This window comes from Equus caballus, chromosome 7 (assembly GCF_041296265.1).
Source record: "Equus caballus isolate H_3958 breed thoroughbred chromosome 7, TB-T2T, whole genome shotgun sequence".
NCBI lineage: Eukaryota > Metazoa > Chordata > Mammalia > Perissodactyla > Equidae > Equus > Equus caballus.
Window position 1 is genome coordinate 6623238 of NC_091690.1, and position 62764 is coordinate 6686001.

At 39.3% G+C, this 62764-nt stretch overlaps 2 protein-coding genes and 1 pseudogene across 5 annotated transcripts; 1 reads left to right on the forward strand and 2 right to left on the reverse strand.

Moving 5' to 3' along the window:
• Positions 1-3823: 3823 nt before the first annotated feature.
• Positions 3824-16209, reverse strand: CWC15 (CWC15 spliceosome associated protein homolog). 3 transcript variants are annotated; one of them, NM_001309292.1, is given in 7 exon segments: positions 3824-4942; positions 7933-8051; positions 11838-11951; positions 13108-13196; positions 13806-13918; positions 14781-14919; positions 16130-16209. In NM_001309292.1, coding segments are annotated over 6 exon segments (696 nt in total). In that variant the 5' UTR covers positions 14912-14919; positions 16130-16209; the 3' UTR covers positions 3824-4812.
• Positions 16210-16253: 44 nt separating this feature from the next.
• KDM4D (lysine demethylase 4D) lies at positions 16254-49684 on the forward strand. 2 transcript variants are annotated; one of them, XM_001497459.6, is made up of 3 exons: positions 16254-16704; positions 18301-18394; positions 47233-49684. In XM_001497459.6, the coding sequence occupies exon 3, from the start codon at positions 47577-47579 to the stop codon at positions 49137-49139; it is 1563 nt and encodes a 520-aa protein (XP_001497509.3). In that variant the 5' UTR covers positions 16254-16704; positions 18301-18394; positions 47233-47576; the 3' UTR covers positions 49140-49684. The 2 variants fall into 2 exon arrangements, with proteins under 2 accessions (XP_001497509.3, XP_014596778.2); XM_014741292.3 differs by lacking the exon at positions 18301-18394 and having other exon boundaries at positions 16303-16704.
• A 7268-nt stretch (positions 49685-56952) lies between these two features.
• On the reverse strand, positions 56953-57318 carry LOC100629952 (large ribosomal subunit protein eL30 pseudogene; annotated as a pseudogene).
• Between the last annotated feature and the right edge of the window lie 5446 nt (positions 57319-62764).

The window sequence follows — 62764 nt, forward strand, 5'->3', positions numbered from 1 at the left end:
GACGGCGAAGTTCCTAGGAAGTTTCTCCCAATTAGTCTGTGGGCTTCAGGAGTCATTTCTCCGCCTGTTTTCTCACAAGGGAGGCTGTTTGACAATATGGTAAGATGAACAGAGCACCCTGGAGAGGAAATCTGGCAGATGCCTCTCGAGAGAGTGTGAACACGACTGATTTCTTCCTCCTCCTCTTTCCCCTGCTAAGGTGCCTCTGAGAACTAAGCCAGGCGAGAACAGGACATTTTTAAAAATGAAAATGAAAAATATCTAAAAGAGCTTCCGTGTAAAAAGATTCCAAGAGCTAGGATGTGTGTAGGGGGCGGTGTGGGGGTGTGATTTAGAGGAAGGTGTGAGTGCTACATCCCAACACCATCGCCACAAAGAAAATGGCACCGAGCATTTATTGAAAGACGGCTCCAAGGTTAGTCCTATTTCTTCTGTGTTCTGCTGACCTTGATCCAGAGAAGTGAGGATGGGGGCCAATATCCCAGACCCCAGAAGCTCCAGCTGTCCTCTTCTCCCTTTCATTTGCTCCCCCCTCTCCCTGCCGAGGAGTGGTTCAGTCTAATCAGTTCTCCTTCTAAGAAGGAGCCTCAAAGACAGGACAAGCACCACCCTGCTCCCTGGTGCTGGTACTTCCAGTGTCCAGCAGGAAACTGACCCAGGCAGGACTCCCAGGCCTCTGCTGTCTGGCTCCCAGCTTTTCCCCCTGGGTATGACTGTGCCTGTGCCCAGGCCTGCAGTAGGGGCAGAGGCCAGCCCTTGTTATGTGCCCAGCATGGTGCTACATGCTGGAGGGAGATGCAGGTGCTACTCCTGAGACTGGAGTCACAGCTGTGAAGTGTTTCTAACTTTTGTCCACCCTGTGAGCAGCTGAGTGTCTCAAGCTGTGTCTGTGCTAGAGATTGGACGGTCCACATCTCCCTGCTCTTGCCCACATTTGTACCAGGTAACTTGGTTCCTGGCCCCTGCTCACTGGACCTGCTTTGCTTCAGGATCCAGAGGCTCTCTTGGCCAGTGGAGGTATGAGGGCATGAAGACTCCCAGGGAAGCCAGGAGCATGAATGAGTATGTCTTGTTTTATGGTGCAGAAGTCTAGTCTTGCAGAGGAAGTAGGGCAGATGAATAGAGAGAAGCCGAGTAAGAGCTCGACAGAGGTGACTGCTAAGCATTCTTTTTTTAAAAAATTATGTTATTGAGGTCATATTGGCTTAACATTTCAGATGTACATTATTATATATCAGTGTCTGCATAGACTGCATCATGTTCACCACCAACAGTCTAGTTGTTATCCGTCACCATACACATGTGCCCCTTTCCCCCTTTTGCCCTCTCCCCATCCCCTTCTCCTCTGCTAACCGCTAACATGTTCTCTTTATCCATGTGTTTGTTTATCTTCCGCATATGAGTGAAAACATATGGTGTTTGTCTTTCTCTGTCTGGCTTATTTCACTTAGCATAATATCCTCAAGGTCCATCCATGTTGTCACAAATGGCACAATTTTGTCTTTTTTTATGGCTGAGTAGTATTCCATTCTATGTATATACCACATCATCTGTATCCATTGCATATATATACCACATCTTCTTTATCCATTCACCCCTTGATGGGCACTTGGGTTGTTTCCACATCTTGGCTCTTGTGAAAAACTTCTTAGCAGTATCTTTTTGAATACCATGTCTACTCAGGCAAGGGAAACAAAAGAAAAAATAAACAAATGGGACTACATCAGACTAAAGAGCTTCTGAAAGGCAAAGGAAACCATGAACCAAAAAAAAAAGACAATCCACCAACTGGGAGAAAATATTTGCAACTCATATATCCTACAAGGGGTTAATTTCCAAAACATATGAAGAAGTCATACAACTGAACAACAAAAACCAAATAACCTGATCAAAACATGGGCAGAGGATATGAACTGACATTTTTTCCAAAGAAGATACACAGATGGCCAACAGACACATGAAAAGATGTTCAATATCACTAATTATTAGGGAAATGCAAATCAAAACTACAATATAATATCACCTTATATCCATCAGAATGGCTGTAATTAACCAGGCAAGAAATAAACGTTAGAGAGGATGTAGAGAAAAGGGAACCATCATACACTGCTGGTGGGAATGCAAACTGGTGCAGCCATTATGGAAAACAGTATGGAGATTTCTCAACATTAAAAATAGAAATACCATATGATCCAGGTATCCCAGTACTAGGAATTTATCCAAAGAACAAGAAATCAACAATTCAAAGAGATTTATGTATCCCTATGTTCATTGCAGCATTAAGTATTCTTAAGATAAACCTCTATTTCACTTGAGTTTCTGTTACCAGGTTTCTAATCCTAGAAACCAAACAAAAGCAATCCCTGTCTAGGTCCTACCTGTTGCCCAACGCAAGCTCTGACAGGCTCGAGAAGCTCTTAATTCAGACCCAGACCTCTACAATAGAACAAACAACGGGCTTTCACACTTGTAGCCAGACCCTGCTATATGCTAGTAGAGGCAGATAGAAAGAGAACATGTATGAAATCCCTACTATGTGCCTGCCCAGATAGGCCTTATATTATTAATTCCCACCAAACTCCCTTAGGTTTGTCTCATTACTATTGTTTCGTAGGTGAGAAAAGTCAGAAGGACTGATTAACATGAAGGCCGGTCAAGCACAGCAGTTAAGAGGATGGGCTTTAGAATAAAGACAGTTCCAGGTTTGAATCTGGCCCCATCCCCTTAAAGATTTATGACTTTGTTTTTAAACTTCTCTTACAAACTTCCATTCCCTTGTCCATAAAACAGGGAAAATCACAATGCCTCCCTTACAGGGCGTGGTGTCCATTCAATGGATGCAGTACCAGCACACCTGGTCGACATTCCATGTTGGCTCCGGCAAAGCCCCAAGTGACAGTGCTGGGCAGCTGCATCTGGCTTCGAAGCCCTGGCTCTTTGCACTGAGCGTGGGCCCCTGGCGGGACTAGACAGATTTCTCAATCACGCCAACCCGAGATGTTTTGCAAGGAGGTGGGAAGGCACGTTAACTAAGAAGGCTGTTATCTGTATTGTAAATCTGAGAGCTGAAACTGTAACACTTACGTGTGTCCTGGATCTATGACCGGTTACCCAATGCCATTTTACATTGGAAAATATTGGGGAAAGGAGAAAGAAATCATTGAAATGAGCTTTACTCTGATTCTTCCTGAACCTCTCAGGCTCAAATAGGGAATCCGAAGTGGATCTTGGAGAAATAGTGCACCTACATCACAGCCCTGGTACGAGGTACATGCCTTTCAGATACTAAAGAGCTTATATGATAAAGTGCTGCCACTTTTCTTCAAGCCTTTACCCATAATCCTAAGAACTAATTTTGGAAATCTAATGTCTCACACCTGTAAACACATTTTCATGTAGTTTTAAGGCACACATGCATGGCCCATCACTATTAACCTCATCCAGTCACTCAGCCTGAATTTCATTTTCCTTAATTTTGAAGAACCCAGTACTTTCTTCCTACCTAAGTGTTGCTACGAAGAAAATTGAAAATGAATGTAAAGGAACTTTATAAATTGTAAAGTTGGAGATAAAAATGTTTTAATATGATAAAAGGCTTTAAAAAAAACACTGAAGTATTCAAAATATTGTGTAAATAGCTCAGTTAAAAAAAAAAACTGCAGAGCATGAACGTGGAGTCAAGACCTGGGCTCCAGCTCCAGCCCTACTCTTGAGTCCAGCTACAACCTGTGTCCGAGCTTCCACTGGGGAAATGCTGGAGTAGCGAATGGAGCTTAGACAAAGGATTAAATAAACAGCCAGTGATAAAGACCAAGTTATTTTTGCTTTAAAAGTTTAATCTTTAATTTTACCAAGCTCAAGATCATTCACAGCTGAGGAATCCTATGAATGGGTCTCTATCTGTAGAGGGCTCAATTTCTGGTCCCAAATTTTCTATCAAAGTGACATCCTTAAAATCATAGTCCAGGTTTAGGAAAGCTTCATTTCCCAGCTGTGCAGACACTCACGCTTACCAAAGACATATCCTCCAAGATAACAAACAAACAAAATCCTATTTGCAAAGGTTTTATTTCATGTGCTGTTTGATGTTAAACTTTCCTAGGCTTTGCAACTAATGTGTGTCAGTGTGCAAACTATTTCATTCAACAGACAGATGGCAGCTGAATATCCAGAACACAGTGAGTGCCTCATGCTTCTAGACATGCTGAAGGAGCCCTTGTCTTGGGCCAAGAGAAGGGAAGCAGTGCCTGCAGAAGGGAGAGCTACCCTATGCTCCTCTGACACTCTTAGGTGCTTCCTGATTGATGACACTCCTCCATACCAACATGCAGTCCAAAACAGAATCCCTTTAATCTTTCCTCATACTCTTAAAAAACACAGATTAGATATCATGAATTAACTGAACTTAGAAGAATGTAGAGAAATGAGGGGAAAAAATTAGTGCACAAAGAAATACAATATACAAAAGAAAATATGCCATGTTTTATAAGCTGCATACATTTCAACAAGAAAGTTGGGGACATAGATACGTTATTTAGATTATTAAAAATATTTATTACAAGCAGATTCCCTTTCCCATATTGAAAAGAAAACATATTACTGGAAACATTCAGAGAATGGAAGCTGGGTTATACCAATTCCCAAGTCCTTATCAAATAAGGTATTGATAAAGGAAAAGATATTTTGTAACTTAAAATTAGGGAAGCCTATACACAATTAAGGTAAGGGGAAAGAGAAAAAAAAAACTAACTGAAATAAAGTCAGAATGATCGTTTACATTTTACAGGCTTTCATTAAGCACATAAAACTGTACTATTTAATATATTTCTCCATGAACTTTTTGTGAAATTCAGATCGCAGCGTATCATTTACAAATCTTTTGTCTTTCTTCTGATCATCTACACCTTTTGCACAGTTCTTGAAAACAACATCATCATCCCACCTGAAGGAAAAAAAGGAAACAGAACACTCTTATAACGCTTGTTTATCAGGAGACGAGAACACCGTGTGAACTGCAAAGCGTAGGCATTACAGAATGATGTTCAACATGTACGTGATTCAATGCAGCAAGTACACCCCAAAGAATAAAGAAATTCTTAACAGGTTATCATCTTGCTTTATTATAGCAGGAAAGGCAATTCCCATTTAGAACATACAAAACCATCTTCTTATTTCTCCAGTGTACGAAACTGAGTTAAAAAGCAGAAACTACATACATTTTACTTGCATAAATATTTAGTGTTTTCAGATCTAAATCAGAGTGGCAGCACCTGGCACTACCATGATTAATAGACGCTCTAGATGATAAGTGACCAATTTACTGTTGTTTAGATTATGTGGTTTCAAGGATTTATAAACTGTTTCACCAGTTAACATTTAGTAATCATCCACTGTAGTGTTCACATCTTTTTGGTTGGCTTTTTATTGAGGTGTCATTTACATACCGTATTATATTAGTTTCAGGTGTAAGTATTGACGTTTTAGGACAACAGAAGGAGAAGAAACTACTGGGGTCTAACAATCAAGGCTCATGTATTGGCCACATCCACACTGACCAGGGGGAAGCAGCAGTTGGGGATAGGGCAGGACGCCGGTTGGATTCTTCTGGTTTGATTTCATAACATGTAAACATAAAAAACCCCATGGATGGGCTACAAAATATGTTTTCTAGAAAATAATGAGTATGATTTCAAAATATCACCTCGCATGTAAAACACAAACCCACATATGTAATATATATACTCTCACAAATCTATATAAAACGCAAGCCCATATGATGTGTGTGTGCGTGTATGCATGCCAGAGGAAACGCATGTGGAAAGGAAGCATAGAACGAGGGCGGCCATCTTTGGAAAACAGTAAAGTCCTCGCTGGTGCAGCACAGGGAAATGTGAACAGCCGAGCAGAGCCAGGGCAAGCGTGACCTGCATATTAAGACACGTTGCTATCTCCAAACAATCCCATCTGCATCCAATCAAGGCAGAAGAATAAGCTATATAGTTTAATATAAATACAATCGATGTTGTTTTTTCTTTCCACTCTCTCAACTCACTGCCAACAGGCTTTCAGCCCCTCCTTCTCAACATCAAAACTGCTCTTCCACACTGCTAATGCAACGGCCACTTCGCAGAGCTCATTCTGCTCACCCTGTCACCGATATTGGACCTAGATAATCATCCCCTCCTTGAAACGCTTTGCTTGCTTGGCTTCCAAGACACCCACCCATCTCTTCTTGTTCTCCTCCTTCCTCACTGGGTGCTCCTTCTCAGCCTAGCTTTTTCACTCAAAAGCCACTCAGTCAAGATTTACTGAGCACCCAGTACATACCAGGCACTGTTCCAGGCACTGATAGCTAATCCCCTACCCAAGCTCTCAGCATTATCCCAGGCTCAGTCCTCTGACTTCTCTCTAGCTATACTCATTCCCTAGGTAATCTCATCTAGTCTTCGAGGCTTTAGACGACTTCTCTAAGTTGACAGCTCCCAAACTCACTACCTCTAACCTGGACTAACTCCAGAACTGTGTATCAAGCTACCTACTCAACATTTCCACCCAGATGCATATAACATCCTAAACTCACTGTGTCTTAAACATGCCACCTCCCCCACCCACAACCTCAGTTTACATTCTTCCCCATCTCTAGCCTTTCAATTACTCAGGTCAAATATCTTGGATAAAATGTCACCTTCCCAGCAAATCCTTCCTTGACTACACTGTTGCCATTGTAAGGACTCGAGTTTTTACTATGAATGAGTTAGGAAGCCGCTGAACAGTTTACAACAGGAGGTTATCATCTTTCACTTTAAAAGGACCATGATGCTGCTGTGTTAAGAAAAAACTGGGGGTGGGGATGGAGACGGTGGGGAGCATGCAACGGGAAACCAGTTATGGGTACCACATCACACCAGATGGTAGCACGGGAGGCAGGAAGAAATAATAGATATGGTTTAACAGTTAAGCCTACAGGGTTCCTTGATCACTTACATAAAATACCAACTAAACCTCCCTCCCACTCAGCACTTCCTATATGCTTTTCTATTTGATTTTCCTACATATCACTATCCAAAGTACCATATACAGTATTTACTGTTTCTACTCTCTCCCTCTTCAGCCTCTACTTCACCATTCCAAACAAACACACTGTACAGAAAAAGAGTTCAGATGGCAGGACTGAGACTGCTATGCTTAGAAAGGCCCGCTTGCAAGGTCAGCCCTTGGCTGGCATTTGGAAACTTGGATTTCAGGAATCCTCTCCCCTACACTGTGCCTAGACTCTTTGCACAAATAATGTGGTTTATGCTCAACACCTGCTTTCCTTCTGGAGAGTCTAGATTTTGGTATGTGCTAGGCAGAGGTTGCCTATATGACTGGCTCCCAATAAAAACCTTGGGCATGGAGTCTCTAATGGGCTTCCCTGGGCAGAAACACCACAGACATGAAGCTGTATATTCACTGCTAGGGGAAAGAACATGCTCTGTGTGACCCCTCATGGGAGGGACAGAGCATAAGGAAGCGTGCACATGGATCCCTTCAGTGCCTTTCCCCTTATGATCTGGCCGTGTATCTTTACTACATTAGTTGTAAGTACAACTATATGCTGAGTCCGGAGTCCTTCTAGTGAGTGTCCGAACGTGGAGGGTGGTTTTGGGGACCCTTGACACATACACCTAAAATGTAAGCTTTGTAGGGTTAAGGGCTCAGTGCATTGCTCAGTCTCTAGAGCTTAGAACAATATCTGGTATGCAGCTGGTTACTGTATCTATTGAAAATAAGTTTATTTTCTTTCATTCTCCTTGTTCCATTATTTCAAACTCTGATTAAAAAAAAGAATATCAGGAAAAACTGGGATTTTAGAAGCTCTACATAATACTGTTTGCTATAAAACTCATACTCTGTGTGTATACATATCGCCAACCCATTACTGTATAGTACCTTCTTTTAACTTTGAAGTTGGCCTGAGGCTGGGATGGGCCAGTGAGGTTAAGGAGAGGGTTTCCACTCAGAATGTTTTCCATACGAATCCTCTCTTCTTCAGCTTTTTGTTCTTGTTCCTTTCAATGACAGGGGAAAATTCAAATTTAGTTCTATTAACTCCAGTGCCAATCTTCTGATATAGCCCATATTTTAAAAGACTGTTAAGGATTTTATGTGGGAGATGGGATAAGCCTCAAGGTAGTGTTGTTTTTTGTTTGTTTTTAAGAGATACCAGAAAAGTCTCACTTGTCAAAATAATTTGGTATTTTTGTTATATATATTTCATATTTGCCATCATATATTCATTGGTCTCTTCTGATTCAGAAATTCTTGAGATGCATACTTAAATCTATTCTTACTCAAAGTACACATAAAATTTAAGAGAGTACACCAATAAACATATTCTAATAATTTAAGAACGTATTAAATATCAGAAAGACTCATTTAGCAAAGCTATTACTCAATTTTTAAAAAATGGCTATACATAACTGTGATTAAAAATAATTTTATTTTGAATTACTAACAATGTAAACTTGTATCTCTAGGATTGGTGACAAGTTATTATTAACCAAGAAACATCTCCTAAAATAAGACAAACTATCACATAAAAAATTATATTCAGTCAATATGCATTTCTACTAATTTACCTGAGGTTTATCAATTTTGTTATGCTTTATTGCTACAGACTTATTTTATTTTATTTATTTATTTAGAGGAAGATTAGCCCTGAGCTAACTGCTACCAATCCTCCTCTTTTTTCTGAGGAAGACTGGCCCTGAGCTAACATCCGTGCTCATCTTCCTCTACTTTATACATGGGACGCCTGCCACAGCATGGCTTGCCAAGCCGTGCCATGTCCGCACCCAGGATCGGAACCAGTGAACCCCGGGCTGCCAAAGCAGAACGTGTGCACTTAACCGCTCTACACCAGGCCGGCCCCTGACTTTTTATTTTTATACCTCTCATCCTGCATCAGTTATAAGCTTGTCTTTCTACACTTTTATTAGCATTAACCTCTTTGAACTCGAATCAACAGCAGTTTCATTCTTAGAATTAGGAATATAAAATGTCTAAAATCCTTAGCCGTAAGTCCTAGATCTACCTGATTCCATGTTATCTTAAACCAAAGATAAATCCCAATTTGCCATTTGGGGGATAACAGATTAACAGATCAAGAAAAAAGACACTTTCTGGAAGTCAATTTAAAATGAACCTAACAAAGTGTTAGACCACTTGGAAAAATAACCTAATTTCCTATACAGGTTAATGATACTTTAATATCCCAGTGTGAACAGTGGATTTCTTTTTTATGAGGCCAAATAACCGGGAGGTAAGAAAATGCAATTTTCAGGGAAACAAACAGTGAAATTCCTTTAGGTCACTGCTTAGACCTTAAGCAAATAAAGTCAGGAACATCCAACATAAGAGTAAGAAAAGACAGCTTTCTAAAAAGGATACATTTATTTTTAACAAATTATATTGATGCTGAAAGTGAAAAGACACTTCTCTGAGATGCTATGGAAATAGGAACACAAGTATACAATGCATGCAAACCTATAATAATGATGTTAGTGGTCCTGACCATTTTATGTTTGGAACATTATTTCCTTTAGAATAACTGGCTGATTGCCACACTTAGCACTGGAAAAAAAAGGTGGCAACTCTTTGCATATTCAAGTACCAGGCACATGACGCTTCATGAACACAGGCTAACAGTCAATGGCCTGCAGGTCAAATCTAAACCACCCTGGTTTTGTAAATAAAATTTTACTGGAACACAGTCACACCGATTCATTTATGTGTTGTCGATGGCTGCTTTCGTGCTAGAACAAGCAGAGCTGAACAACTGCAACAGAGACTGTATTGCCCGTAAGCCTAAAATATTTACTATCTGGCCCTTTACAGACAGTTTCCTAGCCCCTGACATAGGCTGACTGGTTTGAAAATGTTATTTCGGGACACTTCAAAAATCAGCCACTAGAAAACCAGAAAGGGAAACAGGGACAAAAGAAATAAAACTGTCATTCAACCCCAAGAAACACCAAGACATTTTTGTACAAAGAGATTAGATGAACCTCACAAAATTGTAAGACCTTTGGTCTAAAGTGTTTATCCTCCCTAAGAGTCAACGAAATGCATTTAAATCGTTTGTCTCTTTATGTATCCAGAACTGTTAGGCAAGCCAAACGAACCTGGAATAGAACGACTGCCCTCTAGTGGTGTGCAAGTGATATCAGAAAAGTTCTTTTAATTATTTGATTTTGCAAAATTAGACATAAAAATTATAAGCTATTATAGGAATTTTGCTATCCTATGCCAAACTTTGATGAGAATTGTATTTAAACTATTTTTCTTCTTCCAATCTGAATTCTAGCAGTCTTCTACTTCCCTAGATTCCTTGCAGTAACCTACAGTGGTCAGTTCCCCAAGTCTTTTTCCCCTTTTTCTTTTTCTTTTGCAGGGAAGGACTCACCCTGAGCTAACACCTGTTGCCAATCTTCCTCTTTTTTTTTTCTTCTCTCCAAAGCCCCAGTGCATGGCTGTATATCACAGTTGTAAGTCCTTCTAGTTCTCCTATGTGAGCTGCCGCCACAGCACCACACTGACAGACGGGTGGTGTGGTTCCGCGACAGGGAAACCAACCTGGGCTGCCGAACTGGTGAGAGCACTCAACTGTAACCACTAGGCCATCAGGGCTGGTTCTTTCCTTCTTTTTTTTTCAACAGAACAATTCTTGGCCCAAATGAAATCTTCCATAAAAGCCCATAAAACAGAGCTGAGCTGTTCTATTCGAAAGCAGGCAGATATCCATACTTGAATGTCTCATAGCATGTCAAATTCAACATGTTCCAAAAAGAACTCATCTCTTTTCTCTCCCATCCTTCTGCATTCCCTGTATTAGTGCATGGCACCAACAGTTACCCAGAAACTGGGGGTCATCTTTGCTGTCATATCCAATCAGTCACTTTATCTGGTCAATTGCCCCTTCTTGATAGCTCTATCAGCATCTGTTTACTTCTTTCAATTCCAATTATGCAAGATTCTCATAGCTGCATGTGAGCAGGATTGGAACAGCCTTTAAATCAGTTCTTTCTAATCCACCCTCCATATTTCTGCCAGAATAATCCTTCTAAAATCTCTATCCAATCTTATCAACCTCCTGCTGAAATCAACTAGCTTCTCATATCCTTCAAAACAGAGTCCAAACTCCTTTAGCATTGGTTTACAAACCTCTGATGCTCTGACCTGCTCATGCCTCCCCAGTTTCATCTCTTATTGTTACTACTAGGGGAATTCACTCCAAGTTTAAAGGTAAGTACTATGGATCCTATTTAATCCTTATGACTATCTTTGAGTTAGACACGGTTTTCTTCCATTGTAGAAAGGGAGAGACTGTGGGCACTTGGGAAGTTATGTGAATTGCCCTGGGTGATATGAAATCTACTGACAGACTGCACTAACAAGTGCCTGGACAGAAGGCAGGGAGCACAAGACAAAGAGACAGATACAATGGCCTTATCATTCTGTGGGTTCTCTGTAGGCCATGACCATATCTTAATTGTCTTTGATTCTTCTGACACTTAGTAGATACTGACCAAATGTCTGCTGAACAAATGAACAATTAAGTGAATGAAGAGCGATTTGCTGAGTATTATTAGGTGTGTCTGAACTATTTGGAGAGGATTTCTAACATAACCAGGAGACTTAGGATGCCACAAAAATAACCAGATTTATAGATCTACAGGTGCTGTATCTAGACATGGCAAGGACGATTTCTAATATTACCTGAATTAAGAATATTTCTAGTTTAGTATATGTGAGAAGATGGAGGAAGATGTAAATATTTAATACTTTGATTTTACCTTTCTGGCCTGCTCTTCGGCTCTTTCTTTTTTAATTTTTTCCAGTTCTGCAAGAAGAGCTGCAGTATCATCATCATCACTCTCCTCTTCAAAATCTTCATCTTCATCTTCCTCCTGAAAAAGAAAGGTGATGGCCCAGGAGATCAGAGAGAAAATGCACATTATTCATACTCTTCCATAAATACTGCACTTACCAAATCTTTGGGACAGGATTAATTTTCCTACTGGGAAATAAAATGCACCTAAATATGATTTAAATCAACTACCAACCAAAAAACAAAGCTCCACAAAAAAGCTTATGAATTCTTAGTAAAATGTCAACGCCTGATGTGTTGGAGAGATTATAATGGCAAATAGTATGTTTTAAATTTACATGATTAAACAGGAATTTACATGAGAATAGTCCTAAAGTCAGAAAAGGAATACTTTACACAGATACACAGTACATATGTACACAGTGTATCACCCTGAGAGTCAAATAATTTTACATAGTTCAAAACTTTAAACTAGGAAGTAAGGATAATCAAAAGTCCAAAAAAGGGTGCTAAATTCTCAGAATAATTTCAGATGAATAAACATTAGATCTCACTTAAAACTGGGTTCCCTTTAGTTAATTACTGAGTTTATTTAATTCAATCTGTCATCTTTAGACTAACTGCTGATGTATGTGCTTAGTTAGATGCTACCCATGAAAGGTTGCTCAGATTTTTCCACTGTATGTAGAAAACTGCAAATTAATTACAGACTGTAGGGTCCCACTGAATTTTAATGTTAACTGAAGCACTAATCCTAAAAACCTTCCACTTAGCTCACTTCCTCCCTAAGCATAGAGGGAGCCCTTAAGTGTAGTGCTCATCAGGAGGGAGCATCTTTGGTGTTTAATGTGGAAAGGCCCCTGGATTCAAATCTAGGGGGTGTTATTAATTGAGAGCCGAGGACGAAGTTTGCCCTCCGGAGGTGTGTAATATGGTATTCAATCTCCAGGGTTTAATATAGGAAATTACTTTTGGGGAAGCACATCCTTTAACAGACTACTTATTTGGTTGTCTGGAGATGAAACTTGTTCTTGAGGTTTAATTAACCAGAAAATAATACTTTTTGTTTTAAAATCAACTATGAAGTTTAGCACTGAAGTCAGGGCTACATTTGACTAACAGCAAGTAAAAATAAATGTAGGACGCTTCTTAAAGCCAAAAGAATAAAAAAAGTATTTCAAAAAACATGATAAATAAATTACTATATGGAGATGAAGGGAGGAAACAAAACATACATCTGTTAGAGGATCGTCCGCATCGAGGTTGGCAGCGGGAATCTGGTCTAACCGAGGCTTCTTTGATACTGAAGAGGAGGTTGTATGTTCTGCGGAAAAACAAACATCATTTCGCTTACTAAAACAAACACTGCATTTCTCACAACATTCTAGGGACCTGTGGGCACAAAAAGCTTAGACTACAGGCATCATGACAGCAGGGTTCAGAACCACAGCCTGGCAAATAAGCCTTGGTAAATATTTGTTGAATGAATTCATGAAAGTACTGATTTTAACATGGGAACTGTAGCCTCTCTCAGGAAATTTAGGGAATAGTTTACATATGCTGAAAATATAAAAAAGGTATTATAACTGATGCCCCTAGATGTCTTCCAATAGCCAGTAAGAAAATAGGAGAACCTCATAGTAGAACCATGGGGCCTCAAAAAGTCCGGCCACTGTAAACAGTCAAAAACTTGATCTGAACTGAAACAAGGGCTGCTGAACATCTCCAGATCACCCTGTGCCTTTTAATACAGAAGCATAAATAGATGAAACTGGAATCAACCTCATTATCATCTCTAATCTAATCATTTGAGGAAGTGTCACAGCTCTCACCAATTTTACAGCAAACACAAATATTAACCTAATTAGTGAATGAAAGAAAAACAATTGTCAACATAATTTTATGAGAAAAATATCTGGGGCAGTGTTGGTACCTCGGTTTGGGCGATCTCTATTTTTTTCTCTTGCAGCAGCTCTCTCTCTCTCTTCCAACTCTCTCCTAAAGTCACGGTTCCTAACCTCCTCAGGGGCATCCTGAGTGGTCTGTCTAAAGTGGAAACAAATGAGGGCAAAATGTTACTAAAGAAACACGTGGCTGTAGCAATGGAAGACAACTCACAAAAAGCAACTGTGTCCTTGAGTCCCTCAAGCCTAAGAGGGAACTGGACAAGATCATTACCCTAATCTGAAGGTTACTAACAGGCATCTTTGTGATGTTTCCAACATTTCAAGAAGCCCAAACTGAAACACATATTTTCCCATACTAAGGCTGCAGATTGATTAAAACATCTTTACTTTTTGTTAGCGTGTCATGTCAACTCAGGGCTCATTACTGTAACACCTTTTTTTTTTTGCTGGGAAAGATTTGCCCAGAGCTAACACTTGTTGCCGATCTTCCTCTTTATTTTTCCCCCTCCCCAAAGCCCCAGTACATAGTTGTATATTCTAGATGTAGGTCCTTCTAGTTCTTCTATGTGAGCCACAACCATGGCATGGCTACTGAGAGATGAGTGGTGTGGTTCTACACCCGGCAACACCCCTGGGCCACTGAAGCAGAGCATGCTGAACTTTAACCACCAGGCCATCAAGGCTGGCTCACTGTTATTGTAAACTTTTAATCTCATACTGATTAATGTTGATAGTGCTTGGTCCCTCTCAGGTAATGTATTAGTTATTGTTTCATCTACACATGGAAATCCCTAGTTAGTAGGAATTTCTACATAAGAAATATCTAGTAGTATTTTACAGTCATGGAGCATAATTTTACTGTTAAATACTCTATTGAATTCTACTCCTAGGAAAATAGATAATTTAAGTGATATAACCCAAACATGCTAGTATCTCATGACCACGCCATTTAACAGATTTGGTCTTGCTTTGTAAACAAACAAACAAAAAGTCTTCATTACCTGTATTTTATCTTTGTATGAGAAGGTAGGTCTCGGCTTGAATACTGCTTTGAGAGTTGGCTCAAATCACCTTCTCCTTTTCCTCTCCCACCTCGTGCAGGTTCAAAAGTTGGCCTAGCTGCTGTTGTCATCTTTTACGCTTTGAAGAAAAACAGTATCAAGTTATTTCCAATACGACAAACTCTCATTTTATAAAGTATTAATCACTGTCCATCCTTGTGAAACATTTTCCGAAACTCATTCTCCAAAATTTACTTAAATAATCTCAAACAGAAGTTCTCAAGAAAACAAATAATGAGGCTCAGAGAGTACAAGGAATATGGCTTCTTAGCTCTTATTTAGTGCAAAACATTCCATCATGAAGATGGGAGTTTGTGTTCCTGTTCTCCTTCCAGCTCTGTGGCCTTGGGCAAATCACCTAGCTTAAGTTTCTGTGGAATGGAAATATTCCCCATAGGATTACTACGAAAATTATGAGACTCAACATGTCAAAGCCTTGTAACATACAGTACTGCTGTGACTGAGTTTTAAAAATTCTCAGCTCAACCTTACTCCACCAGACTCCCTAAGGTTTGGATTTTATCTAAACCTCACACAACAGAAAATAGGCTAGTAACTACAAAAACAAAAAAAAATTTTTTTAAATCACTAAGTTAACTGAGTGAAACTGTGCCAAACTTCAATGACAGTTACATAATCAAAATTCTCCAACGTCCTTTTTTTGATCTAATTTTCTCTTACAGCAGCCATCATCAGATAAATTAGATCTTTTGCAGGTTATAAGTTACGCAATGCTCAAAAAACAGGAACCTCACTTGCAAAGGATTCTGATAAACCAAAAATCAGAGACCTGTTCCTTTTGGTTTTGAGCAGCCAAAAGAATACTGCATAGCAGATGAATCCACTAAAAGCCCATTAGCATTGGAAAAGCAAGCGTGTGGGGAAGCTAGGGAACTGGCACACTACATTTTCAAACAAGAAAAATGGATGTATCCAGAGAGGAAGAAACAGGCCACTGGGGGCGCCGCCGCCTCCTACACCCGACAGGATAGTCACTCCTGTCTCCCAGGAGCTCGCCTTCGGGGTGTCACCAGGAACTCGCGGACTCTTTCCCCACGCCCGGCTCCGCGGCGGGTGGTGGGGCCCCGACCCTGCTGAACGCCGTCTGCAGAGCGGCCTTCACGCTGCCCTCTCCGCGGCCGGCCCGGGATGCTGTAAGCGCCCGAGAGCCGCTGGGGTCCGCCACCCGTCCACCGCTCCGGGGCCTCTCCACCGCCGACTGCGACTCCGACCGCCCCTTCCTGCCCCAGTCAGATAAAGAGACAATCCGCGATCCTCCTGCCGCTCACGTTGGCCGAGGTCCCAAGCAGCAGCCTCCGCAGATCACACAGACACCATTACGACTCTGGGCTCCCAGAAAGCTCTGCGCGCAGGGCCGAGACCCAAGACCCGGAAGCAAACCCCGAGCTCTTCAGTCGCGCTTCAGCGGCGGAGGCAGCGACCAATCCGCGGAGGCCAAAGTGGAAGTCGGCGTGACGACAACAAGGGGCGGGACCGAAACGGCCCAGGGGGCGGGCGTTTGAAATCGGTGCTTTAGAGTAGAGCCTAAACATAATTTTATACCGCCAAGAACCAATTACTTAATGTCTCTCTCGTCTTTCCCTTCCCCGACCCCCTCCCAGACTCCTTCATTCCGGTACTGCGTGGACGGGAAGCCCCGGGGAGCCGACACCACGTCCCCGGCTAGCGAGAGAGCGTAGAGAAGGATTCCACCCAACTGTTAAACCCGTCGGCTCCTGCTTCCTTTCTCGTGAGGTAGACCAACAAGCCCCGAGAGTTGGGCTACGGAAAAACTAGTGTTTTCATTTAATTGGATATGAAGAAAGAACAAATATGTACGGGGGCAACCACGATCTTTATAAAGGTACCATTCCTGCAAAAATATTAGCCTTCAAAACAAAGGTTGTATTCGTATTGTTGGTTAAAATTTTTAGTTTTTCAAAAGCCTAAGTTCTAGCGGGAGGGGGAGACGTCACTCTTAGAGATTCATTTCTTTATTCACCCGACATCGAGCGTTTAGAACGCTGGGCCCAACTACAGGGAGCACGAGATGCAGTTATAAGATGGCTACTCGTGCGGTAGGTGAAGTTTTAATAAGACAACGAACAGGAAAAAGAAAAAAATCACCAGTCGTCCCTTTTTTCTCCCCCGAAAAAAGCCCTCTGGGAGCAGGGGTCTTGTTTGCTTAGTCTTGGTATCGCATCACGTGGTCCTCGGCCACAGTAGATGCTCAAGAAATATTGGTTAAACAAATGAAAATTCAACTCCCTCAACTTAAGTTTCAAATGTAAAGAGCTCATAAAATTGAAGATTAAAAAGGTTTTTTTCCAGAACTCCTTCTTTGAAACTTTTAAATAAAAAAAAAAAGGTAGAAACAGTCTTTCCCCCCATAAAGTTCAAGATGAAAGTCTTAATTTTTCTTACTGAAGGTATTCCTCCCCTAGTCTTGGACATCTCAGTAAAGGACACTACTATCATACCAATTACTCAAACGAAAATCCCAAGGCTCCTACTTAAATCCTTTTCCTTCACTCTTCACATCCAGTTCAGTTGCAAGTCTTGCTAATTCTGCTTTCAAAATATACCCTAAATTTCCTTCCACTGCCACTACCCTAGTCCAAGCCACCACCATTTTCCACCTGGATTATAATTGCTTCCTAATAGGTCTTCCCACCTCCACTTTTGTCTTACAGTCAGTTTGGCATATAGCAGTGAGAATGGTCTTTTAAAATTAAGACTCAGGTAGTATTACTTTCCTGCATAAAAATCTACTGCACTTAGAATAAAAATCAAATTTCTTTATGTGATCTGAGGCCCCATGGAGTCTGGCTTCTGCCTACCTCCCTGCCTTCACTTCTAATAGTCATTCTCTTGCACACCAAGCTCTAGCCCCAGCCAACAGGCATTTCTGTTACACAAACGAGGTAGCTTTTTCTCTTCTGTCTGTGCCCCAAGGTAACTATGTTACCATCCTTCGAGTCTCAGCTTAAATGTCAGCTCTTCAGTGAGGTTTTCCCTGACATCAACATTTGAACCTCTACCCCTCCAACACATATGTGCCATCCCATCACCCTGTTTTATTTTTTTAAAGTACTAAACACTCCTTGAATTTATTCTGTTCATTATTTGTTTATTGCCTTGTTTCTTGTCTGAGAGGCAGCATAGCTAAGTCATTGAGAAAATGGGATCTACAGCCTGATGGTCTTAGTTCCAAATTCCAGTTCTGCCTTTCCTAGCTGTGTAAACTTAGGCAAGTTATTTCCCCTTTCTGTGGCCTCAAATTCCTCATGTATAACATGGGGATGATTCTAGTCCCTCATAATGTTATTTTAAGGATTAAGTGAATTAATACTTGTAAAGTGCTTAGAACTGTCTCAGCAAACAGTACTTGCTAAATAAATGTTAGTTATTAATATTATTAATATTATTTTTATTATTATTGTCTATCTTCCTATATTAGAACGTAAGTTCCAGGAAAGCAGGAACCTTGTCTCTCTTGTTCACTGGTGTATCCTCTGCATATAGAACAGTACCTGGCACATAATAGGTGCTGAGTAAGTATTTGTTGAATGAATGAATGAATGATGCACTATGAAGTGGAGGAATGAAGTAACAATGGCAAGGTGGTGACATAATTATAGAATCTACCCCTGGTTTTTATGTTCCAACTGCCCTTATCAACCCTTAGTCAATTACCCCAATTTGTTTAACTCCTAACCCACCACTTAATCTTTTGATCACCAACCATGATTAAATAACCATGCCTGTAGTTTCATTAACTCCAACATATGAGATCATCAGGCCACAAAATTAAAAGCTTTGACTTAAGTGGTCTGAAAGTATGAATAAGAAAAATAAAAAGTTTTTACTTGTGATTTTAAAGTACTAATAAGAAAAGGAAACTATGAAGCTTTTTGACTTAAATGGTTTGAAAGTATTAGAAAAAGAAACTAAAAGTAAATTTACTACAAACTTAAAAATTCTCCCTATCAGTTACCTTTGCTGGCAAAAATCATGTGTAACCTCCCTAAACTTCTCATTTTAAACCCATTACCACAAAAATCTAGTTGGGCTCATAATTCTACCTGCCAATCCTCTTATACTTTCCTGTTTATTTTCCCATTCTGCAATAATATGATTTCCCACATTCCCATTTCCTCAAATCTACACACCTCTTCCACTCTTTTATTCCTCCTCATCCTCTTTCCCAAGAATGGGTGATTTTCTGACTTCTCCGGGAAAATAGAAATTCTTAAACTAGGACTCCTCATCTCCCCTCCTGGTTGATCTACCAAGCTGCCTTTGACTGTGCCCATACTCTCAGCTTTCCATGTGTTAGGAGAGATGAGGTGACCCTAACCCTCTCCTTATGCTCTGGGTCCCTATCCCTCTAGCCTTCTTAGTGACTGCATCCTACTGTATTTCCTATCTCATAATCTATGAACCCATCCCTTTCAGATCACTTTTGCCCTTTTTTTGGCTGAGGAAGATTTGCCCTGAGCTAACATCTGTACCAGTCTTTCTTTTTTTTAGTATATGGGCCAGCAGCACATCATAGCTGCTAACAGAGTGGTGATGTCCACGCCTGGGAACTGAACCCGGGCTACCAAAGCAGAACATGCTGAACTTAACCACTAGGACACTGGGGCTGGACCTCTTGGGTCATTCTTATTAGCTCTTGGACATGGTGTACTTTATCTTAACCTTAGAAAATGCTCCTTGGGCCAGCCCTGGTGACCTAGTGGTTAAGTTTGGTGCTCTCCACCCTGGAAGCCTAAGTTTGGATCCCAGGTGCAGACCTATACCACCCATCTGTTAATGGTGATGCTGTGGTGGTAGCCCATGTAAAACAGGAAAAAAAAGGAAGCTTGGCAACGAATGTTAGCTCAGGGCAAATCTTCCTCAGCAAAAAAGAAAAGAAAGAAGAAATGCTCCTTCATTTTAAGATGACAAAGGTATGTGAATGTGAAAAAGATGTTTTCTATAATAACTGATTACAAAACTAGCTATTCTTATGGCAAGATGTAATGTAGGAATTACAGCTTCAAAGCTTATACAAGCACTACATCAAGTTGAATTAAACACCCAAAAGGAAAAAGAGAAACCATAAAAATCTAAAAAGAAAATTTAAAAGTCTGTTTGCACAACATAGGGTTTGTAAAGACCTTTTGATCAAGGCAGAATACCTAAGAGCTGTAAAAGAAATAATTTTAAAAATTCATTTATATAAAAATTTAGTTTTATGGCAGAAGATGCCCAAAATGGAGTCAAAAGATAAATGCTAGATTAGCAGATAAATTCTGTAATGCCTATAACATATGAGAGGGTACTACTACTAGGACTACTACTACTAACATACATAACATAAAAAATACAAACTACCCAGTAAAAAAACGGGCAAAAAATAGAAACAGGCCATTCAAAAAAGCAATTCCAAACAGACAACAAACATGAAAGACACTCAACCTTCCTATTAGGAAAATGAAAGTAAACAAACAATGAATTATCACACTACAGCATCAGATTGGCAGGAATTTTTAAAAGTTACTAATGCAATTGCATGAGATTGGGTGAAAAGGGGATCCAGTCACTGGGGAGGCATGGCCTCCCATTTCCCTCACAGTGAAAGTCAGAGGTGCTTGCAGTGACCTACAAGGCTCTGCCTAGTTGACCTCCTCTCTTGCTCATGCTTCTGGGCTATATGCCTTCCTGGGGTTGTCTGAGCAGAGCTCCTGTCTTAGGGCCCTTCTATTAGCTATTTTCTGGGCCAAAAACACTTTCCTGTCTTATTGAAATCTTTGTTAGCTGAGCTCAACCGACCATGACAGCCCTATTTAAAGTTGCAACCATCTTCCCCCCGGTCCCCAACATCCTGCAGCCCTTCTCTCTCTTATCAAGCTCTACTTCCTTTTTTATGTAGCACATAAATCTTCTGTGATCCTATATAATTTAGTTATGTTTATATTATTTCTTTCTCTGCCTATCCTGTGCAGAATATAAATTCTACAAGGGCAGGAATCTTTGTTTTGCCCAGTGACGTAGGCCAAGCATCTGAAACAGTGACTGGCACCAGCAGGTGTCTGTAAACATTTTCCAAATGAGTGGATAAGTGAATGAATGAATGAGTGAGTTTTAACAGGAAAAAAGAAATCACATTTTGATGTTAAAAATATTGCCTTAATATGTTTTATATTTTAAAGGAGAAAAAAGTAATTTATATTCTGCTAGTCTGAAATCCAGATTTGAAATGAAGAAATATCAGGACCCAGAAAGATGATTTCTTTTCAGGAAAGAATCTCTAAATGAAAAATCATGTGATTATCAGGCTCTATATTTAGCATCAAAATTCTAATTCACTCAGCCCCACCCTCAACCCAGTCACAGCTCTGATTGAATCCAACCTCCCTCCTCTTTCAGCTGAATCCCCTTCTCCAATTCTGATAAACCCCATCATTTACAAAGTTACCAGCCCACAAAATGGGAAAATTTTGCTTGGAAATGCTTCTTTGAAGCTTTTAATAAGAAAAAAGAGGAAAAAAACCCAATGGTCATAAGTCAGCAATCACATTTAAAAATGAAGTGATATCAATAATGACATCTGTTTTAAATTTTTAATCTGAAAATGACCAATTTTCTAATATAAAAAACTGATGCTTTAATCTATTTTGACAAATGAAAAGAATAGAAAAATAAAGTAACTTGCCTTCTATCAACAAAATCCTGATTTTAAAAATGCTGTGGGGCCCAGAGAGATGATTTCCTGGAGACAGCCTCAAAATGAAATATGCTGATGGGCCAGGCTAGGTTACTGGAGAATATTGTAATATAACCAGCTCTAACCTAATCTGAGCACATGGCTATCTCACTAGCTGGCCAGTGCATTATTACCAAGACAGTTGAAAACAAACATATTAAAAAACAGTTAAAACGAAACAAAGTATAGAAAACAAAGGGATAAAAGGAGATATACCATGCAAGTTCTAAACAACAGCAGCAAAAGTATTCTTTAAATAGAGTAGCGTTGACAAGGACATTAATGCAGGCATCTTATTGCATCACAAAGAAAAACCCACTAGGAAAACATTACAGTCATGAACATGTATACAACTAACTACATAGTCTGGAAAAATATGAAGCAAAAATAGAGAACTAAAAGGAGAAACTGACAAATCTGCAATCATGGCAGGAATTTTTTTAACATAAACTTTTGTCAGACAAATTAAGATTAATTAAATTAATTTGTCAAGCAAATTAATGACATTGATGCATCATCTTCATAGACATGGTATGCTTACTATATTTATATATGTATTTATATATTGCATTTGTGTGTATATAAAATCCTTCAATTAAAAGAATACATACTCTTTTCAATAAACATTGAACATTTACAAAATTTAATAAAATATAAAGCCCCCTAATAAATTTCAATAAATGCCTATGTATTCATTTCTAAATGATAATGCATAGTCTTGCCAATTTTTGAACTTTATTTAAATGTTCAAAATGTTTATATAAATGAATTATATGTGTTCTTTTGTGTTTTGCCTTTTTCCTTCTACTTAATGTGTACTATGCGTAGCTGTGGTATACTGCATAGAATTTCATTGTGTAAAAATACACCGTATAATTGATTTATTCTAGTAATTATGTTTCCAGTGTGGGGCTATTACAAATAATACCACTGTGAACATTCTTCTAAATGTGCAAAGGTGCAGCCATCAGCAGGAAAAGAGTTCTTGTTCCATAACCTCACCACTCTTGATGTTGTCCAACTTTCCAATTTTGGCTCATCTCGTGGGTGTATAGTGATAGGTCTTAATTTGCATTTCCTTGATTGCTAATAATCTTTCATACGTTTATTGTCCATTTGGATTTCTTCTTTTGTGAGGTGTCTGTTCAAGTCTGTCTGCTATCTTTTTCTTACTGATTTCTATGAGTTCTTAGTACTTTGGGCACTAGTTCTCTGTCACTTATTTGTGCTACACATGTATTTTCCACTTCTTGGCTTCTCTTTTTGGTATATTTTGATGCATAAAAATCTTTAATATTAGAGTAGTTCAATTTATCACTTTTCCTTTTTGCTTAGTGCATGGTTTTTATTTCTTGATTAAGAAATTATTCCCTACTTTGGGGTTATGTTGATGTTCTCAGATATTATCTTCTGAAGATTTTATAGTTATGCCTTTCACAATTCCACTAGGAATTTTGTTTGTTTGTTTTTGTGCGTGGTCTCATGGAGGGGCCTTGAACACTGGTAAAGCAAGTCTTCTTACCTTGTCCCTCTTTTATGAGCGCTTTGCTATTCTTGGCCCTTTACACTTCAATATAAAATTTAAAGTGTTCTGCAAAAATGCTTTGGGATTTTGATTGGGATAATGCTGGATCTATAGATCAACTTAAGAAGAAATGACATTTCTACAATATTGAGTCTTCAGGTCTATTAACAGATTATGTCTTTCCATTTATTTAGGTCTTCTTTGTCTCTAAATAAATTTATATTACTGTCTTCATAGAAGTCTTTCAGATTTTTGTTAGCTTTGGCCTTCGGTGCCACTTAATTCTTAATGCTATTGTAAATGGCCTCCTTCTTCAGTTTTGATTGTCTAATTGTTTGTTGCTGGTATACGTAAATATGATTGTTTTTTATATATTGCCATTTTAAATCCAGAGACCTTGCTAAACCCGCTTATTAATTAAAAGAGTTTATTCATAGATCTTTTGGGTTTTTCACATATGCAGTCATGTCTATGAATAATGACAGCTTTGTCTCTTCCTTTCCAATCTTTTCTTTCCTCTCCTCCCTTCTTTGCCTTGCCTTCTTATGTTGGATAGGGCATCTAGGACAATGTTGAATAAAAGAGCTGATCACAGGAATCCTTGTCTTCTTCCTCATCTGAGAGGGAAAGCTTGTAACTTTTCACTATTAGGTATGGTGTTTACTGAAGGTTTTGGGTAGATGCACTTTATTCGATTAAAAATTTCCTACAATTTTTAGTTTGCAAAGTGGATGGCAAATTTTATCAAACACTTTTCTGCATCTAATAAGATTCCCTTTTAATCTGTTAGTGTGTGTTACTATATTAATTTATTTGTTTAACTGTCAACTAACCTTTCATTCTTGGAATAAACTCATCTTGATCATGATTAATATATTGCAAGAATCAGTTTCCACTGATTCTCTTTAGGACTTTTGCATCTTTATTCATAAGTGAGATTGGCCTGTTATTTTTCTTTCTCGTGATGTCCTTGTTGGAAACTCGTATCATAAAACATGTTGGGAAATATTCTTTATTTTTCTGTTCTCCAGGAAAATTTGTCTAAGGTTGGAGTGCCCTTTGCTGGGCCTAGAGTATTCTTTGTGAAGTGTTTTGACTACTGCTTCAGTTTCCTTGATAGTTATAGATATACTCAGCATTCTGTTTCTTCTTGTGTCAATTTTGCTATTATGTTTTTCTAAGTATGTATTTCATCTAAATTTTAAAATATATTGGCTTAATGGTTTTTAGACTATCTTTGTTTTCTTTTTTATGTCTCTAGCATCTGTAGTGATAACCTCTTTGTCTTTTCTGATAGTGGTTATTTGTGCCTTCAATTTTTGGTCTTTATTATTTTTACTAGAGGTTTGTTGATGTTATTAGACTTTTCAAAAAACCAGCTTTTGGTTTTGTTCATCCTTTCTATTTTATATTGGTTTTATATTTCGTCAATTTCTGGTGTTACTTTTATGATTTTCTTTTTTCTACTTTCGTTGCTACAGTTTTTCCCCTAACTTCCTGAGATGGATGCTTAGCTCATTTAATTTTCCAGCCTTCTTTCTTTTCTTAGATTTTTTTTAAGCCTATAAATCTCCTTTTTAATACTATTTACCAGCATCCCACAAGATTTGAAATGTAGAATATTCACTCTCATTTAGTTTAAAGTATTTCCTAATTTTCATTTTTATTTCTTTCTGATTAAAGGTTTATTTAAATAGAAATGTGTGTTTAATTTTACAAAATTGGAGATTCTCTAGTTATCTCTTTAATATTAATTTCTAACCTTATTGTTTTATGGTCAGAGAACATGTTCTGCCTGCTTTCTACCCTTCAGCGTTTGTTAAAACTTGTTTTATGGCCACAGTTTTATGGTTAATTTTGTAAAGTTTTCATAGTACTTCAAAAAAAATTATATTCTGCCACTTGGAAGTACGAAGTTCAATGTATGCCCATTAGGTCCGTTTTTAAATTGCATTACTCAAATGTTCTCTATCGCTTTTCAGCTCTTTGATCAATTAGTAGGGTCTTGGTTTATGCCTGTCTCCCTGGGTGCTGTTCACTCAAAAAAGTATCTCAGATTAGGTGATAAGTGATAGGATGTAACTTAAAGTTTAAGACCACTCATTAAAATCTGAAATGAGTAGAATTTCTACTAACTCAGTCAAAATTCAACATTTCATTGGAGATCACATCTAATTATATAAGACTTCCATTCCTGCCCAGCTCCAAAATAAAAAAAGAATAAGAACTATAACTACTGGGAAAGAAGAGGTATAATTTTTATTTTTTTCAGACAATATGATCATCAACTCTAGAATCAATGGTCAAGCTGGTAGAACTAATAGGGAATAAGAAGTATAAGGTTTGAAAAGAGATATAAGATCAATAAATATAATAAAAATTAACAGAATAAAGAGTCCATTCACAATACAATAAAAAAATTATAAAGTCCCTAGGACTATATCTAAGGAAGCAGATACATTATCTTTATGGCTAAAATTCTGAAACTTTATTGAAGTACAGTAGTGACCTCTTATCTGTTGTTTTGGTTTTCCTGGTTTCAGTTACCCATAGTCAGTCACAGTCTGAAAATATTAAATGGAAAATTCCAGGAATAAACAAGTCACAAATTTTAAAGCAACTTGACATTGCCTAATAAAATACAAAATGTAGTTTCTATATCGCCTAAAAATAGCCCTTTAAAATATCTACTGTAGATAAGTTCTCACATATAATTACAAGGACACGTGAAAAGTTTTTAATGCAGCATTATTTATAATAAAAATCACTGAAAGTTATCTAAATACCCACTAATAGAGAAATGCATTAATAGAATATATTCTTATGATAGATTATATATATGTATGAATATATCTTGAAACTGTTCGTGTTGAATTTAAAAATTGCAAAAATATTAGCATATTTGGTATAAAATCATTTTTATAGAATAAAAATAACATATGCACAGAACAATACTTCATATTATTTGTCGATATACAACACACACATATGCACACACAGAAAACACAGACATCCACGGATAGAAAATGCATCCAATTCATGATAGTTGTTCCTTATGGGGGCTGTGGAGGGGAAGGAGATTAGGATTTGGGGTTTGGATCTGAAAGGAGCTTCCACTTCATCTGAAACATTTACTTCTATTTAAAAGTGCTTGAAACAGGAACAAGATCCTCCAGGATGACTGTTCTCACTACTTCCATTCAACATTCCACTGACGATTCTAGTCAGGACAGTTAGGCAAGAAAAATAACACACAGCCAAATTGGAAAGGAAGAAATAAAACTATCTTTATTGACAGATGACATATTGTGGTTCCTCAAGATTTCATATAGAGAAAATCCTGAGGAACCACTAAAAAACTACTAGCAATAATAAGTTCAACAAGATTGCAGGATACAAAATCAGTATGTAAAAATCAGTTGATCTCTGTACACTAGCAATGAACAATTTGAAAATGGAATTAAGAAAACAATTCACAATAGCATCAAAAAGAATAAAATGCTTAGGAATAAATTTAACAAAAGAAGTGCAAGACTTCTACATTGGAAACTACAGAACATTGTTAGAGGAGCTAAATAAATGGAAAGACATTCCATATTCATGGATCACAGGACTTAATATTGTTAAGATGGCAACATCCCCAAATTGATCTATGGATTCAGTGTATTCCTATTATAATTCCTGCTGGCTTTTTTTCCCCAAGAAATTAAAAACTGATCCTAAAATTGATATATAAACACAGAGAACCTAGAATAGCCAAAAAAATCTCGAAAAAGAACCAAAAATTGCAGGACTCACACTTCCCCATTTCAAAACTTACTACAAAGCTATAATAATCAAGGCATTAGTATAAGGATGCCTATGTAGTTCAATGGAATAGAATTGAGAGTCTGAAATTACATTTATGGTCAATTGGTTTCAACAAAGGTTTTAAGACAATGGAACTGTGAAAGCATAGTCTTTTCAACAAATGTTGCTGGAACAATGGACATCCATATACAAAAGAATGAATTTGAATCTGTACCTCACACCATACACAGAAATTGTCAAAATTGATCATAGTCCTAAATGTAAGCTAAAACTATAAAACTCTTAGAAGAACACATAGGAACTCATCTTCATGACTTTGAGCTAGACAGTAATTTCTTAGATACACCACCAAAAACACAAGCAATAAAGAAAATTGATAAATTGGACTTCATCAAAATTCAAAACCTGTGCACTTCAAAAGACATTAGAAAGTGAAAAGAAAACCCGCAGACGGGGAGAGAATATTTGCAAATCTTATATTCAACACAGGACTTGTAACCAGGACATATAAAGACCTTTTGCAACTCAATAAGAAGACCATTAACTCAAAAAATAAGCAAAGGATTTAAATAAAGAATGCAGGCTGTGCAAAAAATTTCTTCAAAAAAGATATATGAATGGCCAATAAGCACAGACAAGAATGCTCAACATCATTAGTCATTTAGGAAATGCAAATCAGAACCATGAGATATGTCTTTACACCAACTAGAAGTGACAAAAAAATAAAAGGACGATAACGAGTGTTGGTGAAGATAATCGAGAAACTGGAACACTCATGTATTGCTGATGGAAGTTTAAAAATGTTGCAGGCACTTTGGAAAAACAGGGTGGGAGTTTCTCAAAATGTTAAAGATAGAGTTACCATATGACCCAGCAATTCCACTCCACACATAGATTTGTACGTGAATGTTCATAACAGCATCATTCATAATAGCCAAAAAATGGAAACAAGCCAAATGTTATCAACTGATGAATGGATAAATAAAATGTGGTATATTCATAACAATGGAATATTATTCAACCATAAAAAGAAACAAAACACTGATACGTGCTACAACATGGATGAACCTCAAAAACATGCTGAGTGAAGCAAGTCAGATACAGAAGACCACATATTGTGTAATTCTATTTATGTGAAATGTCCAGAATAGGCAAATCTATAAAGATAGAAAGTAGATTACTGGTTGCCTGGAGCTGAGGGCGGAAATGGGCTGTGACTGCAAATGGGAACGAGATTTCTGTGTGGAGTGATGGAAATGTTCTAAAATTAGATTGTGATGGTTGCACAGCTCTGTAAATATACCAAAAATCATTGAATTGTACACTTAAAGTGGGTAAAATTTTTGCTATGTAAATTATATATCAATAAAGCTGTTTTACAAAACCACTTGAAGCAAATATGACAAAATATTAAGATGTCAATCCTAGCTGGTTGGAATGCCGGTTTTTTGTTATATATTCTCTCTATTTTCTCTGTTTTTCATGTTTCTCAAAAACAAAAAATTGACACCATAAATTCCTGTGCCCCATTTTCAAATGAGGTGGATGCATAAATTTATAGTCTTTTCGTTTTACTATTACCTTCAGATACTGACAGTTGTCCCCATCCCCAAAGGAAATGACTGGATCCTTGTCAGAGCACTCTCAGTGAAGCCTAGCAGTCATGCATAGCGAACACAACTCTTTAGTGCCTGACTCTTAAAGATAAGCCAAGAATAACTAGATGTATGAGGAAAGCATTTAGCGTGAAAGACAGAAACCAAAACATCCTGGAAGGGTGGAATTCAGAGGAAACAGATACAATGTAGAGAGCAAATGAAACTTTAAAAAATCCCTGAAATTAGTACTTCTAGGGAGAGAAGAGAAAATCTGAAACCACGGAAAATATCAGAAATCTATAATAAAAGGAATATTCAGAGAACAAGAAGGAATTACTGGAAATTAAAAATAGCTGCTAGAAGTTTGGAAAATAAAATGTAACAAAAGAACAAAAAGATGGACAATAGGAGAATAAAGATTAGAAAATTAGAGGATTGGTCCAAGAGGTTTAATATCCAACTAATTGTATTTCCAGAGAGAGAGAACTGAAAATATAGTGAGAAGGAATATATTAAAGAAATGTCCAAGAGAATTTCACAGCAACAAAGAACATGAGTTTCTACATTGGAAGGTCTAGCACAAGAGTTGACAAAAAGTCTTATCAGTCATATCTTAAAGAAATCTCGGAAAATAGGAGGAAAGGAATAGCCTAAAAGTGTCCAGGGAGTAAAAATAGGTAGCACAACAAGGATCAGAAAACATTAGCTTTGGATTTCTAGATGCCAGAATTCAATGGAACAATGTCTTCAGAATTCTGGAAGAAAAACATAAGGATAAAGCAAAGACGTTTTCAGACATGCAAACTCTGGTAGACAGTTGTTATATTTGTGACCACCAGTAACTGTAGAATTCCTTTTTTATATTTGAGGAAATTCCCATGATATGACCCATGCCTTGCCAAGGTTGAAGTCAGACCACAACTATCTAACACCTATTAGAGCAAAGACTTAAGCATATGACCTAGGCTTTTCCAGTTAGACACATCCATGGAAGACCTCAATTCGAAGAAATGTAAGAAAGTCGATTTTGCGCAGGATCTGTTCCTGGAGGAGGGCGGTGAGCTTTCAGAGTCAGCACTGGCATAAGTTCTAGTTAGCTATGTCTCTTGCTCAGGGTCTTTGGTGCCTTTGACCAGAGGAGGTATAAGAATACCTTAATGTATATTATTGGATAACGTGGGTATTGTTCCTGGATGCACAGTCTACACCCTATTCTCTTGTCCTCCTGGAGATTCTGTCATCTACTTCATAATCTCTAGTGAAGCTTCCAAGAATACTTCCGGTGGATATGCTCCATCCACACAAGGAAGTAAACCAGGAAAGAAGACTGAGATGGGGGGAATCAAGGGCTCTCACATAATAGGGAAAGGGAATCCCCAGGATTACAATGAACAGAAACCCCAGGATGCAGGCTGTGCAACAGCGTAAAGATTAACAAGTCTAAATTCAAGTAAGCATATGGAGGGCTCCAAGAATATTTCTGGAAAGAGAAATCTAATGTAGTACCTGGTGTGTATTATGTATTTAGAAGAGATTTATACTACTGGAAATAAATTGGGGAATGAATGAACACGTATAAAACCAAGCAAATGAAATAATGAGAACATTATTAACTATAGGGTAAATAAAATTTTGTACATGAAAGGCAGTGCAATCATAGTACAGTACATGACTAAGCTGTAACTAATTTTATGGGTAAAAATTCAGACTTAATTTAACCAAAGATTTTTATATAGCTGTATGAGAGGATGGGGTAGGGGAATTCTATGTGTGTTGGGATGAAGCATAAGAGAAGGAGATTTACATCTTTTATTGTATGAGTGTCCATAATGTCTAAAACTGAAAAGTCTAGAAATATTGGAAAAACAAAACAGGAGAAACAGCTATAATATGAAAGAATGATTGCATTTGAGGAGTAGGAATGAGGGAGAGGGATTGTATTGGTCAGGTTCTTTAGTTGCATACTATAGAATTGACTCTATTTAGTTGAAGCCTAAGGAGTTTTTTGTATTTTAAGTATCAAGTAGTTTACAAACTTTCTGGAAGAGTCTAAGAGCTAGGCTTACATTCTGCTGAAGAAGTCTATCCAAAATTTATTGACAAGTCAAAGAGGCATATGTTAGAAGTTGTCTTAAAACTCAATAGAGCGGCTGTGTCTTGGAGATGTGGGGTCCAAGAAGACTTCTGGCTCCTGCCTTTCTCTGTGGCCAGATACCACTATGAGTGCCCCAGTACCCATGTAACAGAGCAAAGTAAATAGAGAAGACTCTCATAAGGTTAATCTTCCTATACTCAATTTATTATATGTCACAATGAAATCATAATGTAATATTTAAGTTGCTGATTTAAAGGCCAAGTCCCAATCTTTGTCATAATTTAATCTGTGCTATTCATGCTTGACACTTTCTGCCATGTGTCTTTCTCTTCTATATCCACCCACCTGGCTGTTCTTAAAAATACAAAGTCCACACCAAATATTGGCATTTGAAGCACAAAGCGTACAGGAAAAGTCACCTTTTTGTCTTCTCTTTTCCACGTAGCTTATCAAGAAGGAAATGTTAAAGCTTGTGGGGCAGAAATATGGAGCTATCTTGGAGAGAGAAGCAAGCTCATCTCATGGAAGAGATTTATTACTTTAGACACGTAGCTATTAGAAGTGAAAGCTAGTTGTCAGGTAATATATTCTGGAGGGCTTCCACCTAATATTTGTATTAAACACCAAATAAATCGTCCAGGCAAATAGTGCTCATGGAGTGTAGAGGACAGAATCCTCTCCAAGGCCTAGGATTGGTAGGGAGATTTTTTGGGAAGGCGGGGGTTATAACTTAGAAAAGAGATGGGAGAAAGAAGAGAAGTGAGGGAGGAAGAGCATAGGGTCAGGGACAATGACTACAAGTATTTGACTGGAACCAAGAACTTGTATAAGGAACTATTGAGAGACAATTTGGGAAAACAAAAAGAGATAAAGATGGTGGGTTAAATACAATCATTTACTTTTCTCCCTCCAAAACTCCACTGAAGTGACAGTAATAGGATTTTTGTTTTAAGAAATAACTTACAAAAAGAGAAAATGCTAAAGGAGATTAGTGGCAAAATTTGAAAACAAATGGACAAATGATTTACCCAACCCTGTAAAGCTGAATCATAAATTGACAGTAAGGAAAGCCAAGAAGCAACACAAGTGTCTCTACAGAACCCAAAAAGCTTAGGATCTCATGGCACTTGGTACCTCTGGACGTGGCAGTTAAAATGAGGCTAAAGAGGATTTGTTGAAAGTCTAAGAAGCAAATAGAGCCTCAGATCCCCTCCCTTCCCCTGGGCAGCAGGGTAAACTGCTCCTCTCTCACCCTGACAGAAGACTAAGCTTCAGTTTCTAGAGTAGGTGGACTGAGAATTTCCAGGAACTGTTGAGATTATGGTGGTCATAGGGCAAACAAGGTGATTTAGTGAACTTCACAAGTTGGATATTGGAAATTTCAGGACCCTTTTTCCATGTGGGGGGAAGCCAGGCCTGTTGCCTCCAGGAGGAAGATTGGAAGATCCTTTGCTGTTGAATATGGCCAGCCCTAGAGATACCAGCATCAGAGGTTCACCCAGGAACCAGGATCATCAGAATCAGCCTAGCCAGATCTCCATGCAGGGAAACATAATCACCAAGCCCATCCACACGCCCTGAGCTTCTGTCAGTTTTTTGTGCTATACTCTTACATTTGAGCTGACTACTAAGGATCAGCAGACATTTGAGGAAAGCCTTAAACCTGAAAGATAGAAAGCAAAACCAAAAAAAAAACGAATAAAAAATAATTTCAAAGGAACAGAACATTTAAGGAGAAAAAACCTTCAAAAGCCATTGACATTTTAGTATTTTCAGAGAGAGAAAAGAAATGCACGCATGAAACAAGAACAAGACAACAAGAGGAAAAAAATAAAGGAAGCTACATGCACACAAAAAAGCTAAGAGAACAGAAATGACCCATTGGAAATTAAGAATTTGATGTGAGAAATGAAAAAGACAATAGAAGCAGATTTAGAAGATAAAGATTAGGAAATTTTTCAGGAGATAGAGCATAGTAATAAAGGGATAGTGTTAAAAAAAATTCAAGTAAATTTGAAGATCTAATTGGCTTTATTAAATGATTCATGAATCCGGCAGCATCCCATCTAGCAATTAGGTGGGCACTCCAAGGAGTTGTACAAAATGGAAGGTTTTTATAGGAAGAGTGGGGCAAAGGAGCTATTAGAAAGAGTTAAGAAAGGGTTATTTTGGGCCAGGACATCTTTTTTGGGGGAAGGGAACTGGCCTGGGTTTTATCTTGCAGATTGCCTCTTCTTTCTCTGGGGCATGGAGAGGGTCCACATGACATTACCTCACTGATGCTGACCAGAAAATTCCACACTAATTGATGACACTTCTGGGAGAGATGTCAACAGCAATTAGATCAAGTATTAAATCTAGGTTTGGTATCATGGGCTTTAGCATGAGTGACTCCATTTGGGGCATGTGTTTTTTTTGTTTTGTTTTGTTTTGTTTTGTTTCTTAACCAATCTCCCCTTTTGATCAGAACTCTCAGCCTAACTGACAGATGAGATAAAAAATTGTCATTAGTGCCACTCTCATCTACCACTCTGTAATCCTTGAAGCTTTTGTTGATCCCTGGTGTGGCTTGATCTTTTGCTTGATCTTCGTGACACTCCCAGGTCATAGCTCCAGGTCCACAAATTTCAAGTCAGCCATTCTTTCTGTTCCTGCTCCATTGCTCCAGTCTTGGGGAGATCATTTGCTTAGTTAGCAGCAGCAAACATCTAGTGAAAACTTTTCAGAGGATACAACATGCCAGGAAGATTATTATAATAACTTTAAGCAGGATAATTCCCAATGTTTGGAGTGCACTTCAGAGCCATAGTCTCCAAGACCAAAACCAATCAGGAAAAGACCCTGTTGAAGGAGTCTCCTTTTAAGCCAAGTGGCTTGCTCAATGATCTTATGTGAGTGAGTTTCAATTTCCCCAGAAGTGTCAATCCAGGTACCCCAGGTGGTATTGGCTATAGCACAGAGAGCCCCTTGCTCAGTTAAAAGATAATGAAGGGCTATTCTACTATCAAGAACAACCTTGGCCAGAGAGTCTAAGGAACTTTGCTGGGCAGCTGTCTTAGCAACAGAAGTTGTAATATCTTCAAGAATTAAGGAGAAGTTTCTGATCATAGCTTCATTCATATTCACTCCTAACCAGAGAAGTAGAACACTTGCAAAGGAAGCAAATCCTGAATTATGAATGCATCGTGGTAGGTCTTCTCCAGACCAGCTAGAAGCACAGTTAGATAACCCAAGAGGCATTGCCCAGGTATGCACCAGCCATCTAGGCATTCATAGACCCAAGGAGAATGATTAACCATCACAGACAGAGATAAATCCTGTTGGGACACAAGTCATTCCTGTTAAGGTGACGCTATTAAAGGATTCTAGCATCATGGACAGATTGAAGTTTTTAATGAAAAATCCTGAGTCTGAAAGGTTACCCCTCTTAACAATGGCCTAGCAGATACAGATGAGGGCATTATCTTTTCAGGTCAATGCCAGAATAAAGGAAAGAAAGAAAAGAAGAAATAATTTTATGTTTAGTTAAAATATGAAGTCTTAACCCGGCATCTTGGGCAGAAGCAGTCTACTTTGATGTCAGCTACTTCTCTTCCTCATCAATTTAATTTGGAGGTTTCCAGCATTTCTACAAGATCAGATGTCAGGCAGAGTCTTCTTTAGATGTGAGATGTGTACCCAAGGCTCAATACAGCAGTGTCAGTGGTCAGGAGTACTTAGTAAGGTCCCTTGCAATGGGGCTCAGGACTAGCTTCCTCTTATGATGCTTCCAGAATACCCAGTCACCAGGCTCCAGATAGTGTCCAAAAGGATATGTCTTGGCTTTCCCATTGCCCTGACTGTTCATTTAATTTACAGACATTGTTTATCCATCTTAATTTCTCTGATTCAGGATCAGACTCTTGCCATGTTACAAGGACATCGGGATGGCAAAAGTCTTGCAGAAGCAGAATGGACTTCATACACATGTGCCACAATCCTTATAGTTCCTGTTGCTGCTGTCTTTGCTTGAATGTCAGCTAGGGAATTTTCCTGAAACTCAGATTCAGTCTTTTTAGCATGAGCCTCAATTTTCATGACAGACATTATATATCAGGACATATCAGACTTCCAGGAATTTCACACAATTTCTGGAACACTTCTAACATATACCCTACAGATACATTATAAAGAAGGCTTAGTATTATCTTTTATTTGACAATGCTTCCCGTGTAATTTAACATACCAAGGAATCCTAATTAGTTTAACTAATCTTTTGGAATGTCTCAGGGACCCTCTGGAAAAATCCCAAAGTTTCTTCCAGGTCAAAAAGACTTCATTTTTAGAATTTGACTAAGGAGTAAGCAATTATGAACTGTCTTCTACATTAGCATTCTGTGGATTGGCAGATTTATAAATATTTTTTATAATTTCTAGAAGCATGTGCTTTTTCATAGACAGTTTCTCAACGTGGCGCAAGACATGTTTACTAATAGACCCAAATTTATCTTTAGTTTCTCTGCTATAGAAAGCCAAAAGAGATAAACATATGTTTAGTAATTGACGTTCTGCCATTTTGTCTTATTTGAGAATAATCTAGATAGTTAATAAATTTCCGTCATTTAGCTTAGTCTATCAAAACTCTAAAGTTTCAGGTTACCAAAGAAATTTGGGAAACTATTTTTAAGTACACATGCCGTAAAGTATAATTAATGCTAAAAAGTTTACCCATAAACTCTTATCTCACCTATGTCTACCTAAATAATGTGATCCCCAAAATTATGTTTACATTACACACAAAGATTTCATGAGACATTAGAGAAAATCAGCCATCGTTCTAAATTGTTTTTTTGCTGACAAATTTTACGACAGAGATAACATAAATCTAACTAGTAAGCCTAGGTAGGATAAAAGTCATTTATCTGCATTATATTCAGTGTCGATAACTTTAAAGACACGTCTGTTAATTAAACCAACAAACTTAAGCCAGCTTTAATTTAGTAAAGATATCTTAGATCATGTGAACTTGAAAAACATTTGGGTTGGTTTTCATATTCTGAAAATTTTAAAATACCTAGTCTTCACAAGCACTTAGCCTTTAAGCCAATTAAATAGAGCTCTTTTACAAATCAGTTTTGGCAATACCATCTGGAGGTAAAAAATATCACGCATTCAATTTGTTCAACTTGGGATCCTTGCTCTCAAGTGCATTTTTTATGAGCCATCTGGTCTAAGAGGAATCTTCTGCATAATGGCTTTGTAATTCTGGGTTGTCTTTGATAAGATTTTGCCATTTTTGTACATATATAAACAATTCTCAGGACCACAGTTCTTAGAAATAAAATAAGCAAGTTTACTGGAAGTTGGCTCGCTTAATTCTTTGGATATAGAGGATCCCATTTTCTTTTAGTTAGGACTTTGGGTTTCTCAAACCCAAACTATCCTTTATTTACACAAAACAAGACAATTCAACATGTGCATATTAACAGAAACCAGCAATAACCAAAGAACTAGAAAACTAGGAAAAAGACTGGGGACAGGATTGAACCAACAGATGTCAAAGAATGGGGACTGTGGACTGATTCCAAACAAATGGAGAACTGCAACCACCAGCAGCACTTCCCAACGTGGACTCTGGGGAAGGATTCCAAATGAATGGGGGAACTGGAGCAGTTTCCAACAGGAATTCCAGGAACAAATCAAGGGCTGGGATTTAGACATTGCTGAGGACTGGCCAATAGAAGGCCCCGTATACACTTCCAGCAATTCCCAACATGGACTAAACCAGCAGACTCCAGTAAATGGGGACTGTGGACTGGGACTAAAGAAAGAACTAAACCAGCAAATCCCAGTGAATGGGGCCTGCAGACTGAAACTGGGGAAAGGTAACCAACGTGGAGTTTCAGACTGAACCAAAGCCTAGGGGCTTGGGTCCAGGCAGAATCATCTGCTAGCTCAATCTCTGGGCAAAACCATCTACCAGGTCAAGCTGACCTGCTAAACCCTGGACTAGAAAGTCAATTAGATTGGGAGCTCGACCACAAAGGAGAGTAGAACTCAAACCAAGAGGAACTCAGTAACAGTCCGTGGAAACAGCGAGAAAGACAGTGAACTCAAAAGTGTTTGCAGGGCACTGTCTGTGTTTCTCGTTGTCCCTGAATGCCGTCAGAAGTTTTCTTTGGTCATGATGTGCACCAAATCTGTTAAAAATTCAGCCAAGTAAATTCGAAGATCTAATTGTCTTTATTAAATGATTCATGCATGCATCAGACAACATCCCATCTAATAATTAGAAGGGCAGTATGAGGAGTTGTGCAAAATGGAAAGTTTTTATAGGAAGAAGGGTGGGGCAAGGGAGCTATTAGCAAAAGAAAGGGTTATTTTTAGATGAAGGCATCTCTTTTTTGGGGGTGATGGGAACTAGCACAGGTTTTATCATGCAGATTGCCTTTTCTTCCTCTGGGGGATGGAGAGGGCCCACGTGACAGATTACCTCACTCATGCTGACCAGAAAATTCCAGACTAATTGATTAAGGTAACATTTGTGGGAGAGATGTCAACTGCAATAAGATCAGGTATTAAGTCTGGGTTTCTTATCATGGGCTTTTGGCACAAGTGACGCCATTTTGGGTCTGTGGTTTTCTTTATAACAATAGAAAATTGGGAGAAGAAAAGATACATGAATAGAGGTCTAATCTATGAGGTCCAATATCCAGATAACAGAAGTTAATATACAGAGGAAAAAATAGAGGAAGTCATCAAAGAAGTAACTAAAAAGTTTTCTCAAAACCGAAGAACCTGGGGCCAGCCCCCGTGGCCTAGTGGTTAAGCTCAGCTCACTCCACTTCAGCCACCTGGGTTCAGTTCCTGCATGTGGACCTACACCACTCTGTTAGTGGCAATGCTGCCCTGGTGGCCCACATACTAAAAAATAGAGGAAGATTGGCATGAATGTTAGCTCAGGGCAAATCTTCCTCAGCAAAAAAAGAAAAAACGAAAGCACCTGAATTTTGAGACTGAAAAAAATTTAAGGAAACTGGGACAAAGAAAAGCTTCTATAAATTAATAGAGAGGGAGAAAGAAAAAACACACAACAAACAGCTCATATGTAAAGGACTAGGAATCAGATTTACATCTTCCTTATTCCTCACACCACAACCACAAAATAATACCAAAAATGGTTAATAAAACGAACAAACAAAACCCAGTTAGAATTAAAGTATAATTAAAATTAGAATTAAAGGTACAATTAACGTAAAAAAAGGAAAAAAACCCGTAGGATATTTATCCGCCTCTGGATTGGGAGGTAACTTTCTAAACATAAAAGCCATAAAAGATATTACAAAGGAAAAGATAGATTCAACAACATAAAACATTGAAATATATGTCAAAACATTTTAAATTAAATAAAATTAAAGAAATGGCAAACTGGGGAAAAACTATGAACATATTCAACAAAGGGCATAATATGTAAAACAGTCATATGAGCAACATGTAAAATGTTCATACAAGCAGAGAAGAAAAAAACCACTAGGACTGTATTAGAGAAAAAGGGGCAAAGGAGATGACCCAATACATAGGATGAAATCCAAACAGCTAATATTCATGAAACAAACAAAAAAAGTAGTCTTAGAGTTAATCCAAGAAATGTAAATTAAAGCTTGAGGTACACTTTTTCACTGACCAAATTAGTAAAGATTTTTTTTTCCCAAAGTAGAGTTACTCAATAGTGAGGATGTAAAATGACATATTCTTTCTGGAAAGTTTTGGCAATATGTGTCAAGGATCTTAGAATATTTAAATCATACAATGCAGTAGTTCCATTCCTAGATATCTCATCTCAGGAATTTCATTCATTCAACCAATATTTTACTGTATATTCTGTTCTGGGTACTGAAATATAGGATAAATATTTATAAGTGATTAGTAATAATTGTGGAAAAGTGAAAACAAATAGCTGTCCAATAATGGGGGGAAAGTTGAGTCACTTATCTCCATAAACTAGGATTTATTTAGCCATTAAATATTATGGTTATAAATTATTTTCAATGAATGGTCAGTAGATTTTCTAATTGAGGAGAAATTTATTAAACACAGAGTTTAGGTTATTGACCATCAGCAGAAAAAATGGCTTATGTCTGAAGCTTTTTCTCTATAGTCCCCATTTGAAGTAATAGATATGAAATATGCATGCAACATGAAAGACAAAAAGGTTTCCTGATGTCCTGAAATTGGTAAGCAATTTGGACAATATGCAATCTGGACAATGATCGCAGTGAAAGGGGCTATTAAACTTACTTCACTTCTTACCTTCTCCAGCTTAAAACACACACACACACACACCAGGGAAGCTTGGAGGAATTATTTTTAAAAGACATAGAGGGAAGACTTCCTAATTTCCAGAAACACATCAAGTTTAAGAAACCAGTTATTTTTTAATTATTCTGATAAGAAAATACTTTTCTTCCATTGTCAGAGCTATCAAGTTGCTTAGATGAAGAATTTCCGTGTTACTGTGGATACTACAGATAAGGATAAAATGGAACAGTATCTAAAATGAAAGGGTATTTATTCTTAATTAGTACCTGAGGCTTCAGCTGAAGGAAGCCAGAAGGCAGTCTCACAGTAAAAGCAACCGTTGGAGACACATAGGGAAGTGACACATTTGTCTGGAGCACTGAAGGATCACTATCATTGTTTCTTGCAAATTCTGAGCAGTTTTGTTTTAAGCAGAGTTACACTTACAAAATCAGAGTATTTGTTTCCTTTTGATGCTCAATATCTGAAAAGTAATATATATATATATTTATTATTTATTTTACACACACACACACACACACACACACACATATATGGTGGCCCTGCCTCATTCTTTCTAGGATCCTTAGAAATACGGAAAGGAAATAATTTAGTTTGTAAAACAAATACAAAGTGCTCAACTCAAAGCTCACTTTAATTGAATATTACTAATTCAATAAGCAATGAGGGCTTGTGTGATATTCATAGTCAGTATTTTATTATTTCTTAGGGGAAAGATCCTCCACTTGGTATTTAAGCTTCTGATATTTAATTCTCCTTCTAAATTGTTCCACTTCTCTCTTTTCATTTCTTTAGAGCGAGTTTTCAGATAGAAAGAATGAAATATTTGATTATATATTCTCAAATATATGTATAAAGAATTTATAATAAAATCATTGTAGAAGAGTTTTTAAGACTAAAAATTAGGGGAGGCTATCACATGATGCAGTAATCTCAGCCCTTGTAGATCCTTGGGTGGCGACAGCTTTAAGCAGGAGAGGAAGGCAAGCTGGATCCTTGGATTCTTATATGAGGAAGGTAAGGAGAGCACAGGAAGCATCCCTGGGGTGTACGGATGTGGGTCTCGCAGTTGACTATCATGAGATCCCCTGACAGTCACTGACCATATGTCTGGGGAGGGGGAGATGTAATAGTCAATGGTGACTATATTACCATTTGGAGAAATAAAGATATCTAAAGCAGGAAATTAGTTTCAGGAAAAAAATGATCCATTTGTACTAAACAAGTTGATTTTCAGGGGCTCAGTAGGCCATCCAAGATGGAGAGGCAAAGCAGAAGCTTAGGAGAAAGTCAGTATTAGAGAAAGCTATGACAATAAATAATATCCTTACAGAGAGAGAGTGCAGTCCTAAAGAAAGCCATGAACATAAGCAGGAAATTTAAAGGGAGAAAGGAAAAGAGTTAAGCAGAGAGGTGAGAATTGAGCTTTGAGATAAGTCTGCATTTGTGTGGAAGAAGAGGAAGTGGAACCAAGGAGAAAGAGAAGAATCAGAGAGTTAAGGGGAAGATCAGTGCCCTAGCGGTCGAAGACGTTTTAGGAAGAAAGAGGCAGCGGTCCATGAATCAACGATGTAGGGAGAGAACGTGTAACCCCCAAAGCAGCACTTGGGAGGAGGCAATTTGATGATTTACGGAGATCTATTTCAGTGGAGAAGTGGGGGCAGAACCAAAAGATGAGAGAGAGATGAGGAGATAGGTTTGTGACTGTAGACAATTTTCGTTTATATTTTCGACATGTTTGGTACTAAAAGGAAGGTGAGAGAAAGGACAGTAGCTTAAATCAGGAAAGAGACTGATGATTGATGATTTAAGAAAGATGGGGATGGTAGTGATTATTTAATTGACCCTAGTCCTAAAACAAGTGGGAAGAGTTGATTTAAGGAGTTAAATTGAGAGATTAGCCCTGACGAGGAGGAGTGTATCTTCTCTTCCCTTGAGACAGGAGAGCAGGAAGAAAGACAGGGTGTGACCTAGAGGAGAGATGCTGCAGTGTGTGCCAAATGGCCTCACTTAATTATTGCTTTAATAAACATTTTTTTTTGCATTGCTGAGGAAGATTAGCCCTGAGCTAACATCTGTTGCCAATGCTCCTCTTTTTTTTTTTTAGCTTGAGGAAGGTTAGTGCTGAGCTAACATCTGTGTCAGTCTTCCTCCACTTTATATGTGGGTCGCCACCACAGCATGGCTGATGAGTGGCGTAGGTCCACACCCAGGATCCAAACCCATGAACCTGGGCTGCAGAAGCAGAGTGTGCCAAACTTAACCACTACACCATGGGGCCAGCCCCTAATTAAAAAGTTTGGAATGCACACTATATAAAGTACCAAGATCTCTTCAAAAACACAAGGAAGAACAAGACATAAACCATGCTCTCAAAATACTTGCATATGGAAAAGACAAGTACAAAAATAACTCCAGAGATTGAGAGCACAAGCTATTGAGTTAAATATAAATTTTTTTCCACTTTTCTTTCTTCCTCTATATCATAGGCATAATGATAGTATCAACTTCATAGACTAGTTGTGAGGTTTGAATGATATACTATATAGAAAATGGTTAATAAAGGGCCTGGCAAAATGAAGTGCTAATTAGAGGTGACCCTTGCTGTTTGAATTATATAAGGTAAAAATGATAAGTGCTGAAAGAGAACCATAGGAGATGAAAGAAGAGCTGGCATTTTGTTGAGGCAGGAAAGGAAGATCAAGGGTCAAGTTCATCCACTAGGAAGGGGTGGAATTTAAGGGCTGACAAGGAAGGGAAATTCGGAAGAGAGCATATGGGAAGAGGGAGACAGTTTGACTTTTAATAGCATAAAGTAAAAAGGAAGATTTCAAGGCATCAATAAAATGGACACTTAGTTTAAAATGCCCCAAGTTTAAAAAATCTGTTTCAGGCATCCCATTCTCTTTCTATCTTACATTTCCTGTGTTCTAACAGATTATTTGACCTAATAGAGAAAATAGGCCCATGAATCATATACTATTTTATTCCCCGTCACGATCCTCACATTCTCATTTGCTTTTTCACCCCAGATAGATTTAATGGCCCAGCATTATAATCACTCTCTTGTCTCTCCATCCAATCCATCAATTGTCCCTTTCTCCCTGAGATACACTTGCCTGGAAAAATCCTAACCTTATATAACCTTACTATTTGCTTTCTTCCTTTCTTTTCTATGGGAAAAAATTGTCATGCTCGATTGGTCCTTGTGGGGCTGCTACCAGTTGTGCAAGCATGGGACAAATACCACAAAGCTATACAATATGTGTTAAGGAAACACATCAAGACGAAGGCACACACAGTCTCCCCATTTCTTCAGCATCTCCACAGACAGGCATCCCATGCTCAGGAGGGTTGTTGGATATGACTTGGGGTTTATTCTGGTGGAGAGGTCCCTTCTCCCATTGTTTTTCCTTCATATAAGAAGATGAGAGCAACTTTATCAGGAAAAGGACATACAGACTGCTTGAGGAATCAAGCTGCCTAGATGTCATGCCAACCGTTTACAGGAGTTTTCTGGGAAAGCCAGTGGCCCTGTACTGTAGGAGGCAGCTGGAGACCTTGGGTCCTTTTGGATAATATAGTTCTCCAATCATGAGAAGGAAGCCATTATTCCCATGGGAAGCTGAACATGAGCACTTCACATCCAGCTGGGGGAAGGAGTCTGGGCTTAGCCCATTGTTCAGGCATGCTAGGGTGAATGTCTAGGGTCATTTTTGGACAATGTTGCTCCTTCATAACAATCTGTCTCCAAGACTCTTGAGTGCTCATTAGGTATATCTGGAATAGGAAGAGAGAGATCTTCTTTGACTTCTACTCAATCTTTAGAGTCTAAATTAATTCCTTTGTCATCTTTCCTCAGTTATGAGCTAGACTATTATCCACTTCCCCCTCACTCCACATTTATTAGCAATAATTTCTATAGAGATCTAGAGATTGTTTCACCAGCTATAACCCTCCTTTCGTCCTTTTGACATTAAACTTGGAAAGAGAGGAGTGTATTGATCCTCCTTATCCCACCTTCTACAGCTTCTTTAGTGCATGAGGGTCCAGCTGGGGCAGAGGTGCCAAGAGCTACTACTGCTCGCTGGAAGGGCCCCTGCCATTAGCATTTAGATCTGCAGCAAACATTGGTTTGATACATTCTTATGTAAGTCACCAGCTGTGGGTCACAGAGAGCAATCCTTCCCTTGGCGATTTTTGCCCCAGACCCAAAGGACAAAGGGTTTATGTTTAGCCAAAGAAGCCAAATTGTGGTGATCTCCCTGGGGATGAGGATGGTGGAGGATTGGGCCCTAACCCCAGCTTCCTCTTGTCTGAATGGATCCTGGTAGAGGGATGGATAAGGTAGAGGGAGCTGTGGCACCAAGACTCTTAGGGACCGTGGGAAATGTGTTTGGTTTCTATTATTTTGAGCAGCGGCAGGCAAGCTGATCTTACTGGGGAGACTCCAGGGTGAGGAAGATTAAATGCCTTGATCTCTAAAGGGAATGGGGCTGCCTTCTCCCCAACAGCTCCTCCTCACCCCATTTCTTTGGCATGGTTTTCTTCTCCTCCCCATGATTCTTGTGCAGACCCAAATGCTAAGGGTGTTTAGTGCTCTGACAACTGTGCTAGCTTTACTGTACTACTTTTCCTCCTGTTCTGGCAGCTTTCCCAGGGAAATATTTCTGTTCCTAAGACGGCCCTGAAATTTGTTTAATCTTCAGACCCCACAAAACCTGGGTCTGCTCTTGGTTTCTGGCAAACTTCCACGGAATTTGTCCAGAACCAGTAACACAAATTTCCAATAATTTTGTAAGGTGACTCCAAGTGGATTCAGAATCTCTAGAAAGTCTCCTCTGATTTCATGCACCAACTTGAGAGCAGGCATGTTTGTGCCTCCAGACAGGTTAAGTCTACGTAATTTATCTTGTGGTACAGAACCTGGCATTAACCTCTCCATATCATCTGCCAGCCATTCCTCTCTACTCAGTTATATGCTGTCTTCTTAGCAATTCCTCCATCACATTAGCTCTGGCTGTGAAGTAAGCCATTTGTTTGAGCGTACAAATTGTTTTTACTTTTAAAATATGATTTCAGACTTGTTGGGGGTTAGCAGCCCTTTCCCTTCTATATTTTCTTGTAAGACATCTCGAAAAAATTTCAGGCAAAATGCCTGTTTTTTGTGAGCTAATAGCATTGAAAAAGAGGCCATTTCCTAGAACAAGGAAGAGTGGTTCAATTGGAAGAGAAGCTTGGATAGCTGATTGGATTAAATTCTGATTGGCTTAGGGATGATGAAATGGGGTAAGGCTGATTTGATTAGAATTTTGAAGAGATATATAAGTCTTGATCATCAGCACATGGTTTATTTGACATGTTTTCTTGAGAGAGTACGTGTTTTCCTGAGAGAAAATCATCTCTAATTTTATCCAAAACAAGACTGTCGGAGGAGACCTTGGTGAGAAGATGATATTTGAGCTGAGACTTGAAGGAGGTAAGAGGTTGTCTGTGTGCAAAGACCACAGGCAGGAGTAGACCAGGCTTTTTTGAGACACCACCAGGAAGGTGGTTGAAACTGAGAGAGCAAGGGGTAGAGTAGAAAGGGGTGAGGTCAAGAGGTAATGGTGGGCCAGACCATGTAGGGTCTTTTAGGACATTTGAAGGATTCTAAGTGGCATGGAGTAGGTGTGCCTGAAGTTTGAGGAGAGGGGAAGGTGAAATAGAATATTTGCAGAGTGAAAAACTAGGAAAGTAAGAGAATAAAAGGATTAGAAAACAATATTAAGGGACCACTTGAGATTGTGTTAATGAAATAGTTTACTGATGCTTCTTTTTTTTCTATCTTTAGTGAGAGTTTTTTTGTTTCACTGTTACAAATGACACTTGCTATTTATTTTTTACATTGAAACCCTCATCTTATACAAGTTTTTCTTAATGTTTACAAGTAAAGAATTTAAAAATCATGAATGGATGTTGAATTTCATCAAATGCTCTTTTGATGATATTTTCCATTTCTTTTGTTAGTATTCTGAATTATATTGTGAGATTTTCCTGATGTTGAGCCATCCTTGCATTCATGGAATACTTTCTATTTGGTCTTGATGTACTATTCTTTTCATATATTGGTTTTGGGGGTTTATTTATTTTTTATTGCAGTAACATTGGTTTGTAGCATTATATAACTTCAGGTGTACATCATAATATGTTTCCAATTCTGTGTAGATTACATCATGTTCACCACCCAAAGACTAATTAAAATCCACCCCCACACCCATGCACCTAATAACCCCTTTCACCCTCCTTGCTGCCCCCTTCCCCTCTAGTAACGGCTAACCCAATCTCTGTTGCTATGTGTTAATATATTGTTGTATTTGGTTGAATAATATTCTATTTAGCATGCTTTAACCTATGCTTATAAATAAAGATGGCCTATAGCTTTATTTTCTATTGTCCTTTTCTGGTTTTGCTATCAGAGATAAGAACAGCCTCATCTTAGTAGCTTTCCAGCTTTTTCCTGTACTCTGAAAGAACTTGCATAATAAGAGTTAACTGTTAAAAATTTGCTAGATTCACCTATAAAATGACATGTCTCATGGTTCTTTAGGGATCATACTTTGAACCAGATTCTTATATTGGGTTATTCAAACTTTCTGGTTTTTCTTAGATCCATTTTGGATATGATTCCTCTCTAGAAAATTGTTCTATTCTCTTCTCTTTTGAAAATTTTGATGTCAAGTTGCTCATGGGAGTCTCTTTTGAGATTTAAAAAATCTCTATTATATTACTAGCTTTGTGCACTGTTTTATTTTTACCTTCTCTCTCTCTCTCTCTCTCTCTTTTTTTTTGGTGAGGAAGACTGGCTCTGAGCTAACATCTGTGCCAATCTTCCTCTTTGTTTGCATGTGTGACGCTGCCATGCATGGCTTGATGAGAGGTGTGTAGGTCTGTGCCTGGGATCTGAACACGCAAACCCTAGGCTGCTGAAACAGAGTGTGTGAACTCAACCACTATGCCACCAGGCCCCTCTCTTTTCTTATGATCAGTTATGCCCATAGTTTGTTGCTTTTATTAATCTCTTCAAGGAACATTTTTGGTGATTCTTCTGTTTTGTATGTATTATCTTTCATTAATTTCATCTTTATTCTTTGTTATTTCATTACTCCTCTTCCTTCTTCTATTTTCTAGCTTCTTCAATTGAATGTTTAGTTCATTTATTTTCAATTACTCCTCCTTTTCCTTTTAATACGATGAAATATGTCTCAGTCTTCTTTAATGCTTTTTACCCTAAGCTCTGTTTTTAAATAAACATGCAGAAATTTGTGAAAATCATCATAGCTTGATGAATTATCATAATTAGCTGTTCTTTTTTTTTTTTTTTTTTTTGAGGAAGATTAGCCCTGAGCTAACTACTGCCAGTCCTCCTCTTTTTGCTGAGGAAGCCTGGCCCTGAGCTAACATCCGTGCCCATCTTCCTCTACTTTATATGTGAGATGCCTACCACAGCATGGCGTGCCAAGCACTGTCATGTCTGCACCTGGGATCCGAACCTGTGAACCCCGGGCCGCCAAAGCAGAACGTGCACACTTAACCACTACACCACTGGGCCAGCCCCATAATTAGCTATTCTGACAGTTGTGTAACCAGCACCTAGGTTCAGAATAGAATATTAATATTTATCCAGAAACCCACCCCATGCCCCTGCTCACAACCTCTCTCTTTTCCAAAGGCAACCACTATTCTGACTTCTAACATAGATTACTTTGTCTCCTTTTTATCTTTACATTATGGAGTCATGGAATAGGTATTATTTTGTTCGGATACTTTTGCTCCATATTATGTTTTCCTATATTTTCATGTAGTTTTTGTTTATTTTCGTTGCTGTATTGTCTTCTGTGATATGAGTATACCACAACATATTTATCCATGCTACAGTTGATGGACATTTGAATTCCTTCCAGTATTTGGCTACTAGAAATAATGTTGTTCCGAACACTCTTGGACAGGACTTTGCAGTGCACAGCTATACACATTTCCTAGTCATGTGGTAACAGTTCAACCATAGCATATGTTTGGTTTTACACATGCATATGCTCAATTTTGGTAGATACTGTCCAAATAGTTTTCCAAAGTGAATGTAATGATTTCCATTCTCTATACTAGGATATGAGAATTCCCATTGTCTCACATCCACACCACCACTTGTATTTTCAATCATATGAAATTTTAGCCTTTGAGTGTGCAATATCCCATGGTGTTATATTATTTGTAGTTCCCTAATAATGTTTTCCAAACATTAATTTTCAACCTTTCTGTATTGTATCTTTTAGGTCTTATTTGAAACACTTCCCTGAAAACACCACATTTGTGTTACACACCCAGGCTTGGGCGACTCAATAAACTTCAAGAGAACAGAGTGAGGCACCAACTGAGTAACATCAGAGTTGGAGGCTCAGCCACCATCACTGCCCGGACAAAGCTCCTGACCAGAGCAGAGTTCCCTGGTGAATCATCAAGCTTAGGAAACATCATCTCATTTGCATAAAAGGCCACTGGTGGTTCCTACTGACTCAGATACTCAAACTCATTTTTGAAAAAGTAACATTTTCCAGCATCCTCAACTAACCAGAACATACCTAAAAGTTTGGGAGTGTGTTGCTTATTAACAGAAGCTATGAAGTCTAAGGCCAGTTGTGCCCAGAACCCAAGTTGTAGCATAATGATATTTCATCCAACCAAAGAAGAGTTTAATGATTTTGATAAATATATTGCATACATAGAATCCCAAGGTGCACACCGAGCTGGGCTGGCTAAGATAATTCCACCCAAGGAATGGAAAGCCAGACAGACCTACGACGATATCAATGACATCTTAATAGCCACTCCCCTCCAGCAGGTGGCCTCTGGGCGGGCAGGTGTATTTACTCAATACCACAAAAAGAAGAAAGCCATGACCGTGGGGGAGTACCGCCACTTGGCAAACAGTGACAGGTATCAGACCCCACCACACTCAGATTTTGAGGATTTAGAAAGAAAATATTGGAAAACCCGCCTCTATGATTCACCCATCTATGGTGCTGACATCAGTGGCTCCTTATTTGATGAAAACACCGAACAATGGAACCTGGGACACCTAGGAACCATTCAGGACCTGTTGGAGCAGGAGTGTGGAGTGGTCATCCAAGGCGTCAACACACCCTACCTGTACTTTGGCATGTGGAAGACCACGTTCGCTTGGCACACGGAGGACATGGACCTCTACAGCATCAACTACCTGCACTTCGGGGAGCCCAAAACTTGGTACGCGGTGCCCCCAGAGCACGGCCAGCGCCTGGAACGCCTGGCCAGGCAGCTGTTCCCGGGCAGTTCCCGGAGCTGTGAGGCCTTCATGCGGCACAAGGTGGCTCTCATCTCGCCCACTGTCCTCAAGGACAACGGGATCCCCTTCAGTCGGATCACTCAGGAGGCTGGAGAGTTCATGGTGACCTTTCCCTATGGCTACCACGCTGGTTTCAACCACGGCTTCAACTGCGCCGAAGCCATCAATTTCGCCACCCCGCGGTGGATCGATTATGGCAAAGCGGCCTCTCAGTGCAGCTGCGGGGAGGCCAGGGTCAGCTTTTCCATGGATGCCTTCGTGCGCATCCTGCAACCGGCGCGCTACGAGCTGTGGAAACGCGGGCAGGACCGGGCTGTGCTGGACCACACGGAGCCCACGGCGCCGGGCAGCCAGGAGCTGAGCGCCTGGAGGGAGGGCCGGGCGCCCGGGAGAGCGGCGCTGGGCCTGAGGCACCTCCCGGCCCGCCGGGTCCCGGGCCCGGCTGTGGCTGCGGGCGGTGGGACCCGCCACCGCGCCCTTGGGCACCGGGCATCCCCGCGCCCCTCGCCGGCCCGCGCTTCTTCCTCTGCCGCCCAGCCCTGGGCCACCGCCGCCCGCAGCTCCCCGGAACCCGGCCCAGCCCCGCCGCCGAGCCTGGGGCAGTCTGCCAGGGATGTCCACCCCTCAACTGGCAGACGAGGTCGCGGTCGTCGTCCTCGGGAACAGGGCGCTCAAGAGCCCATTGCTCAGGTCCCGGCCAAGAGGCGCCTTCTGGCGGACACAGCGCGCACAGCTCCGGAGCCCGAGGCTCAGACCCTGCCTGCGGATGGATCCTCAGTGGAGAACCCTGCAGCGCTGAGCCCTGGGCCCCAGCATCCTGCTAAGGCTTCCGGGTGCTGCTGCGCCCCTGTCCCCTAAGCCAAGGAGACGTCTTTGTAGCCCACTGCTCGCTGAGACTGGTCGCATTTACATCTCAGAGCTTTGGGCGAGTTTGCAGGTCACCGGTCTTGCATGAGAGAGTCCCTCTGGTGCTGGACGTGCTGAGTCCGTGCTATTTACCAAGTTCGCCATAGTTTGTTCTTCCTCTCAAACCCTTGAATGTCTTTGGACACTGCTAACTCCTGTGTAGCCACCTCAGGTTTCATCCACTGGACGCTCTTGTGTCTGCGAACTAGGTTCTGCGGAGGTTGCCGGAGGCCGATCCACCCCCAGACTCCCATCCACTGGGCAACTCTGGATGCTGCTGTGCTTCTAAAGAACCCTGGGCTTGGCTTTCCCTCCGCTCTCCCTCCCTTTTCCCTTCCACCTCCCTCTCCTCCTTTCCTTGCAAAACTAGACCCTTTTGACCAATTAGGTCAGTAGAGGCTCAGAAAATAATTTATGATGTTTCTGAGTGATTGACGTATTTGAAATGTATCACCAATATTTGTTCTCTAATATATTAAAGATAATCAAAATGTAAATATCTGACTTTATTTCTAATATTGTCGATCCAACCCAATGGGGGGGGGGGGGAATGGGTGGAGGTTATTCTTTTCTTCCCCTTCCATTTATTTGTTAGTTTGTTTTTTTGAGGAAGATTAGGCCTTAGCTAACTACTGCCAATCCTCCTCTTTTTGCTGAGGAAGACTGGCTCTGAGCTAACATCCATGCCCATCTTCCTCTACTTTATATATGGGACACCTACCACAGCATGGCTTTTGCCAAGCGATGCCATGTCCGCATCCAGGATCCTAACCTGGAACCCTGGCACCACCGAGAAGCAGAACGTGTGAACTTAACAGCTGCCCCACCAGGCCAGCTCCTTCACGGTTCTTAATAATTGATTATATCAAATACTTCAAGCAAAACTTATTTTTACGGGCTGGTTACATTCCGTTGTTGGTGACAGAGTTTGGGGGATGGTTGTTGGGTTCTGGCTGGCCGGCCAGGTCGGGGGATTTGGTTTGCAGCCATATCTTAAGGATGACTGGGTGGAAACCACCTGGTACTTGGTTGGGCAGTAGGACCCAAGTTGCTGGGAGAGATGAGCAAGCGTAGGACAGAAGGGCCATCATCTGTATCTTCTCTCCCAGTCTCCACAGCCTTTTCAACATCATATGTATGTTTGCCACGGTTAATTCATTGATTCAGCCCAATAAATGAGTCCACAAATAAATGGACAGGTAATTCCCATTAGTAGCATGTGCTGTGAAGAAACTAAAGGGGGTGGGATGATGGGCAGAATGGGCAGGGGGCAGCCTAGGTTTGGTGGTTAGGGAAGGCTTCGTAGAGCAGGAGACCTTTGTGAGACCCACATGACAAGAAGGAAGGTCCAGAGCAGACTTCCACTAAGAGGAAACAGCTAGTGTCATAGACCTAAAGTGGAACTTGTTGGTTTTATTTTTCCAGGAATAGCAAGGAAACTCCTTTGTGTCTGGGACACAGAAAGAAGGAGAGAGGCAGGGTCCACTTATGTAGGACCTTGTGGCTCATTGAAGTACTTGAATTTTTTTCAACTTGAAATGAGAAGGCATTGGAAGTTTCAAACAGCCCTTGACATGATGTGGTTTACATATTTAATCAGCTTAGGCGTTCTGTGGAGAATGTGGGGGCAGGAGAAGTCGTCAGAACATCTAAGTAATACATGAGAGTTGATGGGTTCTTAGACTCGGGCACTAGTATTGAAAATGCACAGAAGAGGACAAACTCAGAATCAATTTTGGAAATTGAAAATGATAGTTTGTATACAGAAGGAAACATTTAGGAGAAGCAGACCACCTCTCCCCTCCCTCCAGCTCCCCAGAGAATTTCAGTAAGGCCTGGAATTTGAAGCACCATGTAAACCTGAAGGCAGGAGTAATGGAAAAGTAGTGCTTGTTTGAAGCTCTGATTGAGGAACAGCAAAAACCCATGTCTCCATCCCTCCCACTGTGCAGCTGGCAACTTCTTCTTTCCCAATGTAACAGGAGACACAAGTGTAGCCTGTGGAAAATGGAAGCGGAGAGTCTGAGCTCAGGGACTCCAGGTACAGTGGAGGATGGGAGTGAGATTCTTGACTGAAAAGGAGATTAAGTCACTTATTGAGACGGTGCAACCACAAGACGGAAGCTAACTGGAATCACTGGGATTCCTAGAAAGCAGGTGACCCACAGTAGATCTTACATGAGCGAGGAATATACTTGTAGGTGACAAGGAACTGAGATCTTAAGGGGTTTTTGTCCTTCAGTCAGGTCAGTGGATATGGCAGTGCAGAAAACAAAGGAATTCTGAAAAGTCTCTCTGAAGACAATGCCTGGCTCATATTCTTATTTTAAATTTTAGAAAGAGAAATTCTCCTTGTTATAGTTCAGCAATATCACAATCGCTTTCCTGGCAGATAGATGCCCTGGGATGCCTAGCATAAAAAACTGGGGGGTTTAAAAGACAAGACACATAAATACAGGGGCCGGCCTCATGGCCGAGTGGTTAACGTTCTGTGCGCTCCACTTCAGTGGCCTGGGTTCATGGGTTTGGATCCCGGGTGCTGACCTACTCTGCTCATCAGTCATGCTATGGAGGCATCCCACATACAAAGTAGAGGAAGATTGGGACAGGTGTTAGCTCAGGGCTAATCTTCCTCACACACACACAAAAGAAACATAAATACAAATAATTTTTAGAAAATATTGCTCCCATTGCACTCCTATATTTTTATTCAGTTACTTTAAAACATTTTTTTTATTTCTCTTGCCCAGCAAGGACAAGCAACAATAAGAATACAGGTTAGCTGTATACTAAACTGGTTTTTTTTTTTTTTTTTTTAAAGATTGGTACCTGAGCTAACAGCTGTTGCCAATCTTATTTTTTTTTTCTTCTTCTTCTTCTCCCCAAGGTCCCCCAGTACATAGTTGTATATTCTAGTTGTGAGTGCCTCTGGTTGTGCTGTGTGGGACGCCGCCTCAGCATGGCCTGATGAGCAGTGCCATGTCCGCACCCAGGATCTGAACCGGGGAAACCCTGTGCCACTGGAGCAGAGTGTGTGAACTTAACCACTCAGCCACGGGGCTGGCCCCATAAACTGGTTTCTTAATTAGTTTTCTTGAAAGGACAGGGAGCTTGGGGTGGTAGTTGAGGGGGTTCTTCAAGCAATTCTATTCAGAATTCTGTTTTACATACTGTTGACATGCTCAATTTACACAATCTCAATTTGAACCACTCTTCTCAGCAGAAGACACCCATATCCAGCTGATTCTCCATGTCCAACTAGTTTTTGCTATTCTCAATCTTGGAAAAACAAGGCACATGGATAATGAAAATTATATAGAGGCAAGGATGGAGCCACCTTTGTTCTCTCTGCCATGATCTCTTGGAGGCCTCTCTCCACTTCTGAGAAACAACAAGGGTGAGTTCAGTGTACATTCTTCAAGTTTACAGATGAAAGCCTGCACAGCCAAAAGTATTACGTCATATGTGGTTTTGTCAACTTCTCCCCCCCACCGCTACCATCTTTTTAAAATGTCACTATTACGGGGCTGGCCCCGTGGCGGAGTGGTTAAGTTCGCGCGCTCCGCTGCAGGCGGCCCAGTGTTTCGTTGGTTCGAATCCTGGGCGCGGATATGGCACTGCTCATCAGACCACGCTGAGGCAGCGTCCCACATGCCACAAGTAGAAGGACCCACAAGGAAGAATACACAACTATGTACCGGGGGGCTTTGGGGAGAAAAAGGAAAAAATAAAATCTTAAAAAAAAAGTCACTATTACATTTATAAGATCTAACGACATTGCTATATAGAGATCCTAGTCAGTCCAAAGTCAGCTAGATCTGTGTGATTTTTTACTTTATACATTCCCCTGCTTATGGACAATTTGATTATTTCCAAATCTTTGTTAACTGAAACTATGCTTTACTGATGGCTTTGTACACAGAAATAGAATTACTGGGTTGTATTTATGTTCATTTCCAACTTTTCTAGGAACACCCAGATCGGCCTCCAACTTCTATCACCATTGGCAGTGTGGGAAAGTTCTGGTTTCTCCATATGTTGGCCCATTTTTTATATTGTCAGACCTTTTCATTTTTCCTAATTGAAATGAGCGAAAAATAGTATCTTGTTGCATTTCCCTGATGACTAGTGATCCTATCCTTTTTATATTTAACTTTTCACATTTAAATTTTCATATTTAACTGTATTAGCTATTTGGATTTCCTCTTTTGTGAATTGCCTACCCTCAGGCTTTGCGCACTTTTTTGGAGTTGACTATTTTTTTAATTGACCTGTAGAAGTTTTGTGATATTCTGGATACTAATTCATTGTCTATTTTATGGACGATGAAAAACTTCTCCTAGCTTATAATTTCTTCTAATTTTTTTATGTCGTTGTATTAGTCAGGGTTCTCCAGAGAAACAGAACCAATAAAGTATATGTTGGATATATAAAAGAGGAGCTTTTATTACAGGAATTGGTTCACATGGTTATGGAGGCCAAAAAAATCTCCAGATCTGCCAGGTCAGCTGTGTGCGAGCTGGAGAACCAAGAAGATGGTGTTGTAACTCAGTCTGAGCCCTGGGCCTGGAATCAGGGGGCCAACAGTATAAGTCTGAGTCTGGGTCCCAAAGCCCATGAACCAGGAATGCCTTTGTCAGATGTCCCAGGGCTGGCAAAGACAGCTGTACCAGCTCAAGCAGAGACAGGGAACTCACCCTTCCTCTGCTGTTTTATTCTATGCAGGCTCTCCACGGCTCAGATGATCCCATCTGCATTGGCGAAAGAGATCTTTTCTCAGTCTACTGATGTAAATGCTAATCTCTTCCTGAGACACCCACGCAGACACACCCAGAAATAATGCTACACCAGCTCTCTGGGCATCTCTCAGCCCAGACAAGTGGAAACATAAAGTTAACCATCACAGTCATCATTACCTTGGAATCGGTTAAATATATCAGACATTTCCATCTTTGTGCTTTAGATTCTTCTTTAAGACATTTTTTCCACCCCGACTTCATAAAGACATTCTTCAATATTTCCTCCAATAGTCTTAAAGTTCTCTTTTGTATCTTCGTTCCGTAATCCATCTCAAACTTATTTATGTGAGCACCACATATCAAATAGTTCATTCCTGCCCAATGGTTTGGTACGCCGCCTCCACCATGTGCAGATGCCCACACACACCTGCGTCTGTGTCTGGCCTCTCTACTCTGCACATAGGGGTACTTGTCCATTGCAGCTCAGACATCGCGGTTTGATAGAGGATACATCACCCATTTTGTTCTCTTTTTAAGGAGTCATCTTGGACATTCCTGTTTGAATACCTGACTCGACTACTTACTAGATCTGCCACCTTGAGCAAATTGCTTAATGTCTTCTTGACTCAGTTTCTTCATCTGAGAATTAGGGTTAATAGAAGGATTTCCCCTGTAGGGTCATTATAAGGATTAAGTGAGTTAATCTCCGCAGTGTGCATTGAACAGGGTCTGGCGTTTGATAGTGAAGATATGTGTTGGCTGCTTTTAATAATATTTGTTCTATTAGAGGTAGAGAGGCTCTTCTGTTTATCAAAAGATATGAAAAAGAGAAAAGACAAATCAAGGAGTGGGAAGGAATATTATATTACTCATATCCAATAAAGAGCTAACATCTAGAATATAGAAAGAACTGTTACAAAGACAGAAAGACAGCCCAGCAGAAAAATGGACAGAATACTTGATTAGGCACTTCATGAAGAAGCAGATCCAATTGGCTGATAAACATGAAAAAATTACTCACCTTCATTAGTAAGAGGGAAATGCAAATTATAATGAGATGCCTCAACACACTCACCTGATTGGCTAAAACTAAAAAGGTTGGTAATCACCAAAGGTTTGGTGAAGAGCAATGAGCACCCTCATAGTGAGTGTGTAAATTGGTAAAAAGTTTGGCAAGACAAAGTTTGAATTCCCATATTCTATGACCGAGAGACTCATTTTTAGGCATGACTGCACATGTGTACATGTCAGAGCATTTTCAGAGCAACCTTGTTAGATGCCAAAAGTGGAAACAACCCAAAGGCCCATCAACAGTGGTAAGTTTAGGGGCCGGCTCCGTGGCCGAGTGGTTAAGTTCATGAGCTCTGCTGCGGCGGCCCAGGGTTCGGATCCCGGGCGCGGACATGGCACCGCTCGTCAGGCCACGTTGAGGCAGCGTCCCAAATCCCACATCCCACATCCCACAAACAGAAGGACATGCAACTAAGATATACAACTGTGTATGGGGAGGGGTTTGGGGAGATAAAGCAGAAAAAAAAAAAAAAAAAGATGGGCAACAGTTGTTAGCCCAGGTGCTAATCTTAAAAAGAAAACAAAAAAAAAAAACAGAGGAACATTTATACTGTTGAATACTTTACAGCCTTGAAACAGAACAAAGTCCAGCTACATGCAACAACATAAGTGACAAAAAACATAGAGAATACATTAAAGTACATAAATGCACTTCTATTTATATAAGGTTATATAAAGTGTTCAAAAATAGGCAGAGTTTTAATTTTACATTGTTTACCAAAATTACTACGCCTGTAGTTAGCAAAGGGTTAGTCTAAGGAGCTGGGGCTGTAATCCTGGGGTAGGCATGACTTCATGTCTTGACCTGGGTGCTGGTTCCACTTTTGTTCACTCTTTAGTTATTTGTTAAACTGCACACATATGCTTTCTCAATTTCTGCAAGCACTTTATATTTCATAATTTTGAAATGTTAAAAAAACTGTTTTCAGGGCCAGCCCTGTGACATAATGGTTAAGATTGCACACTCTTCTTTGGCAGCTTGGGATTCATGGGCCTGGATCCCAGGTGAGGACCTACACCACTCATCAAGCCATGCTGTGGCATCAACCCACATACAAAATAGAGGAAGATTGGAAGAGATGTTAGCTCAGGGACAATCTTCCTCAGCAAAAAAAATAAAAATAAAAATAAAAAATGAAAAAAAACTGCTTTCTGCTCTAAAAAAATTGTCATGTAGTGGTTTATAGACTCATTTAGTTTATATTATGTTGTATTGTGTTGTAGACTGTTTAAAAAATCTACATCATATTTCTCATTTTTTTCATTCTAATATTGTTTATTAATGCCTTGTTTATTTCTATATTATTTATTTTATTATATTTAGTAATACTTAATTTTTTTAGAACACTTTTAGATTTACAAAAAATTGATGGAGGTCGGCCTGGGGGCTGAGTGGTCAAGTTCTCGCACTCTGCTTCAGCAGCCCGGTGTTTCGAGGGTTTGGATCCTGGGCATGGACATGGCACTGCTCATCAGGCCATGCCAAGGTGGTGTCCCACATGCCATAACTAGAAAGACCTGCAACTAGAATTTACAACTATGTACTGTGAGGTTTTGGGAAGAAGGAGGAGGAGGAGGAGGAGGGGGAGGGGAAGGGGGAGGGGGAGGGGGAGGAGGAGGAGGAGGAGAAGAAGAAGAAGAAGAAGGAGGAGGAGAAGAAGAAGAAGAAGAAAAGAAGATTGGCAACAGATGTTAGCTCAGGGCCAATCTTTAAAAAAAAAAAAATCTAACATTGACTGTTAAAAAAAAATTGAGCAGATAGCTCAGAGAGTTCTCATATTACCACCCCCCAACCCACCCTACTCACATTTTCCCCTATTTTTGTCTTAATTCCTATGGCACATTTGCTACAATTAATGAACCAATATCAATAGATTATCATTCACTAAAGGCCACAGTTTATTCAGATTTCTTCCGGTTTGTGTTTCTTTTTAAACAAGCTATGGCCTGTTTTATTAAAGAAACATTTGCGTGATTTGCTTTTCATCAGCCTGTTGTGGCATGCTCCTAACGCTATCAGAATCTCCCGGATCAATGATAGCCAGCATGGATTATCTGTGGTATTTTCCACAGGTTGTGCCCTATTTAACATTCCTGCCACTGTCGTGAGGCCCAGTGTTGGCCAGCGTGGTGTAGCACTCCGTTTCGGATTTCCTCAGGGCTGGGCGGTTGTTGGCAAGGATGCCCAGTTTCGCTTTGCCTTGTCTGATCATTTTCAGAGTCAGCTTGTACCTCAGCATGTACTTTCCACTTTTCGTTACCAGCTGGAGCCTAGAGTTGACCGACTGAAGCGACTTTTTGGTCTTCTTTGCGGCCACCATCTTCCTGCTTTAGGTGCAGCTGGTCCCCAACCGAGAAGGCCCGCCAAGATGGCGGGAGTCAGAAAAGCCAGATTTTGTCAGTTTTTACCCAATGTCCTTTTTCTGTTCCAAGATCCCACCCAAAATGCCAGATTACATTTAGTTTTTATGTCTCTCTAGGTTTCCCTTGGCTGTAGCAGATTCTCAGATTTTCCTTTTTTCTGACGAAATGTTTATATAGAAATGACAGTTTTGGGGAGTACTGGTGAAGCGTATTGTACGAGGCCCTTCTATTGGAATTCGATGTTTTTCTTATGATTAGCCTGGGTTTGTGCGGTTTTATTGGAGGAAGATTACAGAGGTTAAGTGCCATTTTAATCACATCACCTCAAGGTCATATATTATCAACGTAAGTTATGACTCTTGATGTTGACCCGGCTGGAATCGTGTTTGTCAGGCTTCTCCACAATTAATACCCCAACCCCGGCCCCCACGTGCCACTCCGCGCTCCGGAAGGAAGTCAGTCTTCGCAGCCTACACTCAGGGAGCAGGATGTTACGCCCCGCTCCTTTAGGCTGGAGTACTACATAATTTATTGGGAATCTTATACAGGAGAGATTTATTTGTCTCTTCTCCACAATTTTGAATTTACTCGACCATTTGTTTATATCAGTACGAAGTCACTGACATTTATTTTATACTTTGGCTCATTCAATACTACTTTAGTTTGTTGTTGAAATTGTTTGAGCTTTGGCCGTTGGGAGCTCTTTGATTTGGTTCCTGTGCCCCTTTGGCATGCATAATTCTCTTTATTTCTAGCATATCCTTAATTTCAAGTGCTACAAGACGCTGCAGGCTCATGTTGTGTATTTCCTCCTCTAGTTCTAGTAACTTTTTTCTTTCATCAGTATCACCAGTTCTTTATTTTATTTTTCTTTAAAAGTAACAGATTTCTTTTTTATTAACCATCTCTATTTTTGTATATGTTCACTTTCCCATTTATTATTCTATCATTATTTTTACCTTTCCTTGCTTTTGCATAATTCTTGGGTTTGTTTGTTTTTTTTTTTTTACTAATGGCTTGAGTTGAACATCATGTCATATGTCATATGGATATTGTAGATATTATGTGGATATTAATTTTCAAACAAATATGCTTGGGTTTAGTTTTTTTATTGACTTTCAGTTTTTTTTCTTTGTGGTCAAGATTGTACTTAATATGTTGAGTCTATGGAGTTTTTATTGATATTTATTCTGTGGTCTTATATTGGTAAATTTTATAAATGTTTACATGTGCTGATAATTTTCCATTTGCTATACGGTTGTTGCAGGTTATATGATAAAAGTTGTTAAATTTCGTTGTTCAAACTTTTATAACATTTTCTTCTTTGCTCATCTACCAGTTTCTGAGAGAATGGTGTTAAAAAAAACACCTCCCACCATGATTGCAAATAAGTTGACCCTCCCTATCTGCGAGTTCCGCATCTGCGGATTCAATGGGTTTTTCATCCGCTGTTGTTTGAATCCGCAGATGCGGAACCCGCGGACACGGAGACACTAAGAGACTGGAGCATCCGCGAATTTCGGGTAACCGCGCATTTCGGGTAACCGCGCAGGGTCCTGAAACCAGCCTCTCTTGGATATGGAGGAACAGACGATTGCATGTCAGTTTTACCTTATAATTCTCAGTCTTTGTGTTCTATGGCTCTGCACTATGTGTTTAAGGGCATAAAGTTCATCGATGTAATATTCTCCTAGTGAGTTTTTCTTTTTGATAGCTATAAAATGTTCTTCCTTTATTCTATAAATACATTTGATATTAATTAGTGTTAGACCAGGTTTCTTTTGTTGAACATTTGCGTGGTTCGACTTTCCCACTACTTTATTTTCAACCTCTTAGTTTGCTTTGTTTTAAAACTGGTTTAAAAAACAAAAGGGTGTGGACAAAGTGGGATGACCAACCAGGACCCTAGCCACCACATTCCATTAGATGGGCATTGATTCAATTAGACTATTGCCCAGGTATAAAACCAGAACCATTAGGACGTGGGGCTGCATTTGGAGGCTAGCTTCCAAGAGGACACTCCCCCTCCGGGTCCTGGAGTACCTTCAACTAGAATCAGGATGTTGTTGGTGGAAAGTAGGTCAATTTATTTCTATTTGTCCTTATGAGTGAAAGAGTTATTTTCCTATTACAAATTTAATGTAGCAACTGTAGTTTCATATGTATTTGCAATTGAGAAATATGCATTGGGATATTATGTGGATATTAGATTTTCCTTGATAGATTATGATAATCTATCATATGAAATCTATGATAGATTAACTCAAGGATAGATTATGTGGAAATCTAAAGCATTCTATACAACAGTAAACGATCAATTATAAAGTGGAATAACAAAAAAGGTTCCGATCCCTTTAACAACAGAAATATATAGTCCAGGGAAGAAATCTAAAAGTGATATGCACGTAATATTTGTACTTTGAATGCACAAATAAATGAGAAATTTACCAGGAAAAAGTTGCTTTCTGATATAAAATGTCATTGTTTTGATCTGTTTTATGCTTTAAAGGGAAAACAAAAACAAAAAAAGTGCTTGCCTTCTTTTCCTTGAGTTATTTCCTTGAGTTAAAACAAGTTTTTATTATGGAGTTAAATTTTTTCTTAATGTTTCCTTGGTAAAAATTGCAAAGATTTTCAGGAAAAAGCACTGCATTTAGTGGGCTGATATTCAATGGAAATAAGAGGGTTTCTAGAACTGGGAAAGGAATGAATCAGTCAGAAGGGACTTGGAAAATACGTGGGGTTAAATCAGAGATTTTGATTGGATATGGAGGTATTAGAATTGGGATAGTGATGATTGAATTAGAATTGAGGTGGGACATATAGAGCCTTGAGCACAGCACATTTTATTTAGAGGCTGAATCCTTAAAGGAAATCCTTTTCTGGGTCCTGGTGTATCATCATTTGGAATCACAATTTTAGGCTGGCAGAAGGCAAGCACTTTTTTTGTTTTTGTTTTCCCTTTAAAGCATAAAACAGATCAAAACGATGACATTTTATATCAGAAAGCAACTTTTTCCTGGTAAATTTCTCATTTATTTGTGCATTCAAAGTACAAATATTACGTGCATATCACTTTTAGATTTCTTCCCTGGGACTATATATTTCTGTTGTTAAAGGGATCGGAACCTTTTTTGTTATTCCACTTTATAATTGATCTTTTACTGTTGTATAGAATGCTTTAGATTTCTGTGCCCTAATCAGTGTCTAGAAATGTTGTTGAACTATATATTTCTGACAATTTGTCTATAATGCAAATTAATGATTAAGTTTTAATTAGATTGTTTCAGATGTTTACTCCTTAAGGATAATGCTTGTTGGGAGTGTGTACATTTGTGTTCTGTGCTTCTTTGCCGGCTTACTGTTTACATAGGCACTCTTTCTATTACGAGAGTCCTTTCTTCTTTTTTTTTTTTAAAGCATGTATTAAAACAATGAAACAGATGTTGAGTTATTTCAAACAGTTTTCTGCACGCAATAAGATGATGACTTTTCCATTTCCTCTGTTAAGGGACTCAGTAACACTGGCAGATTTTTTAAACCATCCTTGCAATCATTTATCATGTGTTATTCTTTTAATGTCCTGTTGCAGTAAAGATTTGATACAATTTTATTTAAGACTTTTTGCAACTTTGCCTCTAGATAAAGTTGGCCCTTTCCAGTACTTATCTTGTGTGGCCCTCTTCTGGTTCTGGCTTCAAGGCTATGCTTACAGCCTCATAAAATGAACTGAATATTGCACCCTAGAAAAGTTTGTATGAGGTAGGAGTTAGAAGGCACTTACAAAATGACCTAAGTATTAGATTTCTCTGGGTCATATTTAAACAACGGATATATTTTTATTAAGTTTATTAGTATATATAACTATTACACTTTTTTCTCGGATCACTGTGGGATATTTGTACTTTTGAGAAAATTATTTCAGTTTTCAAAATTATTAGCACCAAGTTATTCATAAGATTCAAGTATAATTTAAAAAAATTCTCTGCTAGATTTTTGGCTATGTCCCCTCTTTTATCATAATGTGGTTTATTTGTATTTTTCTCTCTTTTCTCCTCATGCTTATGTCTTCTACCTTCCAATGATCTTTCCTAAGAATCAGGTTTTGGTTTGAGTCATCATTTCTACTGTGTGTTAGGTTTTCTTTTGCAATCATTTCAGCTTATGTCTTTCTTTTCTTTCCTTAATTTGTCTTTGAGGTTAATTCATCCAGTCTCTTCAGTTGATCGCTTTACTCATTTATTTACAAACTTGCATTAAGCAAGTTCAGTTAGATGTTCTTCTTTTTCTGTCTTATGATTTGCCTTAAAATTCTTATTTAAAAAATTTTAGCTTTGTAGAGGTATAATTGACATATGAAATTGTAAAATATTGAAAGTGAACTTTGTGGGGATTTGATATATGTATCCATTGTGACAAGATTCCTCCCATTTACTTAACTAACAGCAATCAGCTCACATGTTTATCTTTTTTTTTTTTTTTGGTGAGAACATTTAAGTTCTACTCCCTTAGAAAATTTCAATTAGACAATACAGTGTTATCAACTATAGTCACCCGGTTATACATTAGATCTTCAGACCTTATTCATTTTATAGTTGAAAGTTTGTGCCCTTTTACCAAGCTCTCCCTTTCCTCCACCCACCAGCCGTGGCAACCACTTTTCTACTCTGTATCTATCAGTCTCAATTTTTTAAAAAAATTCTGCATATGAGTGATGCCATGCAGTATTTGTCTTTCTCTGTCTGACTTATTTCACTTAGCATAATGCCCTAGAGTTCCCTCCATGTTTTTGCAAATGGCAGGATTTCCTTCTTTCTCATGGCTGAATAATATTCCGTTGTGTATGTATACCACATCTTCTTTATCCATTCATCTGTTGATGGATACTTAGGCTGTTTCCATGTCTTGGCTGTTGTGAGTAATGCTTCAGTGAACATGGGAGTGCAGATATCTTTCAATATTCTGTTTTCATTTCCTCTGGACACATACCCAGAGATGGAATTGCTTAAATGGTAGTTCTGCTTTTAATTTTGTGAGGAACCTCCATACTGTTTTCCACACTGGCTGCACCAGTTTGCATTCCTACCAACTGCACTTTTTGCCCTTAAATTCTAATTTTGCAATTAATATTGCTGTACCAATTTTAACTTGATGCTAAATCAGTGTTTCTTTTGTCGTTCACTTATTTTCACGTATTCTGTATTCTTCTCTCTAGGTTTACATTTCAAACTTCCCTGAAGAGACTTTCTGCTGCAGCAGGGTGAGGAGCCACCCATGCACTCAAGACTGTGGGCCAGGAGAGGGCTCCGAGACCCTTACACCACCAGCGGAGGAACCTCCCAGAACTGCCGGCTGAGATAGGACTTGGCTCAGAGTGCCTGCTCCACTGGGAAATACTCTATT

What these genes read in the sequence shown, in the direction of transcription:
- CWC15 (XM_023644153.2), bottom strand. Translation starts at nt 14,911, where the DNA reads ATGACAACAGCAGCTAGGCCAACTTTTGAACCTGCACGAGGTGGGAGA. An exon ending in CATACAAAGATAAAATACAG is followed by an intron (nt 13,919 to 14,780) that starts GTAATGAAGACT and finishes TTTCCACTTTAG; the next exon opens with ACAGACCACTCAGGATGCCC. An exon ending in TAGAGATCGCCCAAACCGAG is followed by an intron (nt 13,197 to 13,805) that starts GTACCAACACTG and finishes GTTTTTCCGCAG; the next exon opens with AACATACAACCTCCTCTTCA.
- KDM4D (XM_001497459.6), top strand. Translation starts at nt 47,577, where the DNA reads ATGAAGTCTAAGGCCAGTTGTGCCCAGAACCCAAGTTGTAGCATAATG.